Raw genomic sequence first — 71,051 nt, 5'->3', positions numbered from 1 at the left:
CATAGATCAGTGGAACAGAATACAGAACTCAGAAATAGGCCCACGTAAGTAGGGCCAACTGATTTTTAACAAAGTTGCAAAAGCAATTCAATGGGAGAAGAATAGTCTTTTTAACAAACGGTGCTAGAGCAAATGGATATTCGAGGGTAAAAAAAATAAAGAACCTAAACTTCACACCTTTTACAATTAATTTTAAATGGACCATAGATTTAAATGTAAAACATAAAACCATAAAACTTTTAGATAATAACACAGAAGAAAAATTTCAAGACCTAGGGCTTGGTAAAAAGTTCTTAGACCAAAATAATCACCCATAAAATAAAAAATTGATAAATTGGACTTAATCAAAATTAAAAGCTTTTGCTCTGCAAAAGATCCTCTTAAGAGTATGAAAAGATAAGCATAGACTGGGAGAAAACATTTGCAAACCACATATCTGGAAAAAGAACTTGTATCTAGAATATATTTTAAAACTCTCAAAACTCTACAGTAAAAAAACCAAACAATCCAGTTAGGGAATGGGCAAAAGACATGAAGAGACATTTCACTAAAGAAGACTTAGGGATGCAAATAAGCATATGAAAAAATGTTAAACATCACTAGCCATTAGAGAGATGCAAAATAAGGTCATGATGAACTATCACTATGTACCTATTAGACCTAAAATTTTAAAAATAGTCACAATACTGGCAAGGATGCAGAGAAACTGGATCTTTCATACATGTCTGGTGAGAATGTAAAATGGTACAGCCACTCTAGAAAACAGCTTGGCAGTTTCTTTAAAACCTAAACACACACTTACCATACCTCATAGCAATTGTACTTGTAGGCATACATCCCAGGGAAATGAAAACCTATGTCAACACAAAAGCCTATACATGATTGTTCTTAGCCACTTTATTTGTAACATCCCAAAACTGAAAACAACCAAAATCTCTCTCAGTAGGTGAATGTTCAAACAAACAGTGGTGTATACATAATATAGAATACTGCTCAGAAATAAAAATGAATGATATGGGCTTCCCTGGTGGCGCAGTGCTTAAGAATCCACCTGCCAATGCAGGGGACATGGGTTCGATCCCTGGTCCTGGAAGATCCCACATGCTGGAAGATCCCACATGCCGCCGAGCAACTAAGCCAGTGGGCCACAACTACTGAATCCCGCGTGCTCTAGGGCCCGAGTGCTGCTACTACTGAGCTCGCATGCTGCAACTACTGAAGCCTACGTGCCTAGAGCCCGTGCTCTGCAACAAGAGAGGCCACCACAATGAGAAGCCCGCACACAGCAACAAAGAGTAGCCTCCACCGGCCGCAACTAGAGAAAGCCCACGCACAGCAACAAAGACCCAATGCAGCCATAAATAAATAAATAAATAAAAATAAACAATGTTCTTAAAAAAAATGAATGATATGTTGATATATGCAACCATTTGGATTGATCTCAAGGGCATAGGCTGAGTGAAAAAAGCCAAGCTCAAAATGCCACATACTGTATGATTCCATGTTTATAACATTCTTGAAATAATAAAATTATTGTGATAGAAAACAGATTAGTGGTTGCCAAAGTTTAGGGATGGTGGGAGAGGGGGATGGGTGTGATAATAAAGCAGTAGGACAGGGGAGATCTTTGTGGTGATGGCCTATTTCTGTATCTCAATTGTGGTGGTTGTTACATGAATATATACATATGATAATGATACACACCCATTATGCCAATGTCAAATTCCTGGTTTTAATATTGTACTATAACCACTGGGGGAAACTGGGTGAAGGGTACATGGGTCCTCTGTACTACCTTTGTAACTTCTCGTGAAGCTACATTATTTCAAAGTAAAAAGTTTAATAAAATAGCTATTGTATTTCTACATATAAGTAATGAACAATTGGGAAATAAAAATTTTTTAAAAAAAAACTCCACTTACAAACAGTATAAAAATACTTAGGAATAAATTTAACATATATATATATGATACATATACACTAATATGTATAAAATAGATAACTAATAAGAACCTGCTGTATAAAAGAATAAATAAAATTAAATTAAAAAAGAAAAATAACAGCCCATAAAAAAAAAAATGTGCCAGACTTGCATGCTGGAAACTACAAAATATTATTAAGGGAAATTAAAGAAAATGTAAATAAATGGAAAGGTAAACCATGTTCATAGATTTCAAGATTCAACATTGTTAAAATGTTTATTTTCTCCAAACTGATCTATAGATTTAATGCAAGCCCGATCAAAATCCTAGCAAGCTTGTTTTGAAGAAATTGAAAGCTGATTCTAAAATTATATGGAAAAGCAAAGAATCAAAAATAACCAAAATAATCTTTAAAATATAAACAAGCTTTGAAGAACTTGCATTCCCTGATTTCAGTAATCAAGACTATTGCATTGGCATAATTATAGACATATAAATCAATGGAACAGAATAGAGTCCAGGAACAGACTTGCACTTATACAGTCAATTGACTTTTTACAAAAGTGCCAAGGTACTTCAATGGGGAATGGGTAGTCTTAAGAAGTGATACTGGATATCAGCATGGAGGAAAAAAATTGAATCTTAAATGTTACCTCACACCATATACAAAATGATCAAAGGATCATAGACCTAAACATAAGAACTAAAATAATAAAATTCCTGGAAGAAAACAGAGGGGAAAATCTTTGTGATATTGTGCTGGCAAAGATTATCAAAACATGACACAAACTGCATGAATTGTAAAATATATATAAAATAAAAAGGACTTCATCGAAATTAAAAACTTTTGCTCATCTAAGGACACATTTAAAAGTGAAAAGACAAGCCACAGACTAGGAGGAAATATCTGTAAAATACCTAACTGGTGAAGGACTTGTATCCAGAATAATAAGAAAGCAAACAATGCAATAAAAAATGGGCAAAAGATTTGAACAGATACCTGCACAACAAAGATATATGACTAGCCAATGTGGACATGATTAGTCATCAGGGAAATTAAAACCACAATGAAATACCACTACAGACTCACTAGAATGGGTAAAATCAAAAAGATTGTCAACACCAGGTGTTAGAATGGGGATCAGATTCTCATGCACCGCTGGTGGGAATGCACAATGGCACAGTCACTTTGAAAAAGTGTTTGGCAGCATCTTATAAAGTTAAAGGTATACCCATCATACAACACAGCAATTTCACTCCTAGGTATTTACCCAAGAGAAATGAAAATGTATTCACACAAAGACTTGTATGCAAATGTTTATAGCAACATTATTCATAGCCACATATTCTTAACAGCCTAAATCTGAAAACAACGCAAATGTTCATCAATGGGTGAATGGACAAACGAATTGTAGTTATCCTATGATATACTGCTAGGCAATAAAAAGAAGCAAAATATTGATACATGCAACGACATGGATGAATCTCAACATGGATGAATCTCAAAAACTTGACGGTGAGTGAAAGAAGTTAAATACAAAAGACAACGTACTGTATCATTTCATTTATATAAAATTCTAGAAAAAGCAAAACTATAATGACAAGATTCGCAGTTGCTTGGAGCAGGGTGTCTAAGGAGGGTGTTCACTGGGATGGGGCATGAGAAAACTTTTTGGGATGACGAAAATGCTCTATTTCTTGACTGTGGTAGTAGTTACACAACTGTACGCAATTGCCAAAAACTTATCAAACTGCATCCATAAAATGTGTAAATATTATTTTGTAAGTGATACCTCAATAAAAAACTGATTTGACCTAAAAAATTAAATATAGTTCTGGGTAACTTTTTATTAGCGTGAACTATCCACTGCTACCATATTGAATGGAGCCAAAAACAAGAGAACAAAACACATAGAAGCTTCACATTATAGTAGGTCCTGCACCCTCATCTCAGGCTTTCTGAAATACTGAAAAGCATCAAAGAGCCTTGTTTACCACTTTTGTGAATCCCTGGTGGTCCTGGGACCCCTCACTAAGAACTACAGGAAGAGATTCTCCCCCTGGTCACGAGGTTCTCTGAGTGAACATGTAAATAGGGACCTTAGAAACAGGGCCTTTGCCACTGGGTCCTTGCCAGAGTGTGAAGTTCATACCTTTCCATGGAAGTAAACCAGTAGAGATTAATGCACAAGGGTATTTTGTGAGGCTGGGCCCCTGAGCAGAGCTGTTTTCCTGTCCACTTGGCCAGGGACCATTTCTGTAAAGAGTTCCTAGAGTCACTTAGGAGGCAGCAAAGGAATGCCTTATTTGGGCAGGACTGAAACACTTAGAAAGGAGTCCTAATTAAATTTACATTCAAATTGCCAATCACAGCGGAGCAGTTTTTTAGATTTTCAAATTGGCTGCGATGCAAGGCAAAACCAAAACTGGATTTGGTTTAAATAAACATGAAAAGGAAAGGTTTCACCTTTTCCTCCCCTCCCACAATCCCTTCACATCACTCTCTGACACTTTGAGGGGCAGGGTAAATGCAATGCAACATCTAATGCATAAATTACTGCTATGCACCAGTAGCAGTACTAGGGACTGGGCCACCAAGAGGAATCAGACTTGGTTTCTGCCCCTGAGAAGCTCACAGAGTAAGCAGGGAGAGAGGTGTGTGCACAATGAATGCTAATACAAAACCCACATTGTGGGGCAAAGGGCAGGACAAAGTTCCAGGGTGGGGACGGGGGCGGGCAGTCAGTTCTGACTGGGTTAGGAGCTTGAGGATGAGACAGACTTTGTGTCCTCACAAAGGAGGACACTGCATAGGACCTTGAAGGATGAGACAGACTTAATAAGCAGAGAAGGTGGAGAGACGGTGTCAGGGGAAGTGGCAGATGCAAAATAGTGGGGCAGGACCTCATGTGCTGTTTGAGGGAGTCATGGGTATTTTGGTGGACCAGGGGCTTAGGGGGAGGCAAGTGGGAAAGTAAAGAATGAAGAGCACTCGGTCTGTATTTTACCTTTTCTCTGTCTGGTCATCGCTGTGCTCGGGCAACAGTACCCCAGACCTGCCTATGTCCACAGGGCCACCCCCTCAGGAGGTGAGATCAAGCAGGGCACCCCAGTGCTGTTCATTCAGAGAGAGAGCAGCCGGGTGTTAGCTCTGAATGAAGAATCCTCTTTTGAGCCAGATCATCTATGATACTAGAACCATGTACTGAGGTCCACAAGGCCACGATATTTCCGCAACGTGTTCATTTAAGCTCCAGTTAAATGGGCAATAATAGTCCTTTCGTGTGTGTGCACACGCACGTACAGTGCAAACCTACCTGGCACCTTACTCTTTATTTACAAAGCACTTTCTCACCTGTTAACCAGTGGAGTCTCCCAACGCTCCCATAAGTTAGAGGGGCAGAGAAAACGCACCCCACTTTATAGGTGAGGAAACAGGCTGGAGCTGCCATGGGTTAAGGTTGATGTCCCCTGTCACAAAGTGGCTACAGAATATGAACACCGTCTAAAGAGCAGGGGAAGAAGTGATTTATTGGCCAGGTTCACATCCACTTTTTTAGGGTACGAGCCTTTCATCAAAATGTCAAGAAGTCCAATTTCCTGTAGACTTCAGAAAAGCTGATTCTGATCAGAACAACCAGTCCCACAGAGTGTTAAAAGTCCCATCTTCTGGCTTTTCCTGCTAAGGACTGTGACATTCACAGTCAGTGATCAACTTATTCTCGGGATCGACTGCTCTTATATTAACGCTAATTAATAACTCCTCTCCTCCAATCCCTCTTTGTGACACCGAGTCATAGAGCACCGATGCTGGAAGGGCTGTAAAGGCACCAGTAAAGTGGTTTTAAAGTTTTTTCATTCACTGATCTATCATCGCATTGACTCATAAGCTGTGAAGTAGCTAACGGCCTGTGTCATTATCCCCCTCTTACAAATGAAATAACTACAACAAAAAGCGGCTGAGCCACCTCCCCACACGTCATAGAGCTAGGCCTCGAACACAGGTCTCACGACCCCCCACCAATGTTCAACCTACCACACCAAACCCCCTCTCCCTTCCACCCTGCAGATTAGATGAAATTTACAACATCCTGAACTCACAAAGGGGGAAACTGCAGCTCAGAGAGGAGCAGAAATCTGGCTGGCCTTGATGGCATTCTGGAGAGCTCCCTGCTTCTCGTTCTCGCTAGAGAGAGGGAGAAACACAAGTATTCTCTTTATGCCATCATGAGGGTTGTTGCATGTCAGCCCCTAAGTCTTAACCTAAGTATGACTCCAGGCCAACATCAAAAGGAAGGGGAGAGTGTCCACCTACACATTCACGGTAGCTAGCCACATTGTGCTGTACTGGCCACAGCCGGCCAGCTCCAGGGCATTCTTTTGAAACACATAATGGCATCCACTCCTCGCGCCCCCTCCCCCAGCCCCAGCCTCAGCTCCTGCTGACAGGCAGGCTCGGAAGCCAACAGGCTATAGCCTGAAGCGGCTCCCAGCAGGAGCTGGACAAGGCCGACAAGGTTACAGGTGCTTTTCATCCAGACTCGCAGGAGAGCACCAACTTCCTGCTGCTAGAAATTTGTCTGCAAATTTTTGTCCTCATTCAAATCGAAGGATGGAGGCCTGGAGACACTGGGGTGATATGATAACTTGATTAAGCCCCAGGACAGATGACACGCTGGCTCAAAGGCCATGTGCTCTCCTTAACCTCTCCAAGGGAGACCACAGGCTTTGCTGGTAATTGGCCCATTGTCCCTTCCACCGTGCTTCCTACAGAAGCCCACTAATCGCCGTGGCCCTGGGCTCCTCTCTGCAGCAGTCTTAAATACCCTCAGAACCATCAGACTCAGTGAGCTGTGAAAAATACCTGTGCAATGTGACATACCAGAGTCGTGATTTGAGAGGCCAAAAATGACCTTTACTGGAAACAATTACTTGGTGAGACACTCTTCCATCCTCCAGCCTGAGTGTAAATTGCAACACATTTAGGGATGAAAGTCTGAGACGGTTTTGTTTAAAAGTGAGTTCAAACGTTTAGAATATTTGGTTCTCTTGAGGAAATAATCCCCCATCTTTCATTTTTATCCAGTTTAGTGTCTCCTGTTGGACTACCCATTACTGAGAGTGTTTTTGATCAACCATTTCCAGATACTCTGGCATACACTGATGTGAGTCTGCCTTGGGTGAGCCAATGTGTATATGTCATTGTTTCTGGAACAGATGTAAGGTTCAGGTCTGCCAAAGGAGGGAAAGAGAGCACTAAACAGAATAGGTTGGATGGATGGGATAGACAGATGGGTCGTTCGCCACGGTGATAGTTTTTTTTTCACTCCGTTTTGAAATCTTCCATCAGCCTTTTTTCACTGATAGACTTCAGGAATTTTAGAGTTGAGAGGGAGTTCAAAACGAATCTCCTCAATCCACTTTCTTCAGGAATATTGTAAAGGAATAAAATTCACTATTGTTAGCTCAGCATCTCAGATGGGTTCTTCTTGAGGGACGTCAAGAAACAGAGCTGTTAGCGGCACTTGAAAATAAGCAAAGTACACCATTAAAAGGTAAAGAAATGCTATTTTAAATTTTCATTCATTATGATTTATTGCCTGAATCTCCCTGTAAGAAAGAGGGCTACGGTATGCCAACATCACCGTTGCTGTTTTTGTCATGGGAATGGAATGTCTTTTGAACTGCTAAAGTAGATAATTCCATGCTTGGAAGAAAAACAAGGGAGGGCGAAGGGGGAGCAGGGGAGATAAAAAAAAGATCCTCTCATTTCCCAATAATTGCAAAGGCCAGGAATGTGCCACAGCGGCACTGAGGACCACGCGGCGAGGCGCCCTACTGCGGCGCACGCGCCTCATCCCCCTGGTGCCAGGCGGGGGATGGGAAGCCGCTTCGGCCATCTGCGGAGGACCCAGAAGCCCGAGCATTTGCGCCTTCCAGCGAGGGAGAGCTGTGTGTTTTCACCTTTGTTGTTTTAACGTGGCCCTCCTAGCCCCTTAGGGCAGCGCGCGCCCCGCGTGCGGTGCCCCGGCCCTCGCTGCGCCCTGAGCCTCCGGTCCGGCCCCGCGACTGGAAAGGCCTCTCTAAAGGGGGCGTTCCGCTCAGCCTTCCGCGCCGCCGGCCTTTGTCCCCGCTCGCCCCGCTCGAGGAAGGGGCTTTTTAAATGGCTTCCCGGGAACAAAGGGAGCCCAGGAGCTCGGCTTCATAACGGCCTCATCGGCCACACCAGCCGGCCCACCCCTCGCCCTCCCTGCTGTAGCCACCACCGGCCCCGCCCCGCTCTCGGCCGCCGCCCCGGCCCATCGGCCAATTGGGGGGCCCCCTCTCCTCCAGCCCTCCCTTTCTGCACCCGCCCCCGGCCCCAGCCTGCCCCATCTCTCTTCTCTTCCCGGGCTCTCCTCCCCTACCCGCCCCGCCCCCCAATCCCGCGCTCCTGGCACGCCGCACCCTCCCGCCCCAGGAGATGCTCCCACCCCCAGCGCGTCCCCTTCCCAGTGGGGAAGCTCTTTCGGCCTGAGGGCAAGGGAAGGATTCGGCTTAAACCGGCTAGAGGGGCCATGTTTAAGATCTGGGCCCTGACTCTCGCCTGACTGCTCTCCACCCCTCCTCTGCCATCGGCCGAATAGACTTGGCTGACCACAACCAGGAGGGGGGCATCCATCCGAGGGCCGGGATTTTGATGCAAAGTAGACATTAGTGTGACCTCAAACATACTCTCTGGGTCACTTGTTAGGCAAAAATGGAGAGAGGAAGTTTTGAGGGTGAGCAATAATGTATGTGACCCTCCTCCTTCTAGTAGGTGGTGCTGAAATCCTAATGACAATGTCATTAGAGCGTGCAACCAACTGCACCCAAGGGCAGCCGCTTTGGAAAGTGCCCCTGAAGTGATGAGGTCTGGGGGGTGCGGGGGACAAACGGCAGGCCAGGCCTTCCCCTGAGACAATGCTTGCTCCAGACTCCTTCGCCGCTGCTCCCCCCTCCCCCACCGAGCCCCGCTCTTCAGGGGGACCCACAGAGCCTGCGACAAGCCCTCTGGGCAGGCACTCCACAGTCAAATCCAGAGTCTTTGGAGAATGGCCCAAAGGCATTCCAAGACACCGTGATGCATAAGGCGTGCAGACAAGCCACATGGACCATTTCGTGGGAAGCCAGGGGGTAATGGGAATAGACAGATCTTCATGGGTGGCAGGGAGGGCAATTCCAGATTGAACCATTGCCATGCTCACAGGGGATCTGGCCAGCACCCGCAGGACATGGGTGAAAGAACATCCACCATTAGAATAAGAGCACAGCCTCCCAGGGGAACTTCCCAAAGGACCAAAGAGCCACTCCAGTTCCTCAGCGCTGTCCTGGGTCTAGTTAGAAGGCTGCGCCTCTATTAGTGCCTACCCAGAGGGCTGGTGATAACACTGGACGATCAGCCTGGGCAGGACGGGTGGGAAGCACAAACCCACAGGCATCTGGGAACAGCTACACATCCTGTCCGCCATCCCAGCAGAAGACTGTTGCTGCTCACTTGGAGTTGGTGATGAGGAAGGCGAGTTGTTGCGGAGTGGAGCAGACAGCAGTTCAAGCTGGCGATGGGAAAACCTCACCCAGATCCCAGCCCGCAGCCTGATCAGGGCTACCCTCTGGGAGCAATGAGGGAAAATGGAGGACAGTGGCCATCTGTGGCCCTTCAGACGGGTTAGTACACTCCTACTCCTCTGTGCTGTGCATACAGGGCACCAGTGATGCCTGTCTATCGTGCAATCCCAGCTGTTGTCCCGAGGTCCCCAAAGGAAACAGGGAAGAAGCAATAGGTGGGAGTTTCTGGAGCACACCATCTTTTTCTTGCTGGATTGATTTCTGGCAGACCTGCCTAACAACTAGTCTGGACGTACTGCCTTCTCCGACGCATATATATATATTAACCTTTTAGTATTGATTTTTTATATTTTCCTTTTATTTACATTTCCTCCCTAATTTTCCTACAGTGATCATGAAGTGTGAAATTTCTTTTAATTATTAAAAAAGAAACAGGAACCCACTGGATAGTTTGAGAACTTAGATATCCAGTGAATGAAAGTCCCAGTTGAGACAAAAATAGACTTAAAAACTGCCCCAATATGTTGCGGTGTTTGGGCACTTGTGTAGGAGCGGGTGTAGGCCGTGGGTGAGGAAGGGTTGCACGTCCAGCCCTAGACCCCAGGTTTTATTCAGTATCTCTACTTGTGTCCTCTCAAACGAGAAACCTTCACTTCTGAGAGCGACCTTTGTCCCTGAGGCTCCCAGACCTGATGACTGGCAGCCAGTCTGTCTGGCGTGAAGGGCACTCTCCTGGAAGCACAAGGAGGCCGATCGTGGTCACTCTGAGGAAGAGCCACCTCACAAGCTTTTCCCCATCTGGGATAGTGGAGGAATGGCAGTTGGGCTGTTGGAATGCTCTTAAAATACTTTTGGTGAGCTGGCTTCAAGCAAGGTGGGCTGAGGCCCAGGGCGGATGACGCAACGCTGATCCCCTCTCAGGCTGGCCTGGGAAGGAGGTGGATGGCTTCCATAATGAGATTCCCAGCCCTGCTCAGTCAACCAGAGGTGGTGAAATTATCCAAGGGCCAGAGACCTTGCTCTGGCTGGAGCAGAATCCTATGGGCCCTCGTAGAAGGAGAACCTGTTTAATCTGGAGCAACAGGACCTCAGAATGTGTGGTATTTGTGTATACCTGGGGAAGTGCTTTGAGGAGGGGTAAATATGTAAATGTTTATTGGTGGTGGTTTTAAAAGTCTGGGGAGGAATCTGCTAAATGAAAATTTTAACATATATTTCATGCTCAAATCCATTGAATATAATGAAATGGTCAATTTTATGTCTCAAGTGTTGCTTTTTTAAAACTCTGTGAAAGCTTCCAGGTTAATTTTGTTCAACTTCCTGTCTTAACTTGATATTTAAATATTAACTGAACTGTTTTTGAACTCTGATTTTGAACTAGTTAAAAATCTTATTTCATTAGACTGACTTCTGAAGCCTGTAAGATTTATTTCCAGTGGGGTAGGGCCCACCTGCCAATTGTGGATAAATCAGTGCACTGGCATATGGGCTGGTCTCCCCATCTCAGATTTGGTACATATATAAAACTAGTATTTTAGGTTAACATCTTTTTTTTAAGTTGATCTTTGGTCTAATTCACACTTTTTGGAAGCTATAACATATCTGACACTTTAATAGCATTATCGCTTGAATAATTGTGGATGATATTGAGCTTCTGGAACTTAAAAGAATAGAGTTATGTGACATGTCACCTTTACAGAAAAAAAAGTATATTATATATATATTCTCTATTATATATAATCACCATGGACTAGTCACTCTCATTATGATGGGCATTCAAAAGCATCATCACAATAACCATTATATTCTTTTGATATTGGTATAGCACCTTATACAACATCTGCCTTGTTATTTATGCATTTATTGATTTCCTCCAATGTGCCAGGTTCTGTGCTAGGGACCAGAAGTGAGTCAGCATTATTTCTGTTACTGGAGTGACATTCAGTAGAAGATAAAAACATGGAAGCAAATAAAGATGGTAACATGTTATAAGTGTTAAAATAAAGAAATGAACAAGGAGCCAAAAGGAAGAAGGTACAAGCTCTGCCCAGAAAAGGGAAGAGAAAGTAGGGACATCTTCCCAAAGGAAGGCTCCCATCTCTCATCCATCACTCTCCGGGATGGTTACCACAGCCTCGCACATGGTCTCCCAGCTCCCACACTTAACACAGGGATAAGAGAAGCTTCTGACGGAGTGCGGGAGAGTGTGCTCCCCTCCCAGGCCTGGAATTCTTCAGAAGGAGTGGGGAATAGCCATTCTGATTGAAAGTGACAGCCGGCCCTCTGTAAGATGTCAACAAGGACCCTCAACCAATTACCAGTAAAGGAACACATTCATTCACCAAACATCAACATTATGAAGGAAGGACTTCTGCTGAATGACACTCGTGGATTCTGACTCCTACCCTTAGCTGGTGACCCTGAGAGTGAAGATGCTCCCAGCTTTTGCACCTGCTGTTCCTTCTGCCTCGACCACTTCGACATGGATTCATCCAGGAAACCCTCCTGATGACCCTCAGCTGTGGGCACACAGAGTGCCCTCTGCTTCCTTCATTTATTTAACTGAAGTTCACTGAGCATTTACCACCCCAGCAAACATTAGGGACACAGCAGTGAACAGACAAAACATCCTGCCCCCAAAGAACTTTCATTCTAAGGGAGGGAAAAGGACAAGAAAATAAATAAGGGAAATATAGAGTATGTTAAATAGTGGAGAGTTACCAGGAGCTGTCACCCTGGTGGGGAGAAGTATCGTATAACAATGTTTAGAATTGTCAATGCATGGTGCTAATAAAAAACAGGCCAACTTAGGGACTTCCCTGGTGGCCCAGTGGTTTAGAATCCATCTTGCAATGCAGGGGACACCGGTTCAATCCCTGGTCGGGGAACTAAGATCCCACATGCTGCGGGGCAACTAAGCCCACGTACCACAACTACTGAACCTGAGCGCCATACCTAGAGAGCCCATGTGCTGCAATTACGGAGCCCACACACTCTGGAGCCCACGTGTCACAACCAGCTAGAAGCCCACGTGCCACAACTAGAGAGAAGCCCGCGCACCGCAACGAAGAGCCCGTGTGCTGCAACAAAAGATCCTGCGTGCCCCAACTAAGACCCGATGCAGCCGATAAATAAATAAATAAATAAAGCTTTAAAAAAAAAAAAACCCAAAAAACCTGTGTGACTCTGTAGAGCTAAAAAAAAAAAAAAAAAAAAGACCAACTTAGTACATTTTGTGATTATTTTTAAATTTTCTACAGATGATGCACCTCCTTATTACCTGGACCCAGTGCAGGTTCCCCACCTCCACCACTGAATTAGTAGGTCACCGAATTAAAGAGTGCTAAGTGCTCACAGACATAGAAAGCAAACTTATGGTTACCAAAGGAGAAGGGAGGGGGGAGGGATAAATCAGGAGTTTGGGATTAACAGATACATACTACTATACATAAAATACATAAACAAGTATTTACTGTATAGCACAGGGAACTATATTCAATATCTTATAATAACCTATAGTGGAAAATAATCTGAGAGTATACATATGCATAACCGAATCACTTTGCTGTGCCCCTGGAACTAACACAATATTGTAAATCAACTATTCTTCAATTTAAAAACATACATATTTGAAGAGTGATAAGTACACTGGAGAAAATAGAGCAGGGGTGGGGGATAGGGAGCGTGAGTGGGATAGGTTGCAACTTTAAATAGGGTGATCAGGGAAGACCTTACTAAAGTGACATCTGAGTAAAGATCTTGGAGGCAAAGAGTTCCCAGCAGAAGACACAGTAAGTGCAAAGGTCCTGAGGCTGGAGAGAGTGAGCAAGGAGATAGAGAGGTAATGGAAGGACTGACCGCATAGGGTTCTACGGGCCTTTGGGATGAATGTGGCTGAGGCTCCAAGTGAGATGAGAAGGGAGAGACATGATCTAACCTATTTTTTGAAAGGATTCCTCTGGAAGCTGTGTGCAGAATAGACCCGAAGGCAGGGAGGGGCATTGTTGGGAAGGGTGGAAGCAGAAAGAACCAGTTAGGAGCCTTTTGTAATGCTCTAGCCAAGAGATAATGGTAGGTTGGACCGACATGATAGCAATAAAGGTGATGAGAAGGTAGAGCTCACAGGATCTGATGACACCATCAGTGTGAGGTGCGAGCCTAAAAGAAGAATCAAAGAGAACTTGCCATTGTCCAATGCTGCTGATGGGTCAAGCAAACGAGGAAGGACCAGGAAATGGTCATTGGATTTAGCAAAATGAGGACATTAGAGATCCTGTCAAGACAGTTTCAAGACAGTCTGACTGGAGTGGATTCAAGGGAGAGCGGGAGAAGAGGATGTGGAGATGACAAGTACGCACAACTGCTGGAAGAGTTTAGCTGTAAAGAGGAGAGCTCGGGGGCCATTTTTCTGGGGGAGGAAGCAGGGTCAAGAGAAGGTATACTTAGACGGGGGAACTGACAGCACGGCTCTACAGGAGAGACCCTATAGAGAGGGAAAGAAGGGCAGGGCAAGAGAGAGAAGGGAGACACTGGAGCAGCGTCCCTGAGAATCCAGGCTGGTGTGGGGTGGCTCGGGCAGGTGGAGGGGCTGGCCTCGGCCAGATATAGAAAGTTCATCCATCGTAACAGGACAGAGGCAGAGACAAGGGCACAGACACAGGCTCGGGGTGGGGCAGGGTTGATGTGGAGACAAGGGGCGTGCAGATTGCTTCTGACTGCTTTTATCTTCTCTACAGTAAAAGAGAGAAGGAGGTTAGAAAGTGGGACCATAAGCTCATGAGGGCAGTAACCTGGTCCCTTGTTACCATTGTTCCCCTGGTGCTAGCACAGTGCTGGGCACAGACCAGGTCTTCAAAAGGCACTTATTGGAAGATGAATGATTGAATAATTGATTGAATGTTCAGAACAGGCAAATTATCAAAGGACCTGAAACTCGTTAGTCTTTTCCTAAAGTCTCCAGCCAGATGCCCCATGCCATTCTAACACACTTGTATCCACAGCTGTCAAATCCCAAGGCTGCTTTGGCCACCTGATGTGACTTCAGGCAAATCTCTTCCCTGTTCTTTCTTCTCTTGCTGCCAAGCTTAGAAGGGGCTGGGCTTATGCCTCCTTGTGAAATGTAAGTTAAATAAAAAAATTTTTATGTAATTTGAGGTTAGAGAAGTGTATCACATTTGTATCCATGCCTTGCTCTTCTTCTCTTTCCTAATCACTCTCCTGTTGTCATCGTATTTGTTGCGGAGCCCACCAAGAGGAACACCTCCGGACCAGTGATACCACCTATAGTTAGAAGGGAAAGTTCAAAAACCACAGCAATGACCCACTGCCTTTTATAGGCATCATTAAAATGCAATTGCTTAGTCAAGCCCCAGGGAATATTTTTCTATAAACATTACTAATATTCTATTAACGTTACTAATAGTTTAAACTGTTTGTAATCTCCTGGTCCAAGACAGAGCTGTGGGGCTGTGGAGGAGGGGGTCCTGCCTGGGATGGGGTAGGACAGGCATCCTGCAGGGTCCTTCGAGTCTGAGGGTCTGGGTCCTCATCCAAGGACCACACAGCCTGGAGCCCGTGGGCAGGGAGTTCCCTGCCACACTGCATTCAGCCAGAACCACAAACCCACGGCAGTTCCAGGGCTCCACACAATCTAGCCCAGCACTCGCCAACACGGAGCCTCTTATTCATCCCTGTCAGGTAGTCTCCCGCTTCTGGGTGACCTGTGGGTTTAAAAGCAAACTGCCAGAGAAGCCTTGCCCCAAATGTCTGCAAAGGCCCCTGTGTCTAGCCACCTTGTCTATCCTTACTTTGCATCCTGGATTCCAGCCCAGAGTGTTAGGGAGGAGCGGCAGGAAGGGGGTGGTGTCGGCCCCATCGACTCTTATAAACATGTGACACACTGGCCTGGTATCCAGTCCTGGGATCTCACTTCCTCTCCCTCATTCGGAGCTGCCCTTGGAAACATCTGCAGAAGGGTGACAGTCTTCCCAGAAGAGCCCTACTTTGTCCCCAGGGCACCTGACAGCCTAGGGACAAGACCTTTCATTCCTTCCCTGTCAGGCTTGAGAGCAGGCAGGAGTGGGGAGGGGGAGAAATTCACGTACTTAGTCAACAAATATTTATTAAGAACCTACTATGTGCCGGGCATTGTTCCAGATGCTAAGGGTATGTGAGGAGCAAGACCAACCAGATCTGACTCCTGTGGAGCTTGCATCCTAGTGAGGGGAAGGTCAGGGCTCCGGTGGGGCCATCACATGAGAAAACCAGCTTCCCTTCCAGACAGGTCCACGCTGGGGGTGGGCTTCCTCCCCGCGCTGAGCAAAGAGCGAGCGGCCGCTTTGGGTCCTTTCAGACCTCTGTTCCCTGACTGAGGCCCGGATGTCTCCACCCAGGCCTGCACCACCAGATCTGCTGAGGATGTCAGCCGATCCCATCTCCTCAGAGAGACTCAGAACCACTCAGCAATCAGGGAGATCAGCACTAGCCACGGTTGATGGCAAAGCCCCGCCCGCTCTGGGGGACCCTGCGGGGTCAGCTCCCTGCCACCTGCTTCCTGCCTCAGTAGCCGCAGGGGAAATACTACCTCCTGCGGAGGTGGAGCCTGTCACCCAGATAAGCAGGCCTTGTCGGGCTGCCCACTTCAACAGGAAAACCCACTTTCTAAGAAGCAGTCTCCCTCCTCTCCGAGTCTTCCTGGCAGGTACAAGCAGCTTGAACACCTGCAGAGAGCAGTGAGCTGGGGTGGATTAAAGCAAACGCTCCTTATTTTTTAAACACCCACCCTCTCTTTAAATCCAGCAAGGCTTCCCAAATAAAACATTTTCAGAGGAAAAAAAAAAACCTCAGGTCTACCACTGTTTGCAAACACCAGACAACTTCAGCTTTATCTTCTCCCTGTCGTGGGCGATAAAAAGAGGCTCCCGCCATCCGCTTCCTTTAAGGAGCTTGTGTAAAACGTCACGCAGCCGTGCATGCTCGTTTGAGGCTAAGCACAGCGACATCCCATTTGCGGGGCCCTACTCCCTGTGCTGGTGAGGGAGGTACAGGTTCAAGGGTGGGTCTCCCCCACCCCCAGGGTGGGCTGTCACCTCAGCCAACTTCTAATCAGCAAGCTCCACAGGACGGACTTGCCAAAATCACTATGAGGAAACTCTTCTCCTTTTTTAAGTCTCAGAGTGTAAAAATTAAGTCTTTGTGTATAACTGTGGAGGGAGCTTTTCCAGGCCAGACACAAGATGCTCCGTGGTATCATGAAATTTCTGAAGCTTAAAAAAAATCATCAAAATACAGAGACATTTGCATGAGATGATTCTTCCAATGCAAAATTAGTTTCTAGATCAATGATTTTCAAATAGGGGAGGGGAGGAGGGAGAGATCATAATCTCTTTAGGGACTTTTTCAAACTACATGTGTCACCCTCAAGCCCAGTTCCAGAGATTATGGCACACGCCCCAGGGGAGCCTCCCTGACCAAGAATCACTGTCACGGGTGAGTTATCGTTACTCACTGGCCCTCACACACGAGCGGCCTCAGAATCACCTGGAGGGCTTGATAAGCCCAAACCACTGGGCCCACCCCAGAGTTTCTGATTCAGTAACTCCGAAGGGGGAGTCAAGAATGTGCATTTCTAACAAGTTCAGAGGTGATGCTGCTGCTGCCAGCCTGGGGCCACGCTCAACACTCTTCATGTGTTTCATGGGAGACAGTGGTTAAGAGCAACTGGTTTCGAAAAGAAACCACGTGCTGTTTATTGCAAAGGAACAAGCTCAAACTTCCCTGCTGCTTCTCTTGAAGCCGACTGTGACTACACACTAAAATACCAAGACTCCACCTCCACCAGTGCCGGTGGCTCCCCCCATCTCAGCCGGGCCAAAATAAGGCCAAGAATCCCCAGCTGCTCTTTTAGCTGGAGCATGGACGCAAGGAGAATAGGCATGGGCCCCATCCCCGTGTGGGCCGCAGGGAAGCTTGGCCTGTTGGGGATGGAGCCTCAGGCCGCAGAGGCACCTGGAGAGAGCAGAGCGCGAGGGGCCCACCCCAAGCTGGCCAGGCAGTAGTGATGGCCCTGTTCTCAGAATTCAGAAGGGACTTCATGGCAACCAAACATGCAGCTTGTAAACCACAGTCATGCCATCACCCCAAGTGTCAGTAATGGTCACGATCATGATACAGGAAGGAAACTGGCCTGTGATTCCCGAGAAGGAAAGCCAGTCTGAGTAAAGAAGAATTTTAGAATTTACTTTTATTTCCTATTATGTTCTCATCACACATGAGATCACATGTCTCATAATTATATGTGGGGGTGGGGATTTCTCCAGGGCAGTGAGTCTGTCTGTCATCACTTCCAGGGCCTAGCACAGTGCCGGGAACACACTAGGTCCTCAGTTAAGGCTACGTGAGTAAATACGCTAAATCTTCTAAAGCCGATGCCTCCCAAAGTGGGGAAAATACCATCAAAGGGCAGGGCTGTAGGGGCCCAGGAATCATGCTCAGCTCAGAGGAGCTCGATTCAGTGTAACAAGGAACCCTGCAGCCGTGGAGCAAAGACTCCTTCCCCTGATTCTGCTGCCTTGCCTGGCTCTGCTCCTGAATATTTACTTGGGGTAATTAAGGCTGTCACCCATAAGCTGTCCCCACCCCCACCCCCCCCCCCCCGCCACCCCGAGCCTTCAGAAACTGTCCTCTTGTTCTTCCAAAGAGTTAATGATCTTCAAACCTTGAAAGAAATCCTATATCTTGGCTGTTTATCAAAATCAACTACTGACAGAGGAGCTGACTGCAGGCTTCGGAGGAGGCTTCTCTAGGGTGGGGTGTACGCTGAGGGGTGGGAGGGCAGTAGGATGGGGGAAGGGCTTGTATTCACACACCTACGTGCACATGGGCACCAACACCAAACTTAGGCATTAGCTGATTTAACCAGATGACTCATTTTCTGCTCACTTCTTGGGGGTGGGGGGAAGGGGGTTGGCCATGTGCGGAGTTAATGATTCCCCTGAGATCTATTCTGACCTATACCATTGTTATCTTGCCTCTCTTCTTTTTTTTGCCCCAGATCCAACCCAGTGCCCTTAAGTAGGGAATGCATAATGATCTTATCAGTCCTCTTAGTTTCCTATACTCTACTGTACCCTCAAGGTCGCCTTCCACATCCCAGACGTCACCCTAAATGCTGGTTAAGGCCATAAGAGAAAATATCCCTGTGAAAACTACTGCATTTAGCATAAAACTGTTGTCAACACACTGGCCCACTGTCTCACTCTACAGGAGTCCCTCAAAAATTTCTTTTAGAACCCAAAAATGAGAAATTTTATCTCCCCTAAGGAATGAATATACCTACTTCTCCCCTTCTTTTCTTGGCCACTAGGGCCCTCAGAGTTAAATTTAATAAGAGTTTTAGGGTTTATATGTTTACTTCCCTCCTCCTTCTTGTGGCCCTGAAAGTAGGATGATGATTTTTATCATCTTATTGAATGTATGTTCCTTGTTGTAAGCACTCAAATTTTTAATTTTTAATTTTTGGCAAACACAAGGTATCAATGATCTTAGTGTCAAACAGGGATAAACATAAGTTCCAGCTGCATAAACAATAATGATTTCCCATAAACAAAACCTCCTGAAAACGGTTAAGGGGTCATAGTGGGGCACAAGTTGATGACGCAACAGATAGCCCTGTGCAAGGGGGGCAGCTGGGCCTCACAGATTGGGTACTTGTGTGTATGTTTGAACTGTGAGGGCACTGCCTTCTCCAGGACGCTACTGTATTTCAATCCTCCATGAAGCTTGGTGTTTCTGTCTCACATCGGCCCCTGGAGAAGATAATGGTCTTACTAAGGCTTGTAGGAAAAGGGTGTGCCATACTTAACTACAATCTTTTTGCATGGGAGCGCTCGTCTAATAAACATCCATTAGACACCTGCTGTTTTCAGAATCCTGCCCCAGCTCCTGGGAAAGGGAGCATCCGGAGGAAAAAGAACAGAGCACAAGCCATTTCCCTCAGGGGTTTTCCCCCACTCGTGGTCACCAGTGTCCACAGAAGCCTTTGGAAGCAAGTTCCCCAGCAGCACAATGGATTTGGATTGGGAGGAAAGAGCACTTCCTGCTGACCAGGCTGATCAGCCCCTGTATAGGTGTCCAAGCAGGCTTCAGATTCTCCTGTTCTCTGAGGCTTTTAGCAAATTTTCCTCCGAATAGACTACTGTTAGTGGGGTCGGGTCTGCACCCTCAGGCCTCCTGCTCTGCAAAGCCCACATCACACCAAGGCCCAGCCTCAAAAGCACTTTGAGAGCCCCCAGAAGCTGGCGTGAAGCATCGCTCCACTGTATGGTCCTAATTCCCCCTTCTAATCCTCCACAGCCTTCGTTCCTGGAGCTGCCGTGTTGGGGGTTCTGGCACCAGTGGCCGTGTGAGCCGTGCTGGCCCCTTGCCCTAACTTTTTTAAATATAAATTTTAAAATGTGACTTTGAGATGAAAGCAAGAATGCCAAAAGGAGGCTGATGCTTTCTTGTGTTCAATTACAGCCCTGGGGAGTACCCCACACAAGGAACTGCTCAGAGCTCCAGCCAAGATGAAATCTGCTTTTCCAATAAGCACTTCAAACAGTGGAGGATGTTTCTGGCTGGACTCAGCAACTGGGAAGCCAACAGTTAATAGGGCTGGGCACTGAGGCAGGGCTCCCAGCCACCAGGGGAAATCTGAAGCTGCCTTTCATGCGGCTTCCACTGCAACTAAAGTTACAAGGCACTTGTCTGGCTCCCCCAGACAAGCAGCACGAACTCCACCTTTGGACCTCATTAAACAAATCTTCCCAGATGAAAGATTTCACTATCCCAGTTCATTACCCATACAATTTTTCTTCATTGTTTTTTTCAGGCCTAATTCCTTTACAATAAGTTCTAGCACGGAATTTTGTTGATCTGAATATGGGCCAAACCAGAAATGTTGATAATAATGAAATGAGGATACTAATGGTTGTGGTGATAGTGGATGGATGGGTGAATGGATGCATGGATGGATGGATGGATGGCGTGGATGGGATGAGTGGGTGGATGGATGGATAGACAGGATGGATGGATGGGATGGAGGAACGGGTGGATGGATAGGATTGATGGATGGATAGATAGAATGGGTGAATGGATGGGATGGGTAGGCGGATGGATGGATACACAAGTTGGCTGGTGGTAGAGGTGGAGGCAGCATTGAAATAAGTAGGGGAAGTTTTAGCAGCTCCATTTCATAAACCTGGAAGTCGAAGCAAATGACTTGGCCAAGCTCACCACAGCTGAGTGTGATCTAGAACCCAAGTTTTCTGAGCCATGCTCTTCTCATGACACCCACCTGTTGCTCCAATAACCTGGGCTGCCCCTTGACTGGACAACATGAGCATCCTGCCCTGCACTGACAGACCCTTCCAGGCCCAGTCATGGTCATGAGTGCATTTTGCCTATTTCAGTTACTAAGTATAAGCCAGTTATCAAGTTGCAAAGGGAATCGTCATCAGGACCCTGGATTCCAACTTCATTCTTGAACACCTAAAGTCACACCTAGATTTGGGCAAATATTTCCTGACCGCTTAAGTAAAAGTCTTTTGCATGTAGAAGAAGCACCAGGGTGCAGACAGAGATTTCCAAATTTACCTATGTATAAAAGACTTGTTAAAGTACATATTCCCAGAAGCTCTGAATGAGCAGGTATGAAGTGGGCACAGGAAGTGCAGGGTCAATAGCAAAACATTTATCTCTTTGAAGTCTTGGTTCAAATGTCACTTTCTTGGTAACGCCTGTCCTGACCATTATATTCAAAATGATAACCCACATACCACCTCCCCATTTCTCACCTCCTATCCCGGCTCTCCTTTTTGTCACAACATTATCACCTTCTATTATACCATTATACCTTCTATTATACCATTGCTACAGACTGAATGTTTGTGTCCTCTCACCCTCAGATTCATACCTTGAAGCCCTAACCCCTTGTGTGATAGAAGTCAGAGGCAGGGCCTTTGCGAGGTAATTAGGTTTAAATGAGGTCATGAGGGTGGAGCCCTCATGATAAGCTTAGTGCCCTTATAAGAAGAGAAAGAGACCAGCACTCTCTCTGCACCTGTAAGGACACAGCAAGAAGGTAGCCATCTGCAAACCATGAAGAGGGCCCTCACCAGACACCAAATGTGCTGGCACTTTGCTCTTGGACTTCTCAGCCTCCATAACAGTGGAAAATAAATGTTTGTTTAAGCCACCCAGACTATGGTATTTTGTTATAGTCAAGCTGACTTAGACAACTATATAATTGACTTGGTTCTTATACGTGTCTTGGTCTCCCCAATCATGGAAGCTCTGTGAAGCTTCCTGGTAGCTCCCCTGAGCCTGGAACAGCCTGGGTTGGTAACACCTGTGTAAAAGGATGGACTGAATGAGGAAGTGGTTCTAATGTAGGCGGCCCAGGGTACACTCGAGAATCCCTGGTGGAAGAAGAGCATGAGCGTTGGTACTAGCCAGACGAGAGTTTGGATCCCAACTCTATTCACTTCTGTGTGACTTCAGGCACTTTAGGCCCCCTGAGCATCAGCTTTCTCATCTGTGAAATGGAGGCAATACCTCCATCCTAGGGCTGCCACACAACGACCCAGTACAGACCCTGCACACAGTACTGCTCCTCCAGCTAAATTCTTTCCTCCTTCCTCATCTTCTGGGTGGAATTTTGCATTCAGTGGCCTCTGAGCAGAAAATATGCCTGAAGCCTCCCAGGTAGGGGAGAAGAGCATTCGGCTTCTCATCCTGTGGAGAGAGGCACGGAGGAGGAGTAAATGGAGGCCAACCGTCAGGGGGAGTGGGTAAGTCATCCCTGCTGGCTCCCTCTGCAGCTCAGAGGACACGCGTTCACCTCCCTCCGTCCCCGCCATCCCTTCCCACCAGCAGGAATGAGCAAGCGCTTTCTGAGTAAACAGACCATAAATCACTAGCTGGGATCACACCGCGCCCCACCCCCCTCCAAAAAGCAGCAACATTCAAGACCTCAGGCAGAGAGAGCGCGCGCGTGCTTGGAGACTGCGAAGTGGAAATAAGCATTCCTCGCACAACGGCCCAGCCAGTTTTCCTGGGGCCCTTGGAGTAAGTCCCACGGACCCTGCTAGCTCCACCTGGAGGGACTTAAACTAGAGCATGGGAGCTTTGAGCGAGGTGGGAAGAGGATTTCCTGATGGTGATCCTGGAATAGGTGAACGAGGTTATAGAATTTTTTGCTCTGGGTTTTATGAAGCTGATAGGAATTGGAGGCAGAGACACAGAAAACAGGAAACGTCTACACACACACACACACACACACATTACACAACCCAAAGAGAGAGAAAGCAGAGCCTCTGTCCACAGGGAAAACTGGGCAGTGGCGGGGACACGCCACTCAGAGTCCAGAGCCTGCGTCCTAGCTCCACTCTGCTGCTGATTACCCGGTGACCTTGGGCCCGTCCCTCTCCTGCCCCCCACTCGTTCCTTACCCACAAGACAAGAGCATGAATCTCCTTGGTCCTCCTCCAGCTGCTATTTCATGAGTCCCTGACTTCCCGCTGGGCTCTGGGCAGATGCGCTGCTGAGGCAGTAGGGAAACTGGCCCAAACTCTGGCAGCAGGGAAACTGGCTGCCCCAGGCCCTTTTGAGATCCAGTTCAAGGCTCAGACCTTTATTTTCAGAGGCTATGCTGGAAGGTGCAGGATCCATACTGACCTCCCACACCTCTTCCCTGGCTTTCTGTCCCCAGTGGTGCCTGGCAGGTGAAATCCCCTCTGAGCCCTGGGGCAGTTGTCTCCAGCCAGAGCCCCAGCTGGGTCTGCTGCCCCAGGGTCAGGCTGAGCCCTGGAAGGACCTCTGCCTCTGGCAAGGGGTCGATCATCGGGATTCAAGGAGAGATTAGTATTCCTCAGATTAAACCAAACCGGCTCCCTCTGGCACCCAGCGGTCAGTCCTTCAACGCTTCCTGATGGTGTTCAACCCGGCACCTAGTAGGAGCTCTGAGGGGCCCTGCCAGGGGCTTCTGAGGAATTAGCTTGTGAAGGGATCCGCTGCAGACCAGCTGTGTGACCCTGAGCAAGTCCTTTCCCTCTCTGGGCCTTGGTTTCCCCATCTGACTTGGCCTGGCTCCGTGCTACCTGCCCAGTGCTGCCGGTCTGTGTCCCTCTCCAACACCCCAGCAGCCTCTCCCCATTCTGGGGCTGCAGGAAATGCCCACCTCACTGCCCTGTCATGGTTGGGAGCGGGCAGAGGTGTCAAATGGAAGGAACCAGGAATAGGCACTTGAGGTCAAGGTTCAAGCAGGAATCAAGCCTGCCTCCTGCTTCCCAGAATTCCCTCTCCTCCTCTTAGAATTATGAGCTGTTGAAACCCAGAGGGTCATCAGGCATCATCCAGACCAGAGGCGTTCAAGCTGCTTTTACCCACAAAGCCTTTCTCCAGATGAGATCTCACACAGAGGCCCAGAAGATCAAACACGGGGGAGGGAAGCAAGAGCAGGGGTGAAATGGAGCATTCATAATAAAGACAACTGTAATGGAGCATTTATGATAAAGGCAGTTCTGGCATCCTCACTGGGAAAAGCAACTCCAGGGATGTCCTCAGCCAGCAGGGGAAGCTAGACAGGAGAGCATTACTGTACCTGAGTGCACTCTCTCCTCCAGAATAAACTCCCACCCCTGCTTAAAGGAAAGAATTTTTTTTTGAAACTCAAGTTTCATCAACAAGCAGAACTCACCTTACTCCTCCCCACCAACGCAAACAACGTTCCTTACAAAGAGCACTGCCTTATCTGTCATATTAAACCAAGGCAATCTCTGGCCTCATCTCTTCCACTCCTGCTATGAGAACATATCAGCTTGAAATATCTGATCCACACACGTCAGATAAGAGAGAAGAGGAGCAGGCAGCAGGGCAGGAGCAGAGGAGAGCCAGGGAGAAGAGAAACTCGGAAGGAGAAAGAAAGCTAAGACTTGGTTCCTGCAGCTGACCTGGCAGATCCGAGGATCTGGCCTGGGGGACCCGGGTCCAGGGGATTTCCTGGGACCCTCAGGGTCCTGCCAAGGCAGGGGAGGGGCAGGGAGCTGCCGGGGAAGATGGGAAAGGACATTGGTGCCCCAGCAGGGTGGAATCCGGGAGGGGCTTCCTCGTCATCCGAGGAGCGTGAACAAAGGCTCGGTACCCAGGGTGAGCCTGGCGTCCTGCCTGGAGGAGGGGGGCAGCAGGGAGGGCCGGGTGAAGCAATTTGTACGCAGCGGCTGCAACGGCCGCCTCTCCCCAGCACGGAGCACAGCACTGACGTCAAGCGCGGTGGGGTCGCGGCCAGCACTAACTAGGTACAGATGCACGGGGGTTGGCCGCCTCGGCCAGGAGCCGCTCCCGCAGGCGCCCCCGCTCCTCCGCCCGCCCGGAGCCGCCTGAGCCGCCCTCCGGCCGGCCTCCCAGGCGCCGCAACAGCGCACCCTAGTGGCCATAGCCCGGAGAGCGCGTCCAGGAGCCCCGCAGGCCTAGGTGTGGGGCCTGACATCTTGGATACATTCTCTCATCGGGATCACATCACAATCATTTGCGGCGCTTTAAAAATCCCAGTGCCCAGGAGGTACCCCATCTTAATTAAATTAGAACCCCTGGGAGCGGGACCCGGGCGCCAGTATTTTTTAAAACTCTCGAGGTGTTTCCTAGGTACAGCCAAGTACAGAACCGGTTCCCTTAAAACAGTGGTTCTACTGCTTTGACCGTGCATCAAAATCACCTAGAAGGCTTTAAAACACGGATTGCCGGGCGCCACCCCAGAGTTTCTGCCCCAATAGGTCTGACTTCGTAGCTCTAGCAAGTTCCCAGGTGATGCTAATGCTCCCGTTCCCAGGACCCACCTTGAGAACCAGGGCTAAACAGCCATGACTCAATGGGTGGACCAGCAACTGCACTGAGAGCACCTAGGAACTTGCTAGAAATGAAGATTTGAGGCCCCACCTCGGATCCAGTGAATCAGAATCTACAGTTTACCTAGATGTAGGCGATTCGTTTGACATTAGGGTAAAGCGCTGCTCTAAACGCCATTTGGTCAGGCCTCATAGGATCAGGCTGTGCTGAGTGCTGGGAAAACCTCTCTACATCCTCCCCATAATCTCTGGATCAGAGAGCTGGATGGAACGTTCCAGATTACCTGATCCGATTCTCTTGCATACAGATGGGGAAAAGTGAGGCCCAGAGACGGGAAGGAACTTGCCTAGGGTCAATCGCTCTGGGCACCTCAAATTTCATATATTCATAAACATTCCCTCTCCTCCCCAGGGGGCAGCCCTTGTGAGTTATGACCTTATTCATCCACCGGTCAGGCACCTCATGAACTCAAGGAGGGGCCTGTGGAGGCCCAGGTCCTTCCTGTCCTGTCTGCTTGGGAGTGCACTGAGGCAGGGAGTGGAAACACAGGGAAACTGCAACAGAGAACACAGTGGGAGGGGGCCTGCCCAAGATGACTCAGGAGGGGCCAGGTTTGAGAGTTGAGTGTCAGCCACTGACCGCACCCATTGAGGCTCATACCCATTTTTTGTTCATGATTATTCTTCTGACTTCTCAGGGAAGAGAGACAGATCAGAGGCCTATCTTACAGGCACCTATCTTATAGATGTGATACACTGAGCATCCTGTCCCCAAAGCAGGCTGGATGGCCAGCTCTGACCGCAGCTCATGGTGAATTTCTATCCTTTTTTTATCATTTTTCATGCAGGCACTCTGACAGGGCACACAGAGTCTGGGTGGAGAGACTAGAGAAACACAAATAAATGACCGTGAAATCGGTATCACAGGATTGGAGGTTTTGATGTCCTGAGAGTTGAGGAGGGATGGCATTTGGAGCAGGTGGACACTGAAGGGATGCACAGTGTGGGTCAGGGGCCTCAGAGCGGGCTTCCTGGAGGCTGCGCGGCCATCACAGCCAGGGTAGGATGGAGCTTGAACGTGTCCAAATTTGGACCTCACACTCCTAACCACTCCTCTACCCTGTCCTCAAACAGTACAGAGGTGAGACCCCACCCCATGTCCTGTCTGGGATCTGTAAACAGGATGTCTGGCTGGAAAAGAGGCAGCTGAGGCTGAACAGAGAGGGGGAAGGGGGACTTGAATTTAAAGTTGATGAGTTTGGGCTCTATCCAGGATCCCATGGGAAGCCATTTGAGTTGTGATGCAGGAAACAGACACTGATGGAAGTTTCGGGAAGACTGAGTCTTTCTAGAGTCCAGCAAATTGCTGATGTGCAAAGTCTTCCTAAAGTCCAGCTTTAGGGCCTGTGGTGAGAGAATCACCAACGTTCTGTATAAGGTTATAGCAATTTTGAAGGGCTACATTTTAACATTCTGCCTTCATTTCCATTCATCCCCCCAAATCTGGGGGGGAATAAACAATTTGTAGTTAAGTAAAAATGGGTGGGTATTTGTTTTCCTCTTGTGGTCTTTACACTCCCAGCTACACCACCCTATTATCTGCTTTACAGAAAACAAAGAAACTGAAATTAAACATTAACCAGGATCATTGAGAAGGTCACTGAAATGAACAGCCCTGGTGTTAGGGGAGGAGATGCCCCTGAGTCTGGCCGATTGTTCAAACAGGAAAGGGACCTGGGTAGGCCCCATCGCCAAGGGCTTGGGAGGCCAAATGATTCCAATAGCACTTTCCCTTCCAGCCAACAGAAGACTGACTGACCTCCTGAGTAAGGGCTAGGTGCCTGGGTAGAAGGAGGGCTCAGACAGGGTCCCAGCCCTGAGAAACTCACGTCTCATGTGAGGACTCTTAAGGAGGCAGACCCAGGGCCATGGAAGGCAGAATGGGGAGTGATGTGTTTCACCCTAGAGGAGGCAGTATCTGCTGTAGGTCTTAAAAAATCAATAGACATTCACCAGGAGAAAAGACAGGGCGGTCCAGGCAGAAGGAACAGGTGAACACAGGTGGAGGGCCATAGGGTGCATGGTGGGAGGAGGGGGTGTGGAGGATGGACAGGGCTGGAAGGTAGCGTGGGACCAGATTGGAAAGGCTAGCTCTAAAGTCAGGCTTGATTGGGAACGTTCTGGGGACCTTGTCTAAAGCCCCCAGGCCACTGTGGGGAAGGTGGGCTGGCAGGGTGCCCTGGTGGAAAGCTGCTGGGCTCATCCTAGCCAGAGATGATAAGGACTTGCCCAGGGCTGCAGCAGATGGGAGGAGGATTTGGGGGGGTGGGGCTGGGCTCGAGAGGATTCCAGAGGCATAGTATTCTGGCTCGGTGACTAGTTGTGTGAGGGGTAGGTGAGGTTGGTGACTGAACGCTCTGACTTGGTGCCATCCTTGGGTAAAGGAATGGTCTCAGTCAGGGGTCCAGCTGGGCAGCAGGAAGTACACTGGTATCTCAAACAGAGGGAATTTAATACAGGGGATTGGTTGTATAGTGATGTAAAAGCTGAGAAGCTGCATAAGATGTTGAGGCAGCACAGAGGTTAGCAATGGGAAAAAACCACTGGCACCATCTAGAGAAGGAGGGATGAAAAGAGGAGGCAGTATAACTAGAACCGGAAGGCCAGGAGCAACCCAGCCCAGCAGAAACCAGAGCAGCCCTGTGCAGTGGGAGCTGGAGCACAGAGGAGACCCAGGCCCTGCTGGAGACGCTTCCTAGAGCAGAGAGAGGGGAAGAAATACCCTGGTGTCTCTCCACCCACCTGCTATTGGCCAAGCCTACTTGAAAGCCCATATACAGGAAATGCCTAGTGCAGGACCACTAGAGGCATCCAGGGTGAGCAAAGATGACGAGTGCAGATTTTAACATGGGAAGAGTAAGGGGCCTCCCTGGAAGGGTATCTGGCATTTACTGGAAACACAGACTTGGAGTGCTGGAGAGGCAGGTGTGGAAGGATCAGCATGGCTCTGCTGGAGGTTTTCCAGCGGAGGCAAAAGCTGACTCATGCCTGAGTCACACTGTTCCTGCGCTGAGCCTCGTGGGTGGGGCAGGGCAAGGTGGTATCAGGTGGCTCAGTGATATGCCAGGCCCTGCATTAGGAGAAAGGATGCCAAGGTGGAAATGGGCTGGCCTGGAGAGGCTGTTAGACCCACATCATCATGCCCATTCTGATGGCGACTAGCTGTGTGACTTTGGGTGAGTGAACAATGGTCTCTGAGCCTTGGTTTCCCATCTGTAGAGTGGAGAGCATGCCTCCCCCATTGGGAGAATAGAAACCATACAGAAGCACTTAGTGAACAGTGAGGCTCTATCTATGCCAGGAAGGCCAGGATGCCCAGAAGATGCCAGCAATAGCTGGGACTCAGTGATGCCAGTGGCTGGGCAAAGGCATTTGGGTTGAGTCTGATGTGCTCCTGGGGACCCCTGAGATCACACACACCTGCGAGATCACTGGCAAGTGCAGGACCCAAGCTGGCTCCACAGAACACAGGACAGGAAGGGATCCTTTGAGGTCCCCTGCGGTTAGGGCCCTTGACGTGGGTCCCTGAAATGGTCCCTCTAAGTACTTTTTCCTGGGAGAAGGTCTGATTCTTGGAGGAACTGACAACCCCAGGGGCTCATGAACTGCAGGTTAAGCCCCTCCACGCTGCAGCCCCACCTCCCACCTGCCCGGTCCCTCACCAGCAGCCCCAGCATCACAGAACTTCTTGCAGTTGCCACCGACTCTCCATGCTTCTTCAAGTCCTCAGCCCTGGGTGGACGCTGCCTTTCCACCTGGAATCTCTCTCCTTCCCTCTCCTCTCACACATCTTATTTTCTCCAGTCTTTAAGACTCAGTTCAAGCATCACTCCCTCCAGAAAGCCTCCCCTGACCTCCCCAGCCCCCGTCCTGTCCCAGATGGACATGGCATTCATATTCTCCAAAGACAGCCACTCGCATGTACTTATGCCATCCTGCAGGATCTCCTGGCAGTACGATGGACAGACACTCCTCCCACAGAGCAGTGAGTCTGTGTCCCCTCCCTTGGATCTGGGCGGGGGGGCCTCGTGACTGCCCTGACCAATGGAGCACAGTGATGCCCTGTGCCTTCAGGGTCCAGGTCAGAGAAAGGACAGCCCTTGGCCTGGTTGTCATTCATATTCTCTCTCTCCCCCTCAACACCTGTCCTTGGACCCCAGCCGCCACGCTCTGAGGAAGTGGGGCCACAGGGAGAGCCAGTGCCCGCACCCAGTGCCCGCAGCCGGCACCCACAGCGAGTGTGGGCCTTCAGGTCATCCCCAGCAGGCCCCACTTGATGGTGTAGATGCAAACTGTCCCCACCACGCTCTGTCTGCGTGCTGGCCCGCAGACACCCACAGAGATAATAAATGATTACTGCTGCTTTAAGCCACTACATTTTAGGGTTATTTGCTGTGCAGCAACTGACAAAAATACTTGTCTGGAGTCCTGTGACCCCTGTGCTTCTCTCTGTCAGGCACTTTCCGCCAGAGTTGGAACTGTTGGCTGACAGCCCTGCCTTCCCTCCAGAGGCTGAGTACTCGGGGTGGGGACCAGGCACACTGCTTGCTACTCATGGAGCACCCCAGAAATGTGCATCCAACGAAACCCAGGAAGTAAGAGAGAGATGTTTGGGGGCATCAGAAATGAATTCCCAAGTGAGAGAAATATTTGAGCTACAGCTCTAAAGATGTAAAATATGTTTTTAAAATAAATGAAGTATTGGTGAGAATGTGTCCATTTAAAGCTTTAAGGTTTTATGAATTGGTCACCTTAGACCACAGTCTCTTATTATGGCACTTGCTGTGGAGTAAACAGATGAAAAGACATAAAGGGACCCAACAGCAATGATCCCCCTTCAGCTTTTCAGCTCAGTGGCCTCATGGAACTACCAAGTGATACTCATTTCTGCTTCTCACACTGTGACTTCAGCTTGTCCTCCAACAAAAGGCAGCCTCCTTCTCAGGGAGCATCACGTCCTCCCTCCCCACTCCCTGCTGGGGCTCTGCAGGGCCCCAGGCAGCCGCCGGGCCCAGGCCCCCCACCCCAGGCTGAATCCCTGGAGCCGCCTCCCCAGGGCCCCAAACACAGAATTGCTGCTCTGTTGCCCAGACCAGACATCTGGTCTCTGCCTCTGGGTGGGCACTTCCTTCCCTGGAGGGCCCTCCAGGCAGAGATGTCATGATACAGACCTCACCAGGAGTGCTTTCCAGTTTTCAGAGCATTTCCTCCTGCCTCGTGTCCTCGATCTCCACAGGGTCATTGAGGCAGACCCGGCAGGGGTGACAAGGCCCATGGGATACAAGGAAGTGGCCTCACCAGGACTCTGACCTGGGCTTCTGGCTGCACACCACTGGCCCCTCACCCTGCTTGGGCCACTGTCAGTCAGGTTGCTGCTAATCACCGTGGTGGGTCCTGCTGTCTGTCCCTGGGGTGGACTGAATCATCCACAGACGTCTGACCATCTCAGTAACCATGTCAGTTAGCCCCTAGCACCCAGGACATTTCTGGACCTCCTTGACCCAGAGTGTCAGTTAAGAAAACAAAGCTCAGATAAATTAAATAGGATTAGACTGGTACTTCTGTTGCCGAAAGACACACACACAGCACAAACAAACCAAGAAGGCAAACAAAAAACCTTTAGCATATATTCCCCAAGCCAATTATAAAGAACCATTTTTGGATTACTCACTGTTTGGGATTATTTGTGTTCCCTTGCCCTGTACCCCCCAAAAAAAAAAAAAAAAAAAAAACGAATCCAGTTAGCTGTGCTATGTCTATTTCACAAATGTCTGCTTATATAAATATGTAGGGGGTACAAGCATGTGTCCCGTGCACGCACACACACACCTCTCTCTGGATAAAGAGGTCTCAGGGTTAGGATGCATTCTGGAATCTCTCCTTCCACACCTCCCACGTCTGGTCACTGTCTTTGAGGCTGACATTCCTCAAGTTGAGGAATGGGCAGGCAGAAGGCTGCAGGCTGTGCGCCAGCCAGGTCAGCTTACGGCGAGCTGTCATCCCGTTTCTGACGCCCCAGCTAGGCCATAAATAACCGCAATGAAACTGCGGCAGGCCTCTGGGGCCCCCGCAAGGCGCTCCCCTCCATCAATCTCCCCTAATGACTGCTTGGCATTCAGGCTTCCGCCCGTGACCCGACCCTGGCCCCAAGCATTCTTTGGGGTGCAGCGTCCTTCCCAGGCATAGAATAGGTCAGCCGGGAGCACACAGCTTTGAGAGGTCCCCGCATCCTGCCAATATACTTTATGGATGCTAGAGACAGGCAGGAAAACTCTCATCACTCAAAAAGCCCCTCCTTCCAAGATGGGCTCCCGAGAGCAGAGCTACAGCCACCATCCACGTGGTCGATCTGGTCATGGTAGATTCTAAAGTGCAAGTGAGCCCACACAGCTACAGCTTCCCTCACCATGGAACAGTAACCCTACGGGAAAAGCTGGCCTTTGTGCTCTGCGCAATGTGGGTGGGCAACAGCCAGAGGATGCTCAACTGTTCACACTTCTTTTGTCCTGTCCTCAAGTGGCAATTATCTTTTATTCTTGCCTTTTGTTCTCAAGCCTGATTTGCCTCAACTATCTCACCACCCTAAAAACATCAACCTAGGGCATGTATCCAGAAGAGACAAAAACTTGAATTCAAAAAGATACATGTACCCCTATGTTCACAGCAGCGCTATTTACAGTAGCCAAGACATGGAAGCAACCTAAATGTCCATCGACAGATGAACGGATAAAGAAGATGTGGTGCATATATACAATGGAATTTTACTCAGCCGTAAAAAAGAATGAAATAATGCCATTTGCAGCAACAGGGATGGACCTAGAGATTATCATACTAAGTGAAGTAAGTCAGAGAAAGATAAATACATATGATATTTATATGTGGAATCTAAAAAATTGATACAAATGAACTTATTTACAAAACAGAAACAGACTCACAGACAGAAAACAAACTTATGGTTACCAAAAGGGAAAGAGGGTGGGGGAGGGATAAGTGAGGAGTTTGAGATTAACAGATACACACTACTATATATAAAATAGATAAACAACAATGTCCTTCTGTATAGCATAGAGAACTATATTCAGTATCTTGTAATAGTCTATAATGGAAAAGAATCTGAAAAAGAATATATATATATATACCTATATAAGTATGTATGTATAACTGAATCACTTTGCTGTACACCGGAAACATTGTAAATCAACTAAACTTCAATTAAAAAAAAATCCACCTAAAATTACCTACCTGCCCCACCTCCTCTCTCTTTCTCGCTGGCACTACCCTCAACCTTTCTCCTTAGATCTTAGGATTGAATTTACAGAAGTAAAACGTTCCTAGGATTCCACCCTACCATCTCATTAAACAGTCTGTGTGTCTCATCAGCAACCTTATAATAGAATTTTAATCATACATCTCTAGATAAGAAATGACAAATGACAACTAAAAAGTGCGTTCTCTCCCTATGCACACGCCACCACATCAGGCTTCAGTGACCACTGCGGGAGGCTGTCTTACAAGTCAACCCCCCTCATTAATACATGGGAAACTGAGGCCCTGTGGTCACAGGACCCAGTGGAGGACTCAGGTCTCCTAGGGTCTTGTGCACTTGAGGGCAGGGGTAACCAGAACCAGCTCCTTCCCCCAGTGGATAGAGAGTAAACACAGTAAAACCACACCTTAGCCCAGCGCCGGGCTCACAGGAGGACCCAACTGTAGTGGACAACGGCAAGGCTCCCAGATCCCCTGGGCCACCTCCACTGGTCCCGCGCACCCTTCCCCGGCCTCTGCGTGCTTTCACCCCTGACCAAGGCACCTGTGGCTCTTTGCAGAGCTGTCCTCCCACCACTGGGGCCAGCTGGGGCAAACTGGGAAATAATTTACACTCCAGAGCTTTCTTGCGGGCCGGGGCTGGGGCTGGTTCTCTGTCTGAGGTCGCATACTGCTAGACTTCCCACCACGTCCCTGTCACCTTCTCCCACTCTCTTACCAGCCTCTCCCAGGATCACTTCCTGATGAGAAATCACCCGCATCTGGACCCTCACCTCAAGGTCTGCTTCTGGGAGCCTGACCAAAGACACCAGGCAACATCTGGGGACGAGTGAAGGCATCGCGCCTCCAGAGAAGCGGCTGAAGGAGGCGGCAGTAGGAGTGGCACTGAAGTGTCCGGTGCGCTGACGCCGGGATTAACGAAAAGTCTCCAGGAGCCTCCGCTGAAAACAGCTCCCATAGGCTCTGGCCCCCACAGGAGCACATCCGCCAGCACAGGAGCTCCTTCAACATTCCCAGGGACACTGTGAGCCCAGAGCCCTCATGAAGGACCATTCTGGATTGACTCGTCTTCTGGATAACTGAGCACACGCCCTGTTAATTGATAAAACGTTTAACATTTACACCCCTTAGAGTTCGCAGCCGCTGCTGTAAACAGGGGGCTCGCAGCAGTCGCCTCCATCCGGGCGGTTTCTCAGAGGCAGCTTCCGGGTTCGGCGGGCTTTCCCTCCTCCGCCATCCTCGTGCCCACTTCCGGAAGTGGGGGCGGATGGGAGGTGGGGGTGGGAGCTGCTGGGTAAATGCTCTGCCTCCTAGAGTCGTTCTGGATGCTTCTCAGGCAGTCCTTCTGGAGTCAGCCACGTTACCCAGAGCAGCTTTCGCAGTCATCCGTATGTTGGTTTTTCCTCCTTCCCTGTCGCATGCACCTGCCTCCTGGGATCACCTCCCAATTAGACTGCATCCAAGCCCTTGCCCCAAGCTCTGCTTTCAGGGGACCGCAAATCAAGCCAGTGTTGTACGTAACGTGGACTTTTCCAGGCAGCTCGGGTCAACATTATCCACCAGGGCTTATTATTTACCTCCAGCTCTGCGCTGGAATACGTGTTGCCCTGGGAGCTACCCAAGTGCCCGCCACTAAATGGCCCAGCTCCTCCTCTTCGGGAATTCGTGTTTGATTCTGCCATTTTTGTGTCTCTTTGTTTGTTGCTAGCAAGTCTCCAGCAGGACCACCACCCTTCTCCCAATTTACGATTTTTGCCTTTAATCTACTACAGTCTGGAAACCATATGACCAAACGTGATGGACTTGTGTCTAACATAAAAGTGAACAGACCCTGAGTGCAGGAATGTTTCTTTGAGCAAATGCACGTGCTTTCATCCAAGGCACTGGAAACTTATTTTGGCTGCTCGTGAGACATTTTTCTTTTTCCTGGTTAGAGCTCTAATTTGGAGAGTGTAGAGGTCGGATAGTGAAATTTTGTATGAACGAGTTCTTCTATTTCAGTTTAAATAGACGACGTGTTTGTGGGCAAAGGCAGTGGATCTAATAATACTTATTACAAACGCCCTAAGGCAGCGGTCCCCAACCTTTTTGGCACTAGGGACCAGTTTCGTGGAAGACAATTTTTACGGGGGGGAGGGAGAGCGGGGGGCTTTAAGGGTTGGGGGGTGGGAGGTGGTTCAGGTGGTAATGTGAGCGATGGGGAGCCATGGGGAGCGGCAGGTGAAGCTTCGCTCCTGCCTCACACTTGCTTCCTGCTGTGTGACCTGGTTCCTAACAGGATGTGGACTGTCCCCGGCCTGGGGGTTGGGGACCCCTACCCTAAGGCTTTGGCCTGCTGTTTATTAGGATATGCTAACTCCACAAATGCAAGTTTTAAGACTCTGAGGGTGTTCACAAGTTTGCCAGCTTCACAGATGCCAAAAGTATGATGTCTGACACACAGATTTTGGAGCAAAAATAGAATCCAACCAGGGATTGAATAAAAATGTCCTTGTTCAGCCTCCTAGGGTTCAGTCTAACCCCTTTCCTCTCCCAAGAAGTCGTATGTCCCCTCCTGTGGGCAGGAGGAGGTGTGTGCCCACACTGGCTTCAGGTAACTCCATGGGATTCCTCCCATGGGAAGAGTTCTGTTCTGGGCTTGCCTCTCTCCCCGGCAACTTTCTCAGCCTCAAAGGCACCAGGGACAACCTGTGGGTACCAAGGCTGATGGCACAGCTGGGAAAAGCCACCAAAGAGCCACACTTCAGGGACAGGCTGAGAACACACTGCAGCAGGTGTGTCGATGGTAAGCCACTGCAGCCCTGGGAGGGGCAGAGGGGAGAAACAAGGGGTCAGTGAGCTGAGTGTTTTCTGTGCTGCTGAGAACAGGGCTGGCAGAAGCACGTGGGTGTTGTTAGGGGAAAGGTTGATCGGGAGAGAGGGAGGCCTTGGCTGCAGAACCTCCCGGGACATGCAGTGAATGGTGAATGGGAGCTTCCTTCTTGGACGGGCTCAGCCCCACAGCGTGGCAGTGTGCTCCCTGCTGGAGAGGGACTAAATCTAGGCAGAGGGAAGCATATCCCACGGGGCCTCCGTCCCCGATCAAGCCATGGTTATGAAGACCGCAAAGACTGGTGTTCTGGGCAAGGTGGCAGTGACAGGAGGGCTAAAGTTTGAGGGTCACGGTTGCTCAGAGGACATCAGGGTTGATGAAGTGCCGTCACAGAGGTGGTCACTAAGTGTGGTTTGAGGGCTGGAGTTCGCACAGGGGAGGCTGGCAAGGATGTGGCTGCAGGCAGGCGGGAGGCCAGGTGGTTGTCGGGTGGTCAGCAGGGCTGGCGCTTGATGTGCCTGAGGATGGTGCAGCCTCAGCGAGACCCGCTGTCCCTCTGAGATGCTGACAGCTGCACCCACCTGGGAATCCTCTGGGGCCATCTGGGAAGGAACTTCATGGATTAGAGCTTAGATGGGGGTACAGAAGTCCCTTGAGGCAAGCTCACCACCGCAATGACTGCAGGGAGAGACTCCTCAAATTTGGCAAGAGAAGAAAACACGCCACCTCTAAAGAGGTGACTGAGTTGGCTCCCACGCTGAAATCTGTGAATTTCCCAAATCCATGATTCCCCAAGGCAGAGGGGAAATCTGATTATGAGAAACGATCAACTTCTTGGTTAAAGGCGATTTGGCTGAACCACGGAACTGGCAGGAGTTCAGACCCGGACCCCTGCTCCTGGGGGAGGGGCATTGCATAACTGGACCGGGAGTGTCGCGGCAGCCACTCGGCTCCTGGGTTCCTAGGACCTGAGGTCACCCCAACCCCGACCCTCTCACCTTTATCCTATTTCTATTGATGAGACTCCTGTGCAACCCCTGTCCCCCACTGGTGGTACCTTCAACCCCTACCAAAGACACTAGTGAACCCCCTCCCACCACAAATACTGACCCCCACGCAGGCACCCCCATCTCCTGGGCCCCCAGTCCCTGGCTGCTTTCCTGTAGCCCCTCCGCAGACCCCTCCCTATCAACACTGATGGTGCCTTCCTGCCCTGGCCTGGCCCTGCGCCTGCCCTCTGCTGCCCCAGAGGATGGATCTTAACCTTCCTCCTCGTACCCTCCCTCCCCTCCCCCTCCGGCTGCCATAGGGGACAAAATTATCTATATTTTGTAGAGAGAACTCTATATTAGTAGGGGATGCAGGCTGGGTCCCTGTTGCTTGTATAAATTATACAGACCATGAAAAACAAAGCTGAGTTTCCTCCTGTGTGCTGGACTGGCCCAAAGAAGACAGAACATGGGAGCCACCCAGGAAGGTTGCTCTCCAAATTCATCACTTCCAGCTCAAGGAGTTTCCAGAAAAAAAATTCAGTCCCATTGTGCTGAATGTTCAGTTCAACATGGGACACTAGATTGTCCCGAATCCTGAGGGGTGGTATCCAATCCTGGTCTCTGCTAGCAGAAGGGCTTCAGTGGGACAATCTCTGAAAGGCTTTCCTGGGAAGGGCAAAGATCTCTCTCAACCATGGACACAAGAGTCAGCAGGAGCCTGGTCCCTTGAGCAGGAAGAAAATGTCAGTATTATTCCAGAACAGTTTCTCTAATTAGCAAGGTCATCAAACAGTCTCTTCTCCTCATTCCTTTGTCCTTCTCAGGACTGAGTTTCCGCTGCTGCAGCTGACAAGGTGAGGCCCCATGAGGCTCTAGCAGCCTGAGCACACCAGCCTTCCAGACCATCAGCACACCTGCTTCAAAGGCCTTGTAGGCAAATGCCACCTTTTTCAGCCTTGCAGGGTCATTAGTGCTCCCCACTCAACAAAAGGAATGTCTTTGACCATGAAGGATCTCTCTATGAAGGCTTACCCCAGAGTCTCTGGAATTTCTATGAAATCCAGCTTGACGAGGAAAGCCTGGCAAGGCTGTTGTTGGGATAATCCATCCTACAGGAGTGGAACCAAAGCACACAGGCAGGCCAGCCACATGGTTCTGAGGAAGAAATAAAACGACCCCTGGTGTCAGCCATGGAGGGAACCTATCAGATGGCGGCATCAGGAAAACGGCTTCTCTATCTACCAGGGGGGCCTCTGGCCCAGAGCCCAGCCCTGCGGGAAGGCGGTCAGGTCTACACTCCACACCTGTGGTCCATCCACAGCAGGAGGAGGGCACATCTTTCATGAGGGCTCCCAACCATGGCTTCTATGAAGACCACACCCTGTGAGAAGCAGCTGCTTATGGGAAGTTGTGACTGGGGATGGTTACATTGGAGCTGGGATGACTGAAGGGCTGGGATGATTGAGGAGATGGGAAAGCTGCTTCCATTTCTGAAGGTCGCTGTGGGGACAGGAGTGTCCACTTGGCCAGGCCAGCGGGGAGGCGCATTTGGACGGTTGGAGCTGCCCAGGGAAGGTGGGCTGTGTCAGGAGAGAGTGAGCGGACCATCACTGGTCACAACCAGTAGGCAGTTCCTGAGGGGCCAGCCTGGAAGGCCCCGATGGCACTCTGCATGTCGAGGGCCCAAGAGCCCAGAGCTCTGAGAGCTTAGACTCTGGCTGGGCCCTCCTGCAGGTGCCCAGCATCCTCCAGGCCAGGTGAGCCTACCTTGGAGGCCCGGGGCAGGAGCTGAGACCTTTCACACACCCACCTGAAGAGGACATCAGTGCTCAAAACTTTCAGCCCCTGGTTACCAGATGAAGATTCAGAGGCCCAGGGAGGGCAAGTAACTTGCTCACAATCGCAGGGCAAGGTTGAGACAGAGCGGATGCCACAAATGAGGCTTCCTAATCTTTTCTGTCTCTCCAAAGGCAACTTGAATCTCTACTCCCTTTTACAAAGCTTCTCTGCAACGGGGAAATGAGAGGTACCATCACACGGTGTGGGAAAGGGGGCCACAGTCTCTGCCTGTGGGGAAAAGGTGCCAGGAAATAACTTCAAGACCTCCACTGACAGAGACTGTGATGGTTCATTTTACGTGTCAACTTGACTGGACTAAGGGATGCCCAGACAGCTGGTAAAACACTGTTTTTGGGTGTGTCTATGAGGATGTTTCCAGAAGAGATTAGCATTTGAATCCATAGACTGGGTAAAGATGGCCCTCACCAATGCAGGTGGGCACCGTCCAATCCACTGAGGGCCTGAGCGGAACATAAAGGTGGAGGGAGGACCAATTTACCCTTTCACTTGAGTTGGGACATCTGTCTTCTCCTGCCTTTGGACATCAGAGCTCCTGGTTCTCCGGCCTTTGGACTCTGAAGCTTACAGACAGCAAATCGTGGGATCTCTCAGCCTCCATAACTGCGTGAGCCAATTCTTATCATAAATCTCCCTTCTCTCTCTCTCTCTCTCTCTCTCTCTCTCTCTGTATATATGTATCCTCCTGGTTCTGTTTCTCTGGAGACCTTGACATCTAGCTTTTGCTGCTTCTGTTACTTTGGAACAGTGGAGCGCATCACCAACAGACCCAACGCTGTTTTTTTTTTTTTTTAAGATTACTGGCAACCTTTTGGTTTGGTTTTTTTTTTTTTTTTTTTTAATTTTATTTATTTATTTATTTATGGCTGTGTTGGGTCTTCGTTTCTGTGCGAGGGCTTTCTCTAGTTGTGGCAAGTGGGGGCCACTCTTCATTGCGGTGCGCGGGCCTCTCACTATCGCGGCCTCTCTTGTTGCGGAGCACAGGCTCCAGACGCGCAGGCTCAGTAGTTGTGGCGCACGGGCCCAGCTGCTCCGCGGCATGTGGGATCTTCCCAGACCAGGGCTCGAACCCGTGTCCCCTGCATTGGCAGGCAGATTCTTAACCACTGCGCCACCAGGGAAGCCCCGCCCCCCCAACACCGCTTTTAAAGCAAATAAATCTTAACACTCCCTTCAGTCTTCCGAAATAAATTTCACAGATATCATCAGATCTCAAAGAGAATTAAAAAATCAAATGTTCTGACTGTCATAAACTAGAAACAAAAGGCAGTTTATAATAAAATAATATTCATTTTTGTGTGTAAATGCTTGGATAAGACCTCACCAGAGACTTGATGAAGTAGTTAGAGGCTTTCACCTACTAGATACTGAGTAAAGGATGAATTTAAGAGAAGTTGCTTTTCCTCTATACGCGACTTCTTGAAATAAGGGTTAAGCATTGCCAAGGGGGATTTTTTTCTAAAATCCTGAACAACTCTGAATAAAATTCCAAAAAAAATAAAGCACAGTCTTCCCAGAATGTATATATACTAAGGGGCAGTCCTGGAAAAAGTGTGCAGACAACAAGGCAGAGACCACAACTTTGAGTGTATATGAACAGAGATCGTCACTGGCAGGATTTCACCCACAGCAGTGTCTGGAGTTCTGTTTGGAAGCCATGGGAGACGCAAGACAACACACAGTCATGCAGGATTCTCCCCCCCACCCCACCCCCGCCATGCAGAACATCACTGGGATAAATCTGAACGCCCGGCATGTCTAAACCTCCCGGGAGGTGCGCCCGGGACCTCAGCCTCCGCTCCAACTGCTCCCTGGGCGCGGGCACGTTCCAGAATCGCAGGAAACAGAAGCTCGGCAGGAGCTGCCAGCCGGGAAGCATCCATGTGGTCTGTTGTCCCTTCTGGAGCTCCCTGGTTGTGACTTCCGGGAAAGCCATTCTCCCAGTTGGCCACGCGGGGGCGCCCTGAGACCCAGAATCGGAACTTTTGCAGGTTTGTGAGATGTTGAACTGTCTGCGGATGCAAGAGATGGAGGCAGGCCGAAAACAGTGTGAGAAAGAATTCCTTACTGCGCTAGTATTGTGCGAAATTGTCTGTCTGTGGCAGCACCATCCACTCTTCCAGTATCCACTGTTAGCACTGAATAATTTTGTAAATGGCATTTCCAATCCTCCCAATAATATAATCTTGATATATAAACAGCAATGTCAACATCCTCCCAGAAACACCAATGAATACGGGTGAAACAAGTGCAATGGCCAAGAGATTGGCCAGTTCTTGCCTCCCCCCGCACACACACCCACACTTCTCTAGAAATAATAATAATAAGAGATAACATTTTTGAGAACTTACTACGTCTCATTGTTTTTGGTTCTTTCCATGAATTAATGTTTTATCTTCACCAGTAGTGCTATGAGGTGGGTACTATTATCCCCATGATAAACAGCATGGATGAGAAAACTGAGGTGCAGAGGGCTTCAGTAACTCGCCCAAGGTTACCTTGCTAGCAAGGGGCGGGGAAATCACTGAAGCACTGTGGACCATTCCAGGCATCAGGGCAAGGACTCCCATCTGCTGTAAGGAGGTGCTTTGGAGGAACTAAGCCACCCTCGTACTGCAAGAAAACAAGCCAGCGTGCACTCAGCTTATTGTTTCTCCAAAATCTGAGAACGCTGAGGATGATAAAATAAAACCAACAAGCCAAAAAAAAAAACCTATGAGATATTTTGGGACACAGTGTTGTGGCTTATTTTGTTCATGAATTCATCCCAAGCATTACACCAGGTGGGTCTGATAAGGTGAGCATTTGCTCCACAACCCTGGGGCAGCTACAGATAGTGGGAAGACCTAGAACTGGACAAAATCGAGCCCTGAGTTTTCAAGCCTGGTTGGGCATTAGAATCACTGGGGGTGTTTTGTGTGTGTGTGTGTGTGTTTAAACTGATATCTGGGTCTCCCTAGGCCAGTTGAATCATCGTCTCTGGAAGTGGGACCCTGTTGTCTTTTTTTTTTCCTAATAAATTTATTTATTTATTTATTTATTTATTTATTTATTTTTGGCTGTGTTGGGTCTTCGTTGCTGTGCGCGGGCTTTCTCTAGTTGCAGCAAGCAGGGGCTACTCTTCATTGCGGTGCGCGGGCTTCTCATTGTGGTGGCTTCTCTTGTTGCAGAGCACGGGCTCTAGTTGCGTGCGGGCTTCAGTAGTTGTGGTGCGCAGGGTCGGTTTGGCTTGCGGGCTCTAGAGCACAGGGTCAGTAGTTGTGGCGCACAGGCTTAGTTGCTCCGAGGCATGTGGGATCTTCCCAGACCAGGGCTCGAACCCGTGTCTCCTGCATTGGCAGGCGGATTCTTAACCACTGCGCCACCAAGGAAGCCCCCTGTTGTCTTTTTTAACTTCCCCCAGGTAATTCTAAGATTCAGTCAGCATTGAGAACCAACCTCCTTTGGCCCAGAGAGGAGCCATGATTTGCCAAAAGCCAAATGTTAAGGAAGGGGGGAGCCAAGTGTCCTGATTTCTTTCCAGAACCCATCAAAAGCTCTACTGCTGCCCCAGACTGGGACCACCTCATAAGGAAACAGGCAGCAGGACCGAGGGCCCTGGGTGCACAGCACACTCAGAGCTGCCTCTTTGTCTGCACACCTCGGTCTGGGGGGATGCTCAGCGCCCCCTGCTTCCTGTCAGCTCCAACCTCAAGACCCTAGCAGCCCTCAGTAGTCAGGACCTGCACCACTGCAGGCTCAGGCCTGGCCTCCCTGGCCCTGAAGAGAACCCCTGAACCCCCATCTCCACCCCCATTGTTTCCCCACTTTCATCAGATGGTTGGGTCACCAAATAATATACCCAGTTAAATAAACTACGAATCACTTTTTTAGAATAAATATGTCCCTTGCAGCATGTGTGTACTTATTTGTAAATCTGGCAACCCTACCCACAGAGCACAGTGACTGATCTCATCCAACCAACTTGAAAGGGCCAGCAAGCAGCTTGCCCTGTCAGCCGGTGCTCTTTCCCCAGCACCATTCAGCACAGAGAAAAATTATTATATCTTAACCTAACAAAGAGTTATATTGGGAGGGAATATAATTAAGAGAAATGTCTGCTGGATTGTCTTGTTCCTTTATCCCTGGCGGTAGACCCAAGGACTATTTGGACCAGGAGCTGTAGTTCAGACGGGCATCCATTTGATGGAGATTTGGGAAGCGCCTCCTGTGTGCTGGTGTGGTGATCCTTTCCCCAGACAGTGGACATCACAACCAGCTGGAAGCTAGCATCCACTGCAGCCCAGCCTTGGGCCTGGGCAGTGAAAGCACAAACCTTGGGGGCTGGCATCATGGGACCCTCAGTCGCTCAGGGCCTCCTCCTTTCTGGGGAAGCAACGTTCCCCAACCTTGGAGGACCTGGTCAGGATTATTCTTAAACCAGATGCTTTTGGGAACTGAACCAAATGAATCTGAGAGAGAGTCTGTTCCTTTGGCACAGCTGCCAAACTACCTTCCATCACCTTAGAATTTAACTGGTTTGACACTCAGGAAGCATGTCTTTTTAAAAGGGCGTCACTGGACACGAGGGTGAAGTTGTACTTCCTTGTCCAAAGCTGGCATCTTGCTCCTCCCTTTCCCCAGAACTGCCCCTGCCCTTGGTTGATGTCTTCGCTGTCCTCCCTGCCTCCCAGGAGAGAAAATTGAGAGTCACCCCAGGTTTCTCCCTCCCCCCATCTTCCAGCCCCACCCACTGGACCCCTGACTCCCTCACCAAACCCTTTCTTTGCCTCAGACTTGCTCGTGTCCTTGGAGGAGTGGCTGCACCAGCCAGCGGTACCTGGAGGCTCCCCTGTGCCCACACTGGGCATAATCCAGCTTTCTAATTTCCACGGGATTAATAGGTATGAAGTGATACCTATATTGTTTGAATTTGCATTTCTGTAATTATTTCAGCCTTTTTATCCATCTGTGTATGTGCTGTTCAGATGCTGAAAACTTTTCATTCTATTTCCTTGGCATCCTTGAGCTCTCAGCTCAAGCCAAGCAAGAATCCTTACTGTTTTCCCTGCCTCTTGCTCTCCTCAAACTTCACAGGCCCTCCTCTGCATAAAGTCCTTCAGTAACAGCTGGGCATCCTTAATGAACACGTGAACTCCTCCCTGGGCCTGTCGAGGCTCCAGCTAGCTTTCCAGCCTTACTTATCTCCCCATCTCCTCTCCCACCTGTAGCCTGTTCCAGAAGCCATGGCCCTGTCCTCACCCACTTGCCTGTCTCCATCCCTTGACTCACACTCTTCTTGCACGATCTCAAGGCCCAGGGATCAAATGCAGCTTCCTGAGGTCTGTGCTCACCCAGACCTCCACCTCCCCTGAACTCCCCAGCACCTTCTTGGTGCCCACCCCGTCTTGCTTATGTTTTCATCTCATGCATCTTTTTCTGATCTCTCCACCAGACTATGAGCTCCTGGAGGGCCTGCTGTACATCTGATTTATTTCTCCCTCCCGTACCCCAGCACTTCACCCAAGCGAGTCCACACTGCAGGCTGGGAAACCAGGAAGGGGGCTGGGTCATGGTTCAATCCAGGGAGACTAAGAACTTCCCTGGGCTGGGAACGGGAAAGGAGAAATGGACAGAGGGGCACTCAGAAGCACTCAGTGACTGGTTGGCCAAGAGGAATAAGGGGAGGAGAGATTGAAGACCACTCCCAGCTCCTGGGCTTGGCGATTTGCTGGGATCCAGGAGGATCTGGGGTCGGAGTCTGGTTTAGACGTGTTTGTGGCTGTCATGATAAAACACGGGGTTGCAGGCAGAGCAGGCAGATATCTCATCATGGAGCCAGAAACCTGAGTCCAAGATTTGACTCAGGTTTTTGGAGATTTGAGGTCATCAGCGTAGAGGTGGCATCTGACCCCAAGGGCCTGCATAGGGATTACCCAGGGAGCCTGAAAGACAGCCAGCCCCGAGGAGACCAGTGTGCAAGAGATGACTGGGTAAAACTGGGAGGACCAAGAGAGGACCATTTCAGTGAGTGAGCAGCCCACAGAGGCCGACACTTAGAACTGAAGGGCATCGGTCCCAGCCCACCCAGCTCCCTGTCCTCCCCCGTCTCCTCAGGGAGCAGCCATCCCGTCGGCTGAACAGGCAAAGCGTTTCCCCTCCAGAGAGCCCCTGTCATCTGACTTCTCCTGGAAGCGCTGGAGGGGGGCACGAACGGCATGAGTCCCCTGAACGTGGAGTAAGACCCCCACCCCTCATCTTTCTGGTCACCTCTGCTTTTATCCTCTCCCCTATTTGTCTTTATCAATTAAAACCACAGTTCCAGGCAGAGAAATAGAAACAGACATTGGCTCTTGAACTGGATGTCAAGAGAGGGTGGCCTCCATTTTGTGGAAATGGAGCACTGGTAAGAGGGTATCTCAGGGTGGGGATGAGATTAGGGTGGGTATTAAATAATAGAAAAACACCAGGGGAACGGCATTAATTTATTCTCCAGACCACGATGCAGCTTTAACGGGTGCTTTGCAGAGCTTGAGGAAGGCCCTGTTAGGTCTCAGACTCAGAGACTGGGGAGGATGAAGGAGGAGGGGGAGGCGGAGACTCGGGGGTCCAGCCTCCTCCCCCTCCTCCACCCGGGAGATGCAACTCCATCCCTTGCATCTGAAGAACCAAAGCTTCAGCTCCCCTTACCGGCTCTTGCCTGGTTGGGCCCGGAGGCTGTCTGCCCAGGCTCCCAGCCCATCTGCTCTGCACCTAGGGCTCCCCTGCCAGAGCCTCGATCGACACAGTGACCCTCACAGAGCCACAGCTGGACTTCAAGTCCCACTCCTGACTGGCATTGAACGTCAGTCCCGGGGAGGCCGAGCCCTGCCTGGGAGACAGCTGGACGTTCAGCCAGCGACACCGGGCCTCATCACAAGCCAGCACCACGGTGCCCTCGGGGGTGCTGTAGGTGCACCGGTTCCAGGTCGCCTTCTCCTTCATGGCCGGATCCCAGCCGCCCCCTGGCTCCCTGCCCTCTGGCCCCGGGGCCTGGAAGCCCAGGTGGTCCTGGGTGACCGGGCACACCAGCTGCTCCTTCCTCAGGGCGGGCACCACCTGACCCTTCAGGTAGGCGGGGCCAGCACAGTAGGTCTGGCTGTTGAAGAGCCGGTCGCTATACTGGTGCAGCCACCCGAAGAGATAGGCCAGGTGGCAGTCGCACTGCCAGGGGTTGCCGTGCAGGGCCAGGTTGAACAGGTTGTAATTGGTGTCAAAGATGCCCTGGGGCAGCGTGGTCAGGAGGTTCCTGGAGAGGCTGAGCAGCTCGAGCGTGGACAGGTTCTGGAAGAGGGCTGGGTGCAGGGCCGTCAGGTTGTTGCTGCCCAGGTAGAGCTTGACCAGCCCCTCGAGGCCCCTGAAGACGCCAGCCGGCAGATGGGTGAGGGCGTTGTGCGAGAGCGTGAGGAACCCGAGGCTGGATAGGTTGGCAAAGGCTCCCTCGGGGATGGTCTCCAGCTGGTTGTGGGACAGGGACAGGCTGACCAGGCCTGGGGAATGGGCGAAGAGGCTGGTGGGCAGCGTCCGCAGCGCGTTGCCCTGCAAGCTCAGGAAGGTCAGTTTGCCCAGGGAGGAGAAGATGGACCGGGGCAGGTGGCCGATGGTGTTGCGCTGCAGCCATAGCTTCTCCAGGCGGGAGAGCCCCGCGAATGCTTGCGAGGGCAGCTCGGAGATGGAGTTGCCGTCCAGGAAGAGTTCCTGCAGGCCGCCCAGGTGGCTGAACAGCCCTCGGGGCAGGTCGGCCAGTGCGTTGTTGCTCAGCCTCAGGGTCTGCAGGCTGCAGAGGGGGGCGAACAGTTCCTCGGGCAGCTGGGCCAGGAGGTTCTGAGCGAGGTTGAGGGTCTTCAGACGTCTCAGAGGCTGGAAGAGCCTCCCGGGCAGGGTCTGGAGCCGATTGCCCTGCAGCTGGAGGGACTCCAGGGCATCCATGTGCTGGAAGAGGCCCTCGGGCAGAGCCTCCAGCATGTTGAAGTTGAGGGTGAACTTGCCCAGCGAGGTCAGGTTGGAGAAGATGTCAGTGCTGAGGTTGGAGAAGGCACCGCCAGTGATCTCCAGGTCCTGGAGCCCCGGCAGCCCCCCGAAGGCATCCGGCCCGAAGTGGCACACCTGGGTGTTGAGGAAGACCACCTTGGTCAGGTTGGGGCTGCCACTGAAGGTCCTGGCTCCCACCATGGTGAACGAGGTCTCCACGAAGATGATGTCTGTGGCGTGTGGCGGGATGTCCAGCGGGATGGCGGCCAGCTCCTCATCGGAGCAAAACACCTCCCGGATGAAGCAGTCACACCCCTTGGGGCAGGGCTGGGTAGGCGTGGCCAGGAGCAGGAGGCAGGCCCAGCGCAGCCAGGCTCTGGGCAGCATCTCCTAGATCTGAGTGGGAAGAGAAAACAGAAGTGGCACCTTCGTCAAGGGCAGGCAGCCCAGTGACCAGCACACTGGTCAGAGAGCCAGGAGATGGAAAGCTAGTTTATGTTTTTAATTGTTGCTTTCATACCACCTCACAGCAGCCTTGCAAGGTCAATAGGACCAGAGTTCTAACCTTCTGACAGCAAGGGTGTCTCGTGGCCAGTCCACAGTCCCACCCTGCAGGTTAGTGGCAGGACCAAGACCCTGGTCTCGTGGACTTGACGTGTTCTTTCCAGATTGGAGAAAGAGGTGGGACCGAGACCAAAAGGCATGGAACAGGGGTATAAAAGGAGACCATGGGTACTGTGGAATTTTTAAGATAGTACATAAAATATGGGCAGATTATTCCTGAGTTGGAAATTTTTTAACCGTAACTCTTCCTGAGTTTTCAAATCTCAGCGCATTGCAGAGCCTAATTATGAGGAGATCTTACCCTCAGCTCTTTGCACCGCTGAGGCTGAGAGCAGCCACAGGGACAAGACGGGCTCTTATCTTGAAATGAGTCTGCCTTCTCTTCAGTGCTGCTACCAAAATGCTCCCCTCCTGCTGGCCACCCCTATCACCAGCCTGGAGCCCATGGAACTTTCCAACACTGTGTGGACAGGCGGGTCCCAGATGAGGGGATTCCACAGACCTGTAGGTTTTTGTTTTAAATAAGGGAAGGGGACCAAATTTTTAGTTCACTAAATATTAATTTTTTTTAAATGCCAGCATCTACCACAGGTCACGAATTGGTGACACAGCTTAGGAGCACATTTTACTTACCACTCAGTCTTTTTTTTTTTTTTTAAAGATTGATTGATTGATTGATTGATTGATTGATTGATTGATTGCTATGTTGGGTCTTCGTTTCTGTGCTAGGGCTTTCTCTAGTTGCGGCAAGCGGGGGCCACTCTTCATCGCGGTGCGCGGGCCTCTCACTATCGTGGCCTCTCTTGTTGCGGAGCACAGGCTCCAGACGCGCAGGCTCAGTAGTTGTGGCTCACGGGCCTAGTTGCTCCGCGGCATGTGGGATCTTCCCAGACCAGGGCTCGAACCCGTGTCCCCTGCATTAGCAGGCAGATTCTCAACCACTGCGCCACCAGGGAAGCCCCACTCAGTCTTTTTTATGTCTGAACCACTAGCCAGCATGTAGAAACTGAGAAATAGCACATTAAATGTTTCCAGATTTCAGGATGATTTAGGGGCATTGGGTTCACATTCCCACATGATGAGATCAACAGGGCCTTAATTGTCCCATTAGGGGGTCTGTACCCCCCACGTCTCTACTGCTTCCACCCACATCATCATTTACATGGCTTCTAGTGGTTCAAGTTCCGTGAGTTGGAATACCAGCTCCATCACGTTCTAGCTATGTGACCTTGGGCATGTGCTTCAATTTTCGTATCTGTAAAATGAGGATAACATTAGTGCTAACCATGTTGGGGTAATTGGAGGATTAAATGAGTAAATATAGGTAAAGGTTTTAGAACAGTGTCTGACATAGTGTGAGCAATTAATAAGCTATGTTAACCATTGTTAAAGGTTGCAAACCACCATCATTACAGAAAAGATTATTTGAACATCAAAAAAGTAGGAAGAACAAAATGCGCTTTAGCTAGAATATATTTAGCTTCAAAGAAAGAAAGAAGACAGACAGAAAGAAGGAAAGGCAGAAAGAAAGAGAAAATCCTCATGCAATATAATCGTCATTTTTCTCACTTTACCTGTCCTCAGCAAGAACTCAGCTGGCTCCCTGTTGGGGAATCTTGGCCCCAAGCACCCTTTGCTGCCTGCCTCTCTGCCGCTCTCTGCTGGCTGCTTCTTCCATCGCAAGATTCAGCTTCAGCCAAAAGGCTCCACATGCAAGCACAGTGCTCACAAAAAGCCCCCTGTACCCTCTTCCCATTCAGACACTCAATAACTCTCAGTTTTTCCAGGAATTTTTCTGCCTAATCAATAGAGAAGGAACAATTTCTCCCTGAAAAAGTGCTGCCTCTCCCTTGAGGCTCCTCTGATGGCCACATAGGTAAGCCACAGGAGGTGGATTATACACCATGGTTGGGAAGGTCTCTAACAGTGATGGAGCTTGCTGCCACTCAGGACACACTAGGGAAAGGGACAAGCCTCCTGGTCCTGCCACCCCATAGACCAGCATTACAGAGTTCAGCTTTAGCGTGAGACTTTATTCTCTTGAGATTGCATGCACAGAATACAGATAAGAAGAGGGCCTGGCTGAAGAAGGATGACGTAGCCATGGTCCCACCCATACCTGCTACCTGGGCTGTCCCTAGGCTCCTACACGAAACCCCTGGGCATCCTGACAGAAGCCTTCTCTGACTCCTGATATGTTTCTCTATCTTAGCACCTGGCATCATCCTCCAGATGACGGGTTCTCACAGCTGTCCTTTCTGTGAGAAGATGGGTGTGGTCCTCTCTACGCTCTTGTTGATTCATGATAGGGTCTGTTGAACTGAACCGTCCATGGCTGAGATGAGCAGCTTGAGAGGCAGAGCTGCCCTTCCCTGGAATGATTCCAGCCCGGAGTGAATGACCGTAGCCAGGTGTGAGCACGGCCTTGAGCCCTCCCTCCTCCTTCCCCCACCGAGAGTAAGAGAGGAGCAATTCCTATTTGTAAAGTGCCATAATATTATCAACATGCCAGTCCCCTTCCTGCTAACCCCTTTGGTCCTTGGTTCTCAAAGGCAGTTTCCAGAAGAAATCCCACTAGAAGGGACATGAGGACCCTAGGGACCATCTGGCCAGCCACATTGAGAGGGCGAGGCCAGGCCCCCAGGTGTCTGCAGTGGGGCCTGGGTTAGAACCCAGATCTCCTGGTTTCCTTGATCACTCCTGCTGGGAGAGCTGGGACCAAAGCAAGAGGCGCAGGTGAAAGGAAAAGCCTCATGGGGACACTGTGCCTCACCCGCCCCTGCCGTACCTCTAACTTCTAACCCACTGTCACTTGGAAATAATATGCTTTAGAAGCAATCTATAGATTCAATGCAATCCCTGTCATATTACCAATGGCATTTTTTACAGAACTAGAACAAAAAATCTTAAAATTTGCATGGAGACACAAAAGACCCCGAATAGCCAAAGCAACCTTAGGGAAAAAAACAGAGCTGGAGGAATCAGACTCCCTGACTGCAGACTATACTACAAAGCTACAGTAATCAAGACAATATGGTACTGGCACAAAAACAGAAATATAGATCAATGGAACAGGATAGAAAGCCCAGAGATAAACCCACACACCTATGGTCAACTAATCTATGACAAAGGAGGCAAGGATATACAATGGAGAAAAGACAGTCTCTTCAATAAGTGGTGCTGGGAAAACTGGGCAGCTACATGTAAAGAACGAAATTAGAACACTCCCTAACACCATACACAAAAATAAACTCAAAACGGATTAAAGACCTAAATGTAAGACCAGACACTATAAAACTCTTGGAGGAAAACATAGGAAGAACACTCTTTAACATAAACCACAGCAAGATCTTCTTTGACCCACCTCCTAGAGAAATGGAAATAAAAACAAAAATAAACAAATGGGACCTAATGAAACTTAAAAGCTTTTGCACAGCAAAGGAAACTATAAACAAGACAAAAAGACAACCCTCAGAATGGGACAAAATATTTGCAAATGAATCAACAGACGAAGGATTAATCTCCAAAATATATAAACAGCTCACGCAGCTCGATATTAAAAAAACAAACAACCTAATCAAAAAATGGGCAGAAGACCTAAATAGACATTTATCCAAAGAAGACATACAGATAGCCAAGAGGCACATGAAAAGCTGCTCAACGTCACTAATTATTAGAGAAATGCTAATCAAAACTACCATGAGGTATCACCTCACACCAGCTAGAATGGGCATCATCAGAAAATCTACAAACAACAAATGCTGGAGAGGGTGTGGAGAAAAGGGAAACTTCTTGCACTGTTGGTGGGAATGTAAACTGATACAGCCACTATGGAGAACAGTATGGTGGTTCCTTAAAAAACTAAAAATAGTACTACCATATGACCCAGCATATACACAGAGAAAAACATAATTCAAAAAGACACATGCACCCCAATGTTCATTGCAGCACTATTTACGATAGCCAGGTCATGGAAGCAACCTAAATGCCCATCGACAGACGAATGGATAAAGAAGATATGGTACATATATACAATGGAATATTACTCAGCCATAAAAAGGAATGAAATTGGGTCATTTGTAGAGACGTGGATGGACCTAGAGACTGTCATACAGAGTGAAGTAAGTCAGAAAGAGAAAGACAAATATCGTATATTAACTCCTATATGTGGAATCTAGAAAAATGGTACAGGTGAACTGGTTTGCAAGGCAGAAATAGAGACACAGATGTAGAGAACAAACGTATGGACACCAAGGGGGGAAAGCGGGGGCAGGGGGTGGTGGTGGGATGAATTGGGAGATTGGGACTTACATATATACACTAATATGTGTAAAATAGATAACTAATAAAAAATTATAGTTATACAGAACAAAAAAGAAATAATATACTTTAGAATTTTCCAACAAAGGGATGTAACTGGAGAATTCAGGACTTGAGTCAAAACTATGGCATCAGCGGCACAGAAAATCAAGTGTAGAGAAATCAGCTTAGGCTCAGGCAGTGGCCAGTGGGAGAGGTGGGAGAAGCTTCTCTGATGTGGGGGGCTGAGCTAGGGGGCGAGACCCACCTGCCAGCTCCCAAAGCTCTCACACCTGCATCTTGATCCTCAGAGCACATCGAGAAATTTCCAGGACAGGGAAACTGGGGGTCCCAGAGCTACAGCAATGGGTCCAAGGGCACACGACTAAGATGTGTGGGGCTAGGATCCGTCCTGATGGCCTGAGCTGTCAGCAAGGTGCTTGCAGTGACACCACAAGGCTTCTGGAACAGGAAGACCCATTCTCACATTTTCAGGACCCAAGGTGAACATACACAAGGGACCTTGCCTACCGCCTGTCTCCTTCTCTTCCCACCAGACTCTCTCCGGTACTGTGAGTAGACATCCCACCCACGGCTGTGTCCCAGCACTTCACAAGCCTAAGGGAATGCACTTTTGTGATGGGGTCAGCCTAGAGAAGATGGACCTCGGGAGGCATGCCACACAAGCCCTGGGTCCTGGGTACCTGAATCAGGATTTGAAATGGGGACACAGCCTCCAGATGGGCATGTCCCTTTGATCATGCAAACTTCTCACCCCTTGGGGGTGTCATGGTGGGAGGGGAGCCAGAACAGGGCCTCTAAAGTTCAGGGCAAGACCCTCTTGCCCCAGTCCACTGGGGCAAAGGAAGTGGTAGATGGTACTCACAGTGAGGGTGTGGAACACTGATAATTTCCAAATGTTCCGCTCCCAGCCCAAGACTTACTCTCACATCACTCTAGAATGGCTAAGAGTTTGTGCTGTGGTGTCAGACAGTCTGGGTTCAAATCTTGTCTCCATCCCTTACTAGCTGTGTGGCTTTGGCTGAATTACTTAACCTCTCCGTGCTTCAATTTCCTCATCTTCAAAACAGCAAGTTTCAATACTACCTTCCTCAAGGGGTGGTTCCGAGGGTTGAATGAGAAAATGCGTTGAAAGCTCCAAACCCAGAGCCGTGTACACAGAGAGCACTCAGCTACATCAGCCCAGGCCAGCCCCAGCTCTGTTGTAAAGTAGTCACAGGAGTCAGCTAAGGAAAAACTGGTGAGCTCATTCAAACACCTCATTTACGGGCCAGCCGGATGTCTCGCTACAGCACTCTCTGGCTCTTCTGGCCAAGGGAAACGGGTCATTGTTTTGTCCTTGGTTTAGTGGAGCTCAGATTCTGATGTGGCCAGGATGCCCTGGACTTGGGCCTCTTCCCCGAGCCACCCTCCAGAGCAGGTCACCACAGGCTCTGGAGACCGGGAGCATCCCCGCCTAGGTACTGTGGAGGATGGCAGCAGAGGGGACAGTGGGGCGGCAGCCAGAAGATTCCAGCTTGTCATCTGAGAAACCACCTCTGCATTTGCGCAGAGACCAGCAAATGCCCACAAAAATGTTCCATGCCTTCAGCAAGCCAAGGAAGCCTGGCTTTTTGTGGAGGAGGGTGGGAGGGGTGACTGATTGCGAATGGACTCTTTCCTCTTCTCAGATTACTTTTGGATTGGTACATTTCTGTGTGTACCACAGCCCATCTGTCATCCACCACAGAGCCAGCCCTCACTCCTTCCAGAGGGTGACGGGAGCGCAGAGCCCGGCCCGACACCCCCAGGGGACTTGTCCCTGGACCTGGGGTATCCACATCAGGGTCTGTCTCACCAACGTGGCTGGATTTTGCCCCTCGGGCTCTAGTACATCTGGGAGCAGGAAGAGGGGCTTCCAAGGCTTATCTGGAGCCCCTGACTGCCTCACCCAAGTCTCCAGGACCCCAGTCTCCTTTCCTCTCAATCAGGGAAATAAGCCAAGTGGCTGAGGCAGTGGGACCTGGGCTGGCCCCCTCCCCAGCCAGCCTGCCCTCCCCACCCTGCTGCCCAGGGCATCCCAAGCAGTGAGGTAATCCCTCAGAGTCCCAGTTTCCGCATTTGTAGATTGAGAACAATCATGATAATAATAATAATAATAATAACACCCGCATTACCGTGCATTAGGGTCATCGTGGCAATTAAATGAAATAACTGGCTGTGGGTTTATGATACTCTGATATAATAAATTTATATTTGGTCTTCCTGGTTCCTGGCACAGCGCTCCAAAAACCCTTGGAATATCCTGAGTGATGAGAGGAACGTCTTTTGTTATTCGTAATAAGTTCTTTTCAACCCACACCTGAGTTTATGTCACTGAAGTGACTTTGATGGTCCCCTAGAGAGCTTCAGATGGTACACAAAACATTTGCAGTGGTTATCTCTGAAGAATAGAATTAATTGCAGGTGATTTTAATTTTTTCCTTTGGCTTAATAATGTATTTTCAACTTTTGAAAATAATAAATAGGTGTCACTGTTGTAATAAGGTTGAAAGTTATTATAAAAATAATGTAGGGAATTCCCTGGCAGTCCAGTGGTTAGGAATCTGTTCTTCCAATGTAGGGGGCACAGGTTCGGTCCCTGGTCAGGGAACTAAGATCCCGCATGCTGCACAGCGCAGCCAAAAAAATTTAAAAATTTAAAAAATTTTTTAGATCATGTAAAACACACAGCACAGTTCCAAGTACCTAATAGGGGCTTCCTTGATTCCTTTCCTTCCTTGCAATTACATTGCAGAGGCTCAAGGAAACTTTATCCACTGTCATAGCTTCCTGAAGGGAACTAACATTCTGAAATAAGAGGAGGTTGTGAACCGGGCACTGTCCTTTCTCCAAATGCTCCCCATGGGCCCCACCTCTAGCCCTCTCTCAGGCAGCCCCCTCCACTAGAATGCCCTTGCTGACCTTTCCCTGTTGCTACCATTCTCCCTACCCTCCAGGCCAGCACAAGTCACTCGTCCCCTGGGAAGCCTTCCTGGACTGCGCCTCTTTTGGATCCTGCAGGTACTTGTCTTCTGCTGAACATGTGGGCCCTTCTGCTCTGCCTTCTAGTCAGTTGCACCACCTGACTAGGAGCCCCTGGGAGGTGGCGGTCCTGTGACCGCAGCATCTCTTACCTGGCCATGCACCCCAGCACCTGGCCCAGGGCTGAGCCAGAGAGGTGCTCAGGCCCTGGGTGCCGAATTGAACAGAATGTATTTGTGGCTCTCGTGAGCCTGTATCCAGGGTCTTATTCTTCATCCTGCTTCATGGATTAGGGCTCTGTCATTGCTGTACCGTGGGTTTAAATTCTGACACCACTATCTACTAGCTGTGTGGGATTGGGCAGGTCACTCCCTCTCTAAGCCTCAGTTTCCCAATACCTGGTTATAACCCCATCCCTTAGTGTTAAAATTAGCACTCAGTTGGATGACAAATATGCTAAATTAGATGGTAAATAATAAAGCACTTAATGCAGTGCCTGGCAAATAATAAATGTTTGCTAAAACGTAGCCACATACATGTTTTATTCCTACTTTATCATCGAAACCAGGACACTTCTGAGAATAAAAGGAGAGCTCTTGATAATTATGCCAGGATGACAGGCATAAACAAGGGTGGGACCAGGAAAACCTAGACATATGGTCACACTACTTTATCCCCACCATCCACTAGAAGTTGTCTGTGACCAGGGACTGGGTCACCTTCATCTCAGAATCCCTCACCATGACCTGCCTCCAGCCCCAGCCCAGCACCACCCTGGCTGAGTACCTCAGGGGCTTCTCCTGCCCGGGCGAGGGGACACGGAAGGTGCAGCCTACATGGAGTTGGGGACATGCTCTGAAACCTGGGACAAGTGGCCAGCCCATCTCCTGCCCCCAAGCTGGGATCCCAGGCCAGATTCCTCTCACGTCCCCACAGACCCCAGAGCCCTGTAGTGACCCCAGGAAACCTACCGCGAGGGGCTCACGGTTGGGGACCAGCTGCCCTGGCTCTTCCTCAGGAGCAGAAGGGCTTCTGGTGTGGTCAGTGGTCAGCATGAACCCAGCAGTCCTGGTGCTGATCAAAGTTCCAGGCAGTGGTTCCTCCCCTCACGTGGCCTGAGCGTTCCCGGAATGTCACCAGGGTCACAGGACTGCAGAAGAGAATCTAGGCAAGGCCTCTGAAGATTACAAAACGACCCTGAACTGTTCCCATGGACAGATCCACGTTGGGGCCAAAATCCAGCTAAGGTTATGGTCTTGGCAACTTTAGGACCCTAAGGGCAGCCACTAGGCTCTAGAAAGTTTCCAGTAAGTTGCTCTGGGCTGAGGACTGGGATCGGGGCTGCACACCCACATCCCCTCCAGTGCAAGGCCAGACTGACCGCAGGTGGGCAGCCGGCCACACGCACCAGTGGGCTCTCAGTGCCAGGAGAAATTCTAAGAGGGTTGTGGGTTTGCTGTCCTTTTGTGTTTGTTTCTTTATTTAATGCTTATTTAAGTTTGTAAACCCTTTCTGAGTTAAAAGGGGGAAATGATATAGGGAGGTGAATTTTGGCCCAATATGGAGAGAGAAGCTTTAACCACTGGGATTATCCAAGGATGAAAGCAGTTGCTTGAGGAGGGAGGTGTTCATCCAGGGCCTTCAGAACAAAGTGAAGAGTGTGTGTGTGTGTGTGTGTGTGTGTGTGTGTGTGTGTGTGTGTGTGTGTGTGTGTGTGCGCGCATGCCTGCAGGCACTTTAATGAATGCTGAGTGAACTTCACTGCCTTTCTGAGACATAGAAGAAACTCCAGCCTGGGAGTCTGGAAGCCTGGTTGTCTTGCAAGCTCAGCCACTAGTTCACTAGGTGACTAGGGGAAATAAGATTGGGACATTTCCTGTCCCAATCTTACTTTCTTCATCTATAAAATGGGTTGAACCTATTCTTAAGGCCCCTTCTGGCCACAGTGACCTATAGACATCATTTTGGTCCCCGCTCACTTTCCAAAGACCTTTCCCAGCCTGGAATTGGTCTCTGTGGGGGGCTGTCCAGGTCAGCCTTGCATTCGTGTGACAAGTGTAGAATCAACAGTGAGATCCCCCAGCCAAGGCGCCCACAGTATCACACGTGTCTTGTGTATACCATTTATTGCTGATTCTGCACACCCAATCTGTTACAAGCAGCATCCAGCAAAGACAGACCCCCAACCTTGCCCACCAGGGCTCACACTCTATAAAACCTCGGGGGCCTAGAAAGCTCTAAATGCATCACCAAGCACCTGGGACTATTTGCAATGATTCTTTAAGCGAGGCAAAATTGATCTACTTTTGAAGGCAGCACGAAGACAACAGGTTTGTGAAAACAATCTCTCCTTAGGTCAAGGAGAGAGCTCAGACTGGGAGCAGTTTGGCCTGGAGGAGTGTCTGCCCCATGCATCTCTGAACCACAGCGAAGACCTGCTCCCCAAGACCATCACCACCAGCTCCCCAGCAGCCCCGATTCAGTTCCGACTGTGGGATCTGTAGGCTGAATTCTTTGAGTGATTCATAGCTAAAGGCCGGGCTACCTCCAGTGTCTCTTCAGCAACCCTAGTTATCTAGTTATCTCTAGCTGTCTGCTCGCCACAAGCTTCCTGAGTTTGGAAATGATTCCCATCACTGCACTACACAGACATCTGTGACAATTGTATTGTTGCCCAGGAAGAGTTCTGAGAAGGGTGTTGTGCCTTTAAATTCTAACGAGGAGGAACAATATACACTCAGCCCAACAGTTCCCTTGAGAGAAGCCAGTTTTTCTTTAAGGGGTGGATGAGTTTAATTTTTTCCTGTATTCACAAAGCTTTGGATCCACACAGTAGCAGGTGAGGTTCCAATGGCTAAGACTGCGGAGCAACAGGACAGTGACCCCCGTTTTCTTTGGTTTAATGATGAAAGCCCAGGACAGGCCATGAGGTCTTGTACAAAGCTTAAAGAGAGAAGGTAAACCCACAGCCTATTGAATAATGTTGCAGAAGACAAGTGGTTTTAGACCCTCTCACGTGTACTACTCATGCGCAGGGGTGCTGTGAGGGTTAAAAAGAAAATGGCTCTTAAGTGCTTTGAAGGGTATCCATGCACAGTAAGCATTTTTGAAAAACAGTGGTTCTAGCGGGCTCTTATTATCTCTCCTCCAACATTGACCCTCCACTCCAAATGGAGTACTGGCAAGGGGAACTAGAAGCCAGTGAGCAAAGGGAGAAAGCGAACTCAACTTTCGGGGGACCAAGCAGCTCACTCCAGCCCCAAGAAGTGAGCAAATGCATCATCCTGTTGGAAAGGAAACTCCACCCACATTTTCTGGCAGCTCCCTGACCAGACAACGTGGTTCAGAAAGACCAAAACGCCTGCCAAGGAAGAGGAGGTCTATTGGCTCCTCCCAGTCCACTTTGGTGGGAGAAAGGAACAGGCAAGCTCAGAAGGTCAGGTAAAGGGTCCACCACCCCCACCCAGGGTGCTCCTTTAGGGAGTCATCTGAGGACAGCTGCCCTCAGGCCAGCCTTTGGCCTGGAGACACGTGTGATATCCTGGGCCAGTGAGGAAGATATTCCAAGGTCATGGCCAATGCCATCAATACCCAGGGGTTCTGGGTTCAGCTTGGCAGTACACACTGGATGAAGAGGACTCCTTCCTCACCTCTCTGCCATCTCTGGCCCACTTGTACCCTTGCACAAGGAGACATTGGAGCCTACTTACAAGGAGCATCTTGAGGAATGCAGTGCCAAACCATGCTTCCTGTCTGGAGGAGACCAAGCCAAGCTTCCCCTTTGAGCCCCAGGATCAATATGGCAGGCCACCATCAGTGGAATGATGCCCATGACCCAAGTTCTGGACTCACGTCCTTTTGGACCCTGGCAAGCCTTGATACATGTCCGCCAGGTGCTATAAATAATTTGAAAACATTTTGGAGACCCTGATTTACCTTGGGGATACTATGTCTTTTGCCTTAACAGGCCCCATCTCTCCCAGATTCCCTGTGACAGAGAGTGAAAAGCTACAAAATGCACAAGTTCTTACACACTCGTTTTGTTGGGACCTTTCAGCATCATGCTGTTAAGGCCCAAGGGGATTTCTTATTTGTCTCGTGGGGCAGAGGGAACTAGTAAAGGCCAGTCAGGATTGATCGCAGATTTCCAAATCCCTGTAGTGTTGGAGGCAGCTCTTTCCTGGGCAGACACAGACACCTGAAATTCTCCATTTCACTGTTTCTACTTCTAAACTGGTATACCAGTTGTCCAGAGAAAGACATGCATTATCCTGAGTGTACTTTCTTTACCAGTGTGAATATATATGTAGCAGGAAGGATGGCGAGGGCAGGTATTCATGTGACTGCAACTCTGGACCAAACAACTCAACTCTTGTAACCAGACCACAGGCAGGGAGAGGCTCCACAGAGGGCCCTGACCCAGTGTGACCTATCTGTGTACCCGTGTTGCCTGCTGTGTATGAGAATGCTGAAGTTCAGTGTCTAGCTGACCGTAATGTCGATGGAGAATTTTACCACAACCAGAGGGATTGCTGGGTTCCATTACACTTGGCTGTCCAATTAAAGGATCTCATCTCTGAGCTATTTCACTTTCCTAAATGGAGAGTGAAAATTAAAAACAGATATAGGCATATCATGCCCATAAAAGGCCCAGGCAGAAGAGCCTCCAATGAGCAACAGACAGCTTGTTGGCAGGGTAGGGTGTGTGGCTGCATGGGCCTCTCTAGTTGAGATGCCTCTGACCTGGCCAAGCCTGGTGCTTCAAGGTCTGGGATTTAATACAATTTCCCGTCCAGGCCAGAGTGTACCTACATCTTCTCCTCCAACCCTGGCAGCTGGGCCTTTGCAAGGGCTGGCTGCAGGTGGAGGGCAGTGAGGGGCTCATCCTGACCCATGGGGAGCCACTTCCCAGGTAAGTTCATGCCACCTCCACAAGCCCCAGTCTTCTCCAGTAAAAGCTCAGGATGGAGGATCCTGGCGATGTCTCATTTCTTGATTTGGGTGCTGATTACACAGGTGTGTAAAGTTTGTGAAAATCCATCAAACTATACACTATCATGCTCCTGCTTTTCTATATGCATATTACACTTCCATAAAAAGTTAAAAGAGAAAAATCCTGGGGGTGAACACAAGGACCCCCAGGCACCAAGTTGCTTTCTCCATCCAGTACCAATAAGCTGATTTTCAAGTTTTTTTGGGGGGGTGAGAAATTCTACATGATTTTATTCCTTAAAGGACTAAAATTTTCAAAGCAAAGTTTGCAGTTCAGAAATATCATTCTCTAAGCGGCTAAACTTGTTGCACGGGTGCCTTTCTTCCTTTTCCAGATAAAAATCACAAGAGATGCTGATGATAGTCCGGCCTCCAGGACCTGAGCAGCCTCATTTTTCCCTTCTCTCTTTCAGAGCATCCTGAAAGCCAGGGCACTTGGCAGTTCTTAAGAGATCAGCTAAACGGTTTGAAGCCTTCTTCGAGGAGAGAAGTCACCTTGCCTTCAGGAGTAGGAAGTGAAGGGAGACCTTTCATTGAGGGGCCAGGGTAGAGCCATGTCACAAACAAGAGGAGCAAAGAAGGGGAATCAACTTACATAATACTTGGGAGCGGGGCTGTCCCGGTGGAGAACTATTCCCACAAAGTGGCAGGTGTGTAATAATTGCGTCTATAGAGGTTGGCAGGGGTGCAGACGCAGGGAAGGTGGTTTTTGGAGGAGCGCTGGTGAGGCTTTAGAGGAGGGGCTTTCTTGAGAGAAGCCCAGGGATGTGAATTGGGAACACCGCAGGGTTTTTGCCACAGTGGGTTAGGTCTCGCTGTTGGTAAGAAGGCTCTGCAAGAACCTCTTCTACAGGAGAACCACGCAGGTCAGGAAGAGGTGGGGGCACCTTTCTCTCGGGGACCGGAGAGAGGGGGAGCAGGGGATGGCTCTGTGGACCCAGGGGTGGAGGCAGAACAATGAAATCCCGGATCCTCTGGGGTCCCACTGTTCCCCAGCCCTGGCTCCAGCCTGCCTCTCTTAACACTCATTGGGTGCCTTCATCTGCATCAGGACTGCATGGCTCCTCTTCTTGCAGCAGCAGCAGCAGATGCAGGCAGCCAGGGAGCAGGCCAGGGCAATGATGCCGATCACAATGGCAGCAATGGCCAGCCTGCTCTGGGTCTCGGTCTTGTCCCGTACGCCACGGCTACCGGTGGTCTCGATGGTGGTCAGACTGGTGTAGTCCTGCGTGGTGCTGGTGAATTCAGTGGTGTCGGAGTAGCTGGGTGTCTTTGGGTGGGTGGGCACCACTGGACCCTGGACACTGGAGATAACAACATTGACGTCGATGATGATGAGGGACTGGCCTCGGACACTGGCTGGGCTGAAACACACCGGGAGCGTGTCTGTCCCCAGCCTGGCCTTGTTGAGTAGGAGCCAATTGTGGAGCGGAAGGATGTCTGAGTCACACCTCCAGGGGTTGTCATAGAGCCGCAGCTCACACAGCTGCCCCAGGTGATCGAAGACGCCCAAGGGCAGGTTCTCCAGCTGGTTGTTCTGCAGCTGGATGGTCATGAGTGCATTGGCGTTGGCGAAGATATTGCCCGGCAGCTGTCTGAGGCGGTTGTTCTGCAGGGAGATGTTCTGCAGATTGGCCAACATGCGGAAGACACTCCCGTCCAGCTCCTGCAGCACATTGGTGTGGAGGGACAGCTCCCGCATCTCCACCAGCCCATTGAAGGCATCCGGAGAGATGTAGCTGATCTGGTTGTGGCTGAGGACCAGGACCTGCAACTGGCGGAGGCTGCTGAAGACATTGTCCGGGAGGGAGGTGATGTGGTTGTCATAGAGCCAAAGCTCACGCAGGTTGTGCATGGGTCCAAAGATGCCCGGAGAGAGCTCCTTCAGGGAATTCCCGAACAGTGTGAGCCGGTGGAGCTGGGGCAGCTGCATGAAGATGCCGGAGGGCAGCTGGGAGATGTGGTTGTTGGACAGATAGAGCTTCTGGAGGTTACGGTTGTTGTGGAAGAGGCCGGGAGACAGCATACTAATCTGGTTCTGCTGCAGGGCCAGCTCCTGGAGGTTGCCAAGCCCGTCAAAACAGCCCATGGGGAGGTCTGAAATCCTGTTCTCATACAGCCGGAGGACCTGGAGGTTGCCCAGGTGCTGGAAGACCCTGGGTGAGAGGTGGGTGAGGCTATTCTTGCCCAGATTGAGCTTGACGAGGCCCACCAGGTGGTCGAAGACCCCGTCAGGGATAAATTCCAGGTGGTTGCCGTGCAGCTGCAGTTCCTTGAGGTTGCTGAAGTGGGTGAAGTGCGTCGGCTGGATCTGCACCAGCTGGTTGCTGGACAAGAGGAGCGACTCTAGGTTGTCCAGGCCCTGGAACAGGCTGACGGGCAGAACCTGAAGCTTGTTGTTGGCGAGGCTGAGGTAGCGCAGCGAGCCCAGATTACGGAAGGCACTGGGCGCGATGTGGGACAGCTCATTCTTCTCAATCCGCAGGGCGATCAGGGCCGAGATGTTGAGGAACGGGGATTCGTTGAGCTCGGTGATGTGCGTGTTGAGGATCTGCAGGCTCATGGCGTTCCAGGGCAGCGGGGTGGGTACCACCATGATGCGCGCCCCCGTGCACTCCACCTGGGAGGCCCTGGAGCAGGTGCACTCTCTAGGGCAGCCATGGTAGGCCCAGCCCACGGCCCAGGCTTGGCAGCCCACCAGCAAAAGGAGATAATGTCTCAGCGGCATGGCCTCTGCAAGGAGAGAAAGGGCACGAGTCAGGACCGCCTCACTGACGCTTCAGCTGTTTTTAAGCCAACGTCAACCTTGGGTGCTAAACACTGGCTTGCCTTTGAACCCCATCACCACATACCCATCTCATGCTACCTGTGGTCTGGTCTGCAGCCTCTTCGTTTTCCCCCAGGCCTTCCTATTTCCATGCCTTTGCCCAAGCAATTCGCCCCACTTGGAGGGCTCTTCATCGTCATCCAAATCTTCCCCACACTTCTAAGTCTAGCTCACAGCCAGTCACCCCTAGGAAGCTTTCCAGGATTCCATGAGTCAGCTTTAGTTACCCTCCCGTGCAGGTGATTTTCCCAACTTCCATTATGGCCTAAGCCACAGCAGCCACACATGGCATTCACTGTGTCCCCGTCTGTCTCCTTCACTAGTCAATAGGCTTTGCAAGGGCAGGGATGTTCGTGTCCCATCCCTGTGAGTTCCTTAAGTCAGGAGCAGTATCTCATCCATCTCTGTGTCTCTCAGAGCACCTGGACTTGCTCGTTGAACGTGGCTTCCTCAGGAGGAAAAGATAGGAAATGAGAGCAAATAAACAGGGCCTGAATCTGGGGGAAGATGCGGAGGCCACAGACATGAACGCCTGCAGGGAGGAGCAGCGGAAGCCAGCAGAGCAGGGCCACACTGCGACCTGGTGGAAAAGACGGCAGGCAAGCTCAGCCTTCCCTCTCCCTGGGCCCCGCTGCACACCGACCAGCACTGCCCCATCGCCACCACCACCAACCTGCCCCTGTGTTAACCCTTTCACAGGGGCTTCATCTAGGTTTAATCCAAACCACCTTCCCAATAAAAGGAAACTATCCACACCACTTCCTGTCTCTCTGGAAGGGGCTGCTGTGGGTCGGCCGAACGTCTGGGGTCTGCCTTCTGGGTACCAGTCCCAGTTTCCAAAAGAAACATTGGGTGGCCTTGAGTAAGTCCCAGAAAACTTAGGATGTACTTTGAGCTGAAAGTTGGTAGGCCCAGACGCTCCCGCAGACATGGTGCTGATCTGGGAATGGAGTCAAAGTCATGGAAGGTTTGGTGTTTGAGATCAGGTCCATACAAATAGAAAGTGGAGATGGGGGGCATGGGGACTGGGCCCTACGTGAATATTTAAGGAGCACAAATCAGCTGTTTGACTCGAATGAAGCTTGAGGCCTCCAGGCTCAGCTTCCTCATCTGTTAAGTGAGAGTGATAACCTCTGCCCCCTCCTGAGGCCATTGTGAGGAGCAAATTGAAGAAAGGCTGTGAAGGTGTTCTGTGCAAACGTGTGAGCAAGTGCCAAGCTCCCCTACAACATGACCCTTGTAGACTCTTGGAGGCAGGAAGGCCTCAAGGTGCTTTTAATCTTGGCATTCTTAGTCAAGGGACTATGGATTTCTGTGTATGTGTAGAACATCTGTAACTTCCATCCGAGATTCAAAGGGGTCTCTAACTCCCAAAGGGTTAAGAACTGCTGATCATGCATGCCCATCATTTTGGGGGAATGCAGGAAGCAGGGAAACTGAGGCTCAGAGCTTAAAGCCAGCATCTCCAGATTCCTGGATGAGAACTGTGAGTGTTACTGCAGTGTCTGTCCTTTTAATGAGCAAAAGTCCTGAGTCAGAAGAAGGAATTTCAAATGATGGCCTATAAGGCATAAACTGGCTGGGTGGAGGAGGTATTTCTCTGGCCTTTCTTTGTTCCCCTGAACTCATGGAGTCCTGAGTCTGGCCCATAACTCAGAATAATTCAGGCTTCCCAACCTGGCCTCAACTCAATGCACCCCTCCCCTGCCCCCAACAAGCTTACTCTGAGGACAGAACCCAAGTTCATCCCCCACCCACCCAGGCCTTGATTGTTGCCCTAGTTACAGCCCATCCAAGCCCTGACCTGCTGTACCTTCCATCAAAGACTCAAATAAGTGTGTAGAACTGTGGAGAAATGAAAGAAAAATAACAACTTGACAATGGAGTCTAGATTCAAAGGAAGGGGGCCAGATTAAGCTATGGACGCATCTGAAAGAATGAACTTGTATAGATAAATGTTGGATCCAGAACTTGAGAGCAGAAAATGAACAGCTTAGAAAGGAGGCACTGAAAAAGTGACTTAACATCCACCCTTAGATGTTAGGGCTTTTTATTGATGGTAGCAGAGAAAGAAGACTGCTCACAAAAGCTAATGTGATCTTAGACTGCATTAATAGAAGTATTAAGTATGGAACAAAGGAGGTGATAGTATTGCTCTACACTGCCCTCATCAGTCCACATCTATAATGCTGTTCTCAGTTTCACCCTGAACTGCAAGAAGGCCAAAGACAAACTGGTCTATTGAAGGCCTTCTAGAGAAGAGTAAGAGGATGGTGAGGGGATGCAGAAACCAGACCATCTGAGCATCCATTGAAGGAACTGTGGATGAATAGCGGAAAGAAGAGAAGATGTGATAAGCCTGCAAGCACTTTCTTAGTGTACGTGAAGGGCTGCCCTGGGATAAAGAAAACAGCCTTAGTGTGGCTCTCGAGGTCGAAACTAGTACACAGAAGGTATGGGGTCGTGCATTTTAGTTCATCACCAAAGACAGCTTGTCTGAATCAGAATGGACAACCTCATAAAGCAGTAAGCTCCCTATCCCTGAAAGTGTTCAAGCAGAAACTAAGCAGAAACATGGTAAGGAAGCTGGAGAGAAGATTCTACACCTGGTAGAGTATTGGACTAGATGACAGCTGTCCATGACCAAGACTATAGGATTCTAAGGCTGAGTCCCAGGGCAAGGATATGAGATCCATCAACCAGGACAATTGTGCCTGTGCTCCCAGGGGGTCCACGCAGACTGTTGTGGGTGTTTGCCCATCCCCTTGATATATGTGTGAGAGAGATCTACCCCCTGGACTGACTTACAAAAGGTGAAGTATCACTCCTGGTGATGAGCCATCTAGCACTTAATTTCTATGTATACTCCTATGCCCAGTATGCTTCAAAACGGTGTTGTAGCCCAAGTATTAGGGACTAAATTAAAGTGCCCATAACCTGGAAAGCCCAGGGCAGTCTCTGTCTAGTTTCCCCATCTATAAATGAGGGTGTGGGCCAAGGAACCCTCTGAAGACCCATCTCAGACCTCTCTGAGTTTGCACTCCCCAGCTGGGGAGGCGGCATCAAGCCAGCCCCAGGAAGGGCCCACGGCCAGGGGTGGTGCCTCATGGCTTGGGAAGAGGAGGAAAAAGATAACTCCCTTATGGGAACAGAGCCACTGTTGTTTAAAACGAACCACACTCAGCTTAACGAATATTGCCAAGAATTTGCAGATTTTCCCTTTTATGAATCCTCGTGTCTGCAGAGCCCACTCCAGCACCACATGCACTGCTTTCCTACTTTCCAGCACTTGTTACCGCCACGGCTGGCACTGACTGCTCCAAAGGACCTCCAGGGAGCCTACCCCAAACCCAGCTGCAGAGCCCTCAGGGGAGGGCGGGGCCGCAGAAGCAGGGTGGACAACCAGCCGGGCCCTTGGATTTCCAGCAAGTGTGGCCGGTGTCCACGGCAGCCTGAGGCCCTCAGGAGCCCAGCATGCAGTGGACTAATAATCCACGCCGCCCTGTGCCGCTTGGCAGCCATGACAAACACCAGTTAAAGACCCACAAAGCTGCCCTAATTATACCCTCCTCCTCCAGGCAGCCAAACGCGTCCTTAGTCACTGCAGCGACTTGGTCCAGCCCCTGTTCTGGGAGGGGGGGCAGCGTCGCGTCTGTCGCTGGCCCAGGGAATTCACTGAGCCCGCAGACACACGGAAGGACAGACAGACAGCTCACCTGGGCACTCTGATGTGGTCCCTCCCCAGGAGTGGAAGCGCTTGGACCAGGCGCTCTGGCTTCGGTCTCTCTAGCAAAAACAGCCTCTATGACTCATGGGCAAACACATAATTAGCCCCGAAGCCCTGAGCTTTGTTGGTTGGTGGGTTGGGACTTTTGGGTTTAATACCATCATCACATTCCCGAAACACGAGGTTCCCTGGGAGGAGACGCCTTCTTATTTCAATGCCATGGAGCAAAGCTTTTGGAAAGAACCTCGGAGACGGATGTGCTACTCTGTCTTAACTCTAAGTTGGAGTGTGAGTTTAGGTAAATTCTCCAGACCTCAGTTTCCCCTACTGTAAAGACTCCCAGGGGCCCTTGGCAGCTCTGATATCTTACCAGAGACAGAAAGGAGATTTGGCCTGAAGCACCGCCATTCCCACCATCCCCTATAGGTCACGTGGAACCACCAGCAGTGCCACCTTCACATGGAGGCTTGAGGACATTGTATCCATCTTTTCAGGCCCTTGCTTGCTTTGAACCTTGCTTCAAAAGTTTTCCAGGCAGGGCAGTCCCACTTGTTAACTGGCGCATCTTCACATGGCCAAGAGCCATTTCATGGATCAGGGAGTTGAGAGGGGGGGGCCTTAGGGAGGCCCCCTCCCAGCGCACCTGGGGAAACTGAGGCCCAGACAGGAAATCTCCCTCCCTGACCTGTGCCCTCCCCGCACAGAGGTCTCCCAAAACATGGCCTCATCAGCGTTGAGACGTTGCCCCATCCACCGAGGGAGATGCCAGGCATGGGGCTGTGTTGTCTCCTCTGTACACAGCCGGCGTCAGCCTCAATCAAGCCGCTCCTCTCTGCGCGGTCCAGCGGGTCTGAAGCCACTGTCTGAATGAGAGGCTCACTGTATCCTGACCTCCCCGTCTCGCTTGAAGGGGGTAACCACTGTGTTCCCCAGATCAGTACATAAATGTCGCCTGGAAGTGCCTGGGAAACTCGCTTAATAGAACCGAACTCATAGCACTGCAGTGATGAGGATTATACGAGTTAATGCATGTAAAGCACTTAGGCTTGTTCTTGGCCCAAAATGAGCACCCGATAAATGTTACTTACAATTATTGTTCATCTTGTTGAGTAAAATCAGAATCTCTGGAGGCTCCACCCACAGAGCTCCTGATCCCTAGGTCTGGGGGGTAGGGGGAACGGCCCAGGACCCTGCACATTTAACAAACTCCCCAAGTGACTCTGATGCAGGGTCCCACAGCCCACACTCGGAAGCACCACTTGAGGCCTAGACCAGCTGGGACCCCATGCTCCTGACCTATGTCATTTACTGCCAAGACAGAGAGATTGAACCCTGGATTGGGGAGGCTGAAGGTCGGGCCATAGACAGGGTCCAGCCCCCTCTGTCGATATTTCCTTCAGTGGCCCTTTCTCCGTCCCTGTCAGAAATCTGGGGTCTGTGCTAAGTTGAACCCAGCAGTAGAGGCTGCTCCCTGAAGCAGAACTTAGAGCCCAGGGCATCAGAGATGCCAAGGCCTTTTGAGCCCATCTGGTCAAACCATCTGGTCATTTTGTAGATGGGAAAACTAAGGGGCCCAGAGGGAGGAGGGGCCTTGCCTGGGCTCACACAGTCAGTGGAAGATTCCAGACACCCAGATCAGGGCTCTACCTAACCATAGAGCTTGGTGACCCCCCTGAACCTTACCATGAGGCTTTAGGACCTCGTCAACCACGTGTCCAGCTGTGCCTGGATGCGGGGAAGAGGTGGCTTCTCTCCCTCCATTCTAAAATGATCTCAGGCTCATCTACAATCCACCCTCCAGCTGCCCAGCATGATTAGTCAAGGTCAAGAGCCTCTCCCAACTCCCAGGCTGCATGGTTTGAGGGATGTTCTTCCTCAAGGATGCTCTGATGCTCGCGTTTGCTCAGTTTCACCTGAGTGGCTTGGAGGAGTGGATGGAAGAACAGAAGAGGTTGTTCAACCGGAAGGGGGTGATCCCATCGCCTCAACCCACAGCCCGGTTCAGGGCTCCACCCCAGACACATCCTGGAGCCCCAAGGGAAGAGCAGCCACACGCTTATCCTCCACCTGGCTCAGTCACTGACCCCATCTCTCATGGCCCATCAAGGCCAAAGTTCAGTCCATTTGTTTAGAAAAGGAAATGAGTACGAGGAAACAAGCCCTTTCCAGCCCTGGGGTTAGGGGAGGTAGGGCTTCTGGCAGAGGCCAGAGCAGGGCTGTAATTAGCTTGGCAGAAGTGGCAGGACATACTGACAAACTTGCCAACTGAGCAGGGAGACGCTTCCACTTGGGGCTTTTATTTTAAAAGCCATGGGCTACAGCCCCCTTCTCAGGGTAACACCTGGGGGGCCCAACTTAGATAAAATGGACCAGCCCCTCATCAAAGCATCTTGACAGAAGTTTCTAAATCCTGTGTCCCCAAAGCCCAGGGAGGCAGTGAAACCAGAAGCTGCAGTCAGTCTTTCGCGGTCAGGATTTAGGGAGGCAAACTGCCACGTGTAGTCACAGCCCCGGGAGTGTTTGCTGGCAGGACCGAGCTGGAACAGCTTCTCTCCCAGCTCTCCTTATTTCTCCACATCTGGATCTACTTCCACTGGCAGCCCCGCCCCCCCTCCATTTACTGAGCAAGCCCAGGTAGTGTCCCCAGCCCTGGGAGAGCCTTCCGTGCCCTGACTTTCTGCAGGGTCTGTTCAGAAGCCTTCCCCGCACCCCAACCTCTCTCACATTCTTGTTTCATCCTTGCAGAGCCCGCCCAGCTGACTCAAGACCACAGGCAAATAGGACTGTCTGGCCCTGAATGTACCCCAGATGTTCAATCGATTCAAAGTATAAGAAGTGACAGCCATTACAGAATTTCTAAATTACAGAGCCAGTGGCACCAACACTGGTTGATATGGTGATATAATCCTAAAGGAGAAGCCAGAGCGTGACAGACAGGCATCTAGCACCTTCAGTCTGAGTGATGTGTCATCCAAGAGAGAGTCGCAGCCTGCCCTGAGGTCACACATTTGGCCCTGGAGGTAGACTGGCTCTCTCACACTTGGCACGGTGGGAAGCTCTAGAAAAGTTCTGGTTTCCCACAGGTGGTTCCTTGGCCCCGCTCCTGCCTCTACATTTGAGCAGAGAATCTGGTAAAGGTACAACAGTCACAATTTTAAGTGCAAACCAGCCTCATCACAAATCCATCTCTAGCCCTGACTCTCCCTACCCAAAGCCATTAGTGGCCAAGGCAAGAGGGGAAAGCTGCCAGAATGAAGTCGCCTAAGCCACACACAAACTTAGAATCTGGAAAATCCTGAGTCCACAGCTGAATTCCAAATTGGAAATCCAAACCAGGCGCCAGCACATCTGCTGAAGCCACTTTTGTAGCAACTAGAAGTCAGTCTATGAAAAGAGGATAGCTCTGTCACTTGGGATACCCCCATTGGTCCTCAACAGACCCAAATACAGGACAGGCTGCTGGTGGCCACCATAGTTAAGTGCTGGGGAAGAGGACTTGGGTTCAAATAACCTGGATCTTGAAAAGAGAAACTCTTCTCCCAGTGGAGCTAGTATCCCGAAAGAGGTAAACTCGGTGGGTAACTGGTGTGATAATTTAGTCAACTTTCAAAGTCAACTTTTTGCCAGTCTAAAACATCTTCTCAGCGTCCCAGGTCGACATCCAGGACGGGTCAGGACAAAAAGAGTAAGAGGCTGGTCAGGGATCCGCAGAGAAGGGCTGTGGCCCCAGGCACCTGGGCAGCGTGAGCTCGGCCACGTGCCCCTCCAGCGCAGGCTCCACCGGCCGCGTTCTGAGAGCATCCCCAGGCACCGCGCCAGCCCTGCCCCTTCTGGACGCTCTTCCCGGGGGAGCGGGGTCAGCAAAAAAGGAGGGGGAGGCTAGCCGGGTCCTTCCAGGCCGGTGGGAGGGAGGGAGGAGGCAGGAGGCCAGCCCTCCTACTTACCAGCAGCACAGCGCCCGCCCGGCCGCCGTCAACCAGAGGGAGCCAGAGAGGAGGACGTGGGACGGCTCACGGCTGCTGCATGAGTGCGGCTCGCCGGGCCCTCCCCGTATTTAAAGGATGCCCGGCATGAGTCACCGCCAGGGGCAGTGTCGGCGCGGTGGCGGGGAGGGGCACGCGCGCCACTGCAGCGCCCCGACGTGCGAGGACAGAGGTGCGGCGTCACCCAAGGAGGCAAGCCTGTGCGCTCAGCGAAAGGGGTTTCCTTCTGCCAGTTTTTTGGATTTTTTTTTTTTTTTCTTTTTTAAGAACACATTTTCCTCTTGTCTCTTTTCCTCCAGTGTTTCTTTTGGACTCTCTCCGCTGCATTGGCCGCTGCGGTTCTAGAAAAGACATCCGTTCTTTTCCTTTTAAACTTTCAATTCGGAAGTAATTTCAAATTTACAGAACATTTGCAGGAACAATACAAGGAACCCTCTTATTTGCTTAACCCGCTTCACCTGTTGTTAAGGTTTTGGAAAAATTCCGAGGAAAGATAAAGTTACCCCCAGTGTCCCTCCTAAAAACAATGTTTCTTTTCTTTTCTTTTCTTTATTTATTTATTAAATTTTTTTGGCCGTGCCACGGGGCATGTGGGATCTTAGTTCCACCACCAGGGATCGAACCTGTGCCCCCTCCAGAGGAAGCCTGGAGTCTTAACCACTGGACTGCCAGGGAAGTCCGTAAAAACAATGTTTCGATTGCCTTCCGACATCATGCTCTGTCCCCTCACTGCCCCCTCCCAGAAGTGGCGACACATGGCAGTGAAGGGATATATCAAAATGAGGAGCTCCCTATGCCCTGCACCTCTGCATTGGAGCTGTCGTCCTGCTGCCCCAGTAGGAAATAAGAAACCATTTCTACTCATGGTATCACCAAGAGGGCCTGGGAAGGAGAGAAAGAAGTCATAGTTGGAGGGGCAGGGAGGCTGTTAAACCCCAACTTCTCCAAGGTGGAGCCTCAACAAGGTATGAGCCACACTGGATTAAGCCACCTGCCCTCCCCTGGCTCAGTTTACCCTCTCAGCCAAGTGGGGAGAGTAATGTTTACACACAGTGCCTCACGGCATGCTGAAAGCCTTAATTAATGTTTACACTGTGCTTTGAGAGCTGTGATGAAAGGAAAACATAAAAGTGCATAGTGTTATTACTGAAATAGTCATTTGGGGAGCTTGCCATGGTCAAGCCCTTCAGCCTGAATCATGCCACATTCCTCCTCACCGTGGCTCCATGATTCAGAGGCAGAAACAAAAAGTGCCCTGTCCATTAAGTG

At 50.1% G+C, this 71,051-nt stretch overlaps 2 protein-coding genes across 2 annotated transcripts; both read right to left on the bottom strand.

The window, feature by feature from the left end:
- Nucleotides 1–45,109: 45,109 nt before the first annotated feature.
- Nucleotides 45,110–46,753, bottom strand: CPN2 (carboxypeptidase N subunit 2). The gene has a single exon (XM_061193253.1). The coding sequence runs from the start codon at nucleotides 46,751–46,753 to the stop codon at nucleotides 45,110–45,112; it is 1,644 nt and encodes a 547-aa protein (XP_061049236.1).
- A 9,619-nt stretch (nucleotides 46,754–56,372) lies between these two features.
- Nucleotides 56,373–69,820, bottom strand: LRRC15 (leucine rich repeat containing 15). Its single transcript, XM_061194339.1, has 2 exons — nucleotides 69,744–69,820; nucleotides 56,373–61,978 (listed from the first exon to the last, which is right to left on the bottom strand). The coding sequence occupies exon 2, from the start codon at nucleotides 61,971–61,973 to the stop codon at nucleotides 60,264–60,266; it is 1,710 nt and encodes a 569-aa protein (XP_061050322.1). The 5' UTR covers nucleotides 61,974–61,978; nucleotides 69,744–69,820; the 3' UTR covers nucleotides 56,373–60,263.
- Between the last annotated feature and the right edge of the window lie 1,231 nt (nucleotides 69,821–71,051).

Source organism: Eubalaena glacialis, chromosome 6, assembly GCF_028564815.1.
Source record: "Eubalaena glacialis isolate mEubGla1 chromosome 6, mEubGla1.1.hap2.+ XY, whole genome shotgun sequence".
NCBI classification, from domain to species: Eukaryota; Metazoa; Chordata; class Mammalia; order Artiodactyla; family Balaenidae; genus Eubalaena; species Eubalaena glacialis.
Note: the sequence above shows the minus strand (reverse complement) of the source record. Positions and strands in the feature narration are given on the sequence as shown.

Excerpts from the sequence above, each read along its gene's own strand:
- LRRC15 (XM_061194339.1), bottom strand. The coding sequence starts at position 61,973 with ATGCCGCTGAGACATTATCTCCTTTTGCTGGTGGGCTGCCAAGCCTGG.
- CPN2 (XM_061193253.1), bottom strand. The coding sequence starts at position 46,753 with ATGCTGCCCAGAGCCTGGCTGCGCTGGGCCTGCCTCCTGCTCCTGGCC.